Raw genomic sequence first — 72,089 nt, 5'->3', positions numbered from 1 at the left:
AGCTGTCAGCACAGAGCTCAATGCAGGGCTCCAACTCATGGACTGTGTACCCATGACCTGAGCCAAAGTCACATGCTTAACAGATTGAGCCACTAAGGCACCCTCTGAATAATTATAAAGAACATTTCATTGAAAATTTTCTGAATATACATGATTTTTTAATGCATGTGGAAATTTGTAGAAATTAATCAAATATTAGATTATAAAGAACGTTACAGGTCACCAGGGTGGCTCAGTGGTCCTGATCTCACAGTCTGTGATTTCGAGCCCCCCGTCAGGCTCTGTACTAACAGCTCAGAGTCTGAAGCCTGTTTCAGATTCTGTGTCTCCCTCTCTCTCTGCCCCTCCCCTACTAGTGCTCTGTCTCCATCTCTCAGAAATAAATAATCGTTAAGAAAAATTTTGAGCATGAAATTTATTGTCAAATTGGTTTCCATACAACACCCCATGCTCATCCCAAAAGGTGCCTTCCTCAATACCCATCACCCACCCTCCCCTCCTTCCCAGCCCCCATCAACCCTCAGTTTGTTCTCAGTTTTTAAGAGTCTCTTATGGCTTGGCACTCTCCCTCTCTAACCTTTTTTTTTCTTCCCCTCCCCCATGGACTTCTGTTAAGTTTCTCAGGATCCACATAAGAATGAAAACATATGATATGTGTCTTTCTCTGTATGGCTTATTTCACTTAGCATAACACTCTCCAGTTCCATCCACGTTGCTACAAAAGGCCATATTTCATTCTTTCTCATTGCCACGTAGTATTCCATTGTGTATATAAACCACAATTTCTGTATCCATTCGTCAGTTGATGGACATATAGGCTCTTCCCATAATTTGGGTATTGTTGAAAGCGCTGCTATAAACATTGGGGTACAAGTGCCCCTATGCATCAACACTCCTCTATCCCTTGGGAAAATTCGTAGCAGTGCTATTGCTGGGTCATAGAGTAGGTCTATTGTTAATTTTTTGAGGAACCTCCACACTGTTTTCCAGAGTGGCTGCACCAGTTTGCATTCCCACCAACAGTGCAAGAGGGTTCGCGATTCTCCGCATCCTCGCCAGCAACTATAGTCTCCTGATTTGTTCATTTCAGCCACTCTGACTGGCGTCAGGTGCTTTCTGAGTGTGGTTTTGATTTGTATTTCCCTGATGAGGAGTGACGCTGAGCATCTTTTCATGTGCCTGTTGGCCATCTGGATGTCTTCTTTAGAGAAGTGTTTATTCATGTTTTCTGCCCATTTCTTCACTGGATTATTTCTTTTCCAGGTGTGGAGTTTGGTGAGCTCTTTATAGATTTTGGATACTAGCCTTTTGTCCGATATGTCACCTGCAAATATCTTTTCCCATTCCGTTGGTTGCCTTTTAGTTTTGTTGTTTCCTTTGCTGTGCAGAAGCTTTTTATCTTCATGAGGTCCCAATAGTTCATCTTTGCTTTTAATTCCCTTGCCTTTGGGGATGTGTCAAGTAAGAAATTGCTGCGGCTGAGGTCAGAGAGGTTTTTTTCCTGCTTTCTCCTCTAGGGTTTGGATGGTTTCCTGTCTCACATTCAGGTCCTTTATCTGAATTTGTTTGAGTTTGTTTTTGTGAATAGTGTAAGAAAGTGGTGTAGTTTCCTCCTTCTGCAAGCTGCTGTCCAGTTCTCCCAGCACCATTTGTTAAAGAGACTGTCTTTTTTCCATTGGATGTTCTTTCCTGCTTTGTCAAAGATTAGTTGACCATACTTTTGTGGGTCCAATTCTGGAGTCTCTATTCTATTCCATTGGTCTATGTGTCTGTTTTTGTGCCAATACCATGCTGTCTTGATGATGACAACTTTGTAGTAGAGGCTAAAGTCTGGGATTGTGATGCTTCCTGCTTTTGTCTTCTTCAAAATTCCTTTGGCTATTCAGGGCCTTTTGTGGTTCTATACAAATTTTAAGATTGTTTGATCTAGCTTCGACAAGAATGCTGGTGCAATTTTGATTGGGATTGCATTGAATGTGTAGATAGCTTTGGGTAGTATTGACATTTTAACAATATTTATTCTTCCAAAACATGAGAACGGAATGTTTTTCCATTTCTTTATATCTTCTTCAATGTCCTTCATAAGCTTTCTATAGTTTTCAGCATACAGATCTTTTACATCTTTGGTTAGGTTTATTCCTAGGTATTTTATACTTCTTGGTGCAATTGTGAATGGGATCAGTTTCTTTATTTGTCTTTCTGTTGCTTCATTATTACTGTATAAGAATACAACTGATTTCTGTACATTGATTTTGTATCCTGTTACTTTTCTGAATTCATGTATCAGTTCTAGCAGGGTTTTGGTGGAGTCCGTTGGGTTTTCCATTTATAATATGTCGTCTGCAAAAAGTGAGCGCTTGACTTCATCTTTGCCAATTTTGATGCCTTTGATTTCCTTTTTTTGTCTGATTGCTGATGCTAGAACTTCCAACAGTATGTGAAACAACAGCGATGAGAGTGGACATCCCTGTCGTGTTCCTGATCTCAGGGGGAAAGCTCTCAGTTTTTCCCCATTGAGGATGATGTTAGCTGTGGGCTTTTCATACACGGCTTTTATGATGTTTAAGTATGTTCCTCCTATCCCGACTTTCTCGAAGGTTTTATTAAGAAAGGATGCTGAACTTTGTCAAATGCTTTTTCTGCATTGATTGACAGGGTCATATGGTTCTTTTCTTTTGTTACTGTGATGTATCACATTGATTGATTTGCGAGTGTTGAACCAGCCCTGCAGCCCAGGAATGAATCCCACTTGATCATGGTGTATAATTCTTTTTATATGCTGTTGAATTCGATTTGCTAGTATCTTAATGAGAATTTTTGCATCCATATTCATCAGGGATGTTGTGCTGTAGTTCTCTTTCTTTGCTGGATGTCTGTCTGGTTTGGGAATCAAAGGAATGCTTGCTGCATAGAATGAGTCTGGCAGTTTTCCTTCCCTTTCTATTTTTTGGAACAGCTTGAGAAGGATAGGCATTATCTATGCTTTAAACATCTGGTAGAACTCCCCTGGGAAGCCATCTGGTCCTGGACTCTTATTTGTTGGGAGATTTTTGATAACTGATTCAATTTCTTCGCTGGTTAGGGGTCTGTTCAAGTTTTCTATTTCTTCATGTTTGAGATTTGGAAGTGGGTGCGTGCCTAGGAATTTGTCCATTTCTTCCAGGTTGTCCAGTTTGTTGGCATATAATTTTTCATAGTATTCCCTGGCAATTGCTTGTATTTCTGAGGGATTGGTTGTCATAATTCCATTTTTATTCATGATTTTATCTATTTGGGTCATCTCCTTTTTCTTTTTGAGAAGCCTGGATAGATGTTTACCAATTTTGTTTACTTTTTCAAAAAACCAACTCTTGGTTTCATTGATCTGCTCTACAGTTTTTTTACATTCTATATAGTTTATTTCTGCTCTGATCTTTATTATTTCTCTTCTTCTGCTGGTTTTGGTGTGTCTTTGCTGTTCTTCTTCTAGTTCCTTTAGGTGTGCTGTTAGATTTTGTATTGGGGATTTTTCTTATTTCCTGAAATAGGCCTGGATTGCAATGTATTTTCCTCTCAGAACTGCCTTCGCTGCATCCCAAAACATTTGCCTTGTTGTCTTTTCATTTTCATTTGTTTCCATATTTTTTTTTAAATTTCTTCTCTAATTGCCTGGTTGACCCATTCATTCTTTAGCAGGGTGTTCTTTAACCTCCATGCTTTTGGAGGTTTTCCAGACTTTTTCCTGTGGTTGATTTCAAGTTTCATAGCATTGTGGTCTGAAAGTGTGCATGGTATGATCTCAATTCTTGTATACTTATGAAGGGCTGTTTTGTGACCCAGTATGTGATCTATCTTGGAGAATGTTCCATGTGCACTGCAGAAGAAAGTATATTCTGTTGCTTTGGGATGCAGAATTCTAAATATATATGTCACATCCATCTGATCTAATGTATCATCAGGGCCCTTGTTTCTTTTTTGATCCTGCGCCTAGATGATCTATCTATTGTTGTAAGTGGAGCATTAAAGTCGCCTGCAATTATCACATTCTTATCAATAAGGTTGCTTTTGTTTGTGAGTAATTGTTTTATATATTTGGGGGCTCCCTTATTTGGCACATAGATATTTATAGTTGTTAGCTCTTCCTGATGGATAGACCCTGTGATTATTATATAATGCCCTTCTTCACCTCTTGTTACAGCCTTTAATTTAATGTCTAGTTTGTCTGATATAAGTATGGCTACTCCAGCTTTCTGTTGACTTCCAGGAGCATGATAAATAGTTCTCCATCCCCTCACTTTCAATCTGAAGGTGTCCTCAAGTCTAAAATGAGTCTCTTGTAGACAACAAATAGATGGGTCTTGTTTTTTTATCCATTCTTATACCCTATGTCTTTTGGTTGGAGCATTTAGTCCATTTACCTTCAGTTTATTACAGAAAGATATGGGTTTAGAGTCATTGTTATGTCTGTAGGTTTCATTCTTGTAATGATGTCTCTGGTACTTTGTGGACCTTACAACATTTCACTCACACAATCCCCCTTAGGATATCTTGTAGGGCTGGTTTAGTGGTGATGAATTCCTTCAGTTTTTGTTTGGGAAGACCTTTATCTCTCCTTCTATTCTGAATGACAGACTTGCTGGATAAAGGATTCTAGGCTGCATGGTTTTTCTGTTCATCACATTGAAGATTTCCTGCCATTCCTTTCTGGCCTGCCAAGTTTCAGTAGATATATCTGTCACGAGTCTTATCGGTCTCCCTTTATATAGAGAGCATGTTTATCCCTAGCTGCTTTCAGAATTTTCTCTTTATCCTTGTATTTTGCCAGTTTCACTATGATATGTCATGCAGAAGATCGATTCAAGTTATGTCTGAAGGGAGTTCTCTGTGCCTCTTGGATTTCAATGCCTTTTTCCTTCCCCAGTTCAGGGAAGTTCTCAGCTATAATTTGTTCAAGTACCCCTTCAGCACCTTTCCCTCTCTCTTCCTCCTCTGGAATCCCTATTTTACGTGTATTACTATGTTTCATCGCATCACTTAGTCCTCTAATTCTCCTCTCATAGTCCTGGATTTTTTTATCTCTCTTTTTCTCAGCTTCCTCTTTTTCCATAATTTTATCTTCTAATTCACCTATTCTCTCCTCTGCCTCTTCAGTCTGAGCTGTGGTCGCCTCCATTTTATTTTGCACCTTATTTATAGAATTTTTTAGCTCCTACTGACTGTTTCTTAGTCCCTTGATCTCTGTAGCAATAGATTCTCTGCTGTCTTCTATACTTTTTTCAAGCCCAGCAATTAATTTTATGACTATTATTTTAAATTCATGTTCTGTTATATTGCTTAAATCGTTTTTTGATCAGTTCATTAGCTGTCATTACTTCCTGGAGTTTCTTTTGAGGAGAATTCTTCCATTTCATCATTTTGAATAGTCCCTGGAGTGGTGCGGAACTGCAGGGCTCTTCCCCTGTGCTGTCTGGAGTAACTTATGTTGGTGGGTGGGCCACAGTCAGACCTGATGTCTGCCCCCAGCCCACCGCTGGGGCCACATTCAGACTGGTGTGTACCTTATCTTACCTTATCCCAGGGGCAGGACTCACTGTGGAGTGGTGTGGCCCCTGTCTGGGCTACTTGCACACTGCCAGGCTTGTGGTGCTGCTTCTATGGGATCTGGCATATTAGCCTGGGTGGATCTGCAAGGTGCACAGGGGTGGGAGAGGCAGGCTCAGCTCGCTTTGCCTTCAGTGGTCCCCTGGGGGAGGGGCCCTGGGGCACCAAGAGGGAGGCAGACCCTTTGGAGGGAAGGATCCACAGAAGCTCAGTGTTGGGTGTTTGTACGGTGCAAGCAAGTTCCGTGATGGGAACTGGTTCCCTTTGGGATTTCGGCTGGGGGATGGGCAAGGGAGATGGCGCTGGCCAGCACCTTTGTTCCCCACCAAGATGATCTCTGTCCTCCAGGGCTCAACAACTCTCCCTCCCATTGTCCTCTAGCCCTCCCACTCTCCTAGCAGAGCTGTTGACATAACATTTCAGATGTTAAGTCCCGCTGGCTGTCAGAATACACTCCCTCCGGCCCCTCCGCTTTTGCAAGTCAGACTCAGGGGCTCTGCCTTGCCGAGCGGGCTGCCCCTCCACCGCCCCAGCTCCTTCCCGCCAGTCCGTGCAGCGCACTCCGCCTCTCTGCCCTTCCTATCCTCTTCCATGGGCCTCTTGTCTATGCTTGGCTCTGGAGAGTCTGTTCTGCTAGGCTTCTGGTGGTTTTCTGGATTATTTAGGCAGATGTGGGTGGAATCTAAATGATCAGCAGGACACGGTGAGCCCAGTGTCCTCCTACACCACCATCTTCAAGAGACTCCTAAAAATTTTTTTAAAAATAGTATTAAAAGAATGTTTCAATACATTTAAAAAGACATAGAGTATGTTTTCTGACTACAGTGATATTAACCTAGAAATCAATAAGTAAAAGACAACCAGAAAACTCTCAAATACTTGGAAATTAAGTAAAATACTTATAAATAACATAGATTAAAGAAAAAATATGAATGTAAATTTAAACATATTTTGAACTAAATGGTAATGAAAATACAAATTATCAAAATTTTGTGGAATGCAACTAAAGCAGTGTGTAGAAAGAAATTTATAGATAGAATCATAGTTTTTATACTGCATGTTTGTAAAGGAGAAAGGCTATAAATCAATGATCTTAGAAAAAGAACAATGAATTAAACTCAAATGAAAATGAATAAACTAAATAGTAAAGATGAGAGCAGAAATTAATAGAAAACAAGCATATGAGAGAGAAAATATTACATAGAACCAACTTTTTGCTTCTCTCTCATCTGCTTGTTTTCTATTAATTTCTGCTCTCATCTTTATTATTTACTTTCTTCATTTTCATATTGAGTGTTTAATTTTTGTGAGTTCTGTAGCAATGCCTACTTTTTCATGCCTCATATTGGTTTTCCTGATAGAAAAATATCAGGAATAAGAAGCACAATAACAGGAAAATCAACATGAGGCATGAAAAAGTAGGCATTGCTACAGAACCCACAAACATTAAACATTCAATATAAGGATAAACAGATACAAGCAAAGATGAAAATTTGATTAGTGCTGTACTAATTTTCTAAATTGATTAATTTTCTAAATTGAATAGGTAAAAAAAAAAAAAAACAATTTCCCACAAAAAGACACTTCAGCTACAGGTGGCTTCACCAGTAAATTTATCCAAATATTTAAAGAAGAAATCAAATTAATTTTATAGAATTTTTTGCAAAGAGAAAAAGAGGAATAATCAAGATTCTCCACAGAAAAAAACCAATAAGTGATAGATATAGATATATAGATATGGATATATATACAGATGAAATAGAGATAGATACACAAAGAAAAAGAGAAAGATTTTAAAGGAATTGGCTCTGGCAATTGTGGAAGGTGTCAAATCTAAAATCTATAGTGTGGGCCAGAAAGCTAGAGACTCAGGAAAGAGTTGACATCCCAGCTTGAGTCTGAAGACAACCTGGGGGGGCCTGGGTGGCTCGGTTGGTTGAGCATCCAATTCTTGATTTTGGCTTGCGTCATGATGCCAGGGTCATGGGATAGAGCCCTGTGTTGAGCTCGCACTGAGCATGGATCCTACTTAAGATTCTCTCTCCTCTGCCCTTACCCTGCTTGCACTCTATCTCTCTAAAGTAAAAAAAAAAAAAATCTGAAAACAGAATTCCCTCCTCTTCAAAAGATCTCAGTTGTTTTCTCTTAAGGCCTGCAGCTCATTGGATTAGGCCCACTCGCATGATGGATAATGATCTGCTTTGCTCAAAGTCTACTGATTTAAATGATATCTGAAAAATAACTTCACAGCAACACAGACTTGTGTTTGGCCAAACTTCTGGGTACTGTGGCCTAGCCAAGTTGATACATAAAATTATTTATCACACTACCCACTCTGTGTTATGATCCAAGAATAAATATGATACCAAACCTGAAAAAAATATTACAAACAATGAAATTAAAGGTTAATCCCTCTTATGAAAATAGATGCAAAAATTTCAAACCAAGTAAAAGCACACCAAATTGAGTGATATACAAAATAGATAATACATGATAATCAAGTTGGGTTTCATCTAAAAACACAAGGTTAAATTAACATTTAAAAATCAATCAACATAATTTGCCACATTATTATAATTACAGGGAAAAACTTATATAAATGTCTCAATGGATGCAGAAAAGGCATTTGATAAAATTCAACCCCCATTCATGATTTAAAACTTTTAGGAAACCAGGAATAAAGGGGAACTTCTATAATTTGATAATCACCATCTACAACAAACATAATAGTTAATATTGAAATATTGAGAGCTTTCCATTTGAGATCAGTTAACAAGAAAAAGATGGCCACTATTACCACTTTTATTCATCATCATACTGGGGAGAGTACAATAAGGGAAGAAAAAATAAATAAAAGAACAATAACTGGAAAAAATAATCATAACTCATATACAAAATGATTGCATATGTAGAAAACCCAAAAGAATCTATAAATAAACTATAAAAATTAATAAATGATTTCCACAAGTCCATTCAATACAATGTCAGTATATTTTTAGAAATCAGCTCTATTCCCATATACCAGCAGCGAACAAGTAGGATATGAAAATTTAAAAACAAAGCCATCTGGGGTACCTGGGTGACTTGGTTGAGCGTCCGATTCTTGATTTCAGCTCAGGTCATGATCCTGGGGTTGTGGGATTGAGCCCTGCATTGGGCTCCGTGCTGAGCATGCAGCCTGCTTGAGATTCTCTTGCACACTCTCTCTCTCTAAAACACAATAATAATAATAATAAATTAATAAATAAAAATAAAAATGAAGCCATCTAAAATAGCATTGAGATATCATCATATCCTAGGAGTCGTTCTAGCAAAATGTGTACAAATCTGAACTAATATGAGTGTAAATTGGCAAACATTTAAAAAAAAAATATGGAGATGCAAAGCACCAAGAATAACCAAGAGAATTCTGAAAAAGAACAATAAAGAGGATTCATACTACCAAATATTAAGATGCACTATAAAGCTACAGTGATTATGACAGGATTCAAACACATTGATGAAAGGATAAACAAATAGACTAATGGACAGAGATGCCTGGGTGGCTCAGTCAGCCAAGTGTCTGACTCTTGATTTCAGCACAAGTCATGATCTCACTGTTTGTGAGTTCGAGCCCCACGTGGGGCTCTGCACTGACACTAAGGAGCCTGCTTGGATTATCTCTCCTTCTTTCTCTGCCCCTCCCCCACTCTCTCTATATATCTCTCTATCTCTCTCAAAAATAAGTAAATAAAGATTAAACAAAAATGACTAATGGACAGAATCAAAAGTACAAGGACAGACCCATACATATATGGCAACAAGTTATCACAAATATGACACTGTAGTGTATGTAGTAGAGAAAGGACAGTCTTCTCAAGAAATGGTGCTGAGTCTATTGGATATCTTTTTATAGGGAAAAAATATAATCTTGACACTTACTTCATGTCACATACAAAAATAAATTCCAGGTGAATTGTAGATCTAAATGAGATAAGGCAAAACAGTAAACCTGCTAGAAGATAATGTAGATAATCTCATGACCTTATGGTAAGGGAGAATTTGTTTGAAAAGAATAAACTAAATGAATGAAAACATTGATAATTTTCTTCTTTATGAAGACACTGCTTTGTAAGTGAAAAACAAGCCACACAATCTTAATAACAATATTTGACATATGGATGGACCTAGAGGGTATTATGCTAAGTGAAATAAGTCAGATAAAAAAAACAAATACCGTATGATTTCACTTATATGTGGAATCTAAAAAGACAAAACAAAACAAAACAAATAAACGAACAAAAAAGCAGAAACCAGAAAGAGAACAAACTAGTGGTTGCCAGAGGGAAGGGGTGGGGGATGAGCAAAATGGGTAAGAAGGAGTGGGAGATACAAGTTTCCAGTTATGAAAGTCATAGGAATGAAAGGTACAGCATAGGGAGTATAGTCAATGGCATTGTTTGGTGACAGATGGTAACTACACTTGTGGTGAGCATAACATAATGTATAGGCTTATTGAATCACTATGTTGTACAACTGAAACTAATGTAACTATGTGTGTCAATCATACTTCAACTTAAAAATACTTGGTGATGTAAAAATAAATAAAACGATGGATTAATCACACCAGTGATGTATATGTGAAAATTCTAAATATAATAATTATAAATGCAATCCAGAAGTATGGCAAAGAAATAATACACTATAACAAATCAATCAATTGCTGCAATAAGAACTCAAACAATTGTCTCAGTCCCAATGTCCCTCTTACACTTATTTCATTTTATCCTTATATTATTTCTCCATTTTTTCTAAAAATTTTTAAATTTTCAAAAGTTCAAAAATGCATTTTACCCACTTTGTCAAACAGGATGTCACTCTCCTTTGCAGGTGCTAGCAAAAATGTCTTCATTAGTATTGCTCACATCTTCAAGACCTAATAGCATGTTTTGTGTTCCTAAAACATCAATGTCCTATACTTGGTTGCAAGGCAAGATGACAATGTGTAATAACTTGGATAACAGAATTAGGCAGCAGATTTGAAAATGCTTAAATGCACTGATTAATTCATTCGTGGTCATATATCCTGAGATAGGAGGCATTATGAGTACTTTACTTGCTGACTCAGAATTTTTGGTCCAGACCCCCTTCTACCAATTGTAGAATTTTCATAGCCCAAATTATAGTGTATCTTATCCCCATGGTGCTTTAGCATCCTTCATAATGGACTCATAACACAATTATTAGTATCACATTTCCCAATTCAATGTATGTACCATCAAAGTTCCACTTGGCCCAACTGCATCCCCTCGCCATTCCTGGGCCCTGCCTTACTTCAAATCCAGAGGAAATACAGCAATTATCCTTTCTGCCACTGCCAATGCCACTGTGGTTCAAGCCACAGCTTGAGGAACGAGTTAATGTAGTGTCACATAGCAGGAAAGGACTATTGCTGCTGCAAACTAACCAAACTACACACATGGAAACACAGTAGAGTTAATGCTCCAAAGGGTGAACTTTGACAAATGGAGACTAGCTAAGATCCCTTGATAATGGCTTTTCTAAGAATGATGATGACCATTTTCAATGCTACCTTTCCACATTCATTTTGTATAACATCCCAAGCTAAAGTTTATTTCTGGTTTCTCTGAGCTGTGGCTCTTCCTTGCCCTTAAACCAGAACTATCTTGCCATCATAAGGTGTAAAAAACTAGGATAATAGTCCCTGGTCAGCTCTGCCCTGAAGTGTGATATTAAGCAAGATAATAGACATTTATTTTTTTCGAAATGGTATACTTCCATGCTTGACCCTGTCCATTCAGTCCCCCTCAGGCCTTTTGTTAAGGGTTTGGACAATGTGTGTGTTTGGGGATAGGCCTAGGGGGAAGGAGAAGGGTGGTGGGGAGATCAGGAAGCTTTATTGGGTGGTAACTTTATCCTTACAGATCCATTCAGTCCACCATTGAGATTGGGTTTAGTGTAACTCTCTGGCACTGTTGACCATTTATAATAATACAGAATGTTTGATTAGGCATAGAACCCCCTGTTTATTGAGCATTTCTAAGTTTGCAGAAGGCATAACCTATTACCAAGTGGGGTAGCATTTCTTTTTGAAAATAAAAGAATGATGATTTATGTTACTATAAGAAAAAAAATTACCAAGTAGACCAGATTCTTAGTGTTTGGTGCTCAGAACATTCACTCCCTAAGATCAATCTACATCAGAAACCAAATTATCATCAGATGATTATTTAGTGCTCAGGGAATCAGGACAAGCTGACTTAGCTAGATGTTGGTGCTGTCAAAATAGGTATATCTAATTCATTTAGTGTTGCTCATGTGTTTCCCCCTATATAGGTGATCAAATCCTTCATATTTTCCCTTTATGGATTCTAGATATTTGATCACACTGAGGAAGGTTCTTCCTACCTCTAGGTTATAAAAATAGGCTCTTGTCCCCATCAAACTTTTTATAAACACAATTCAATGCTTTCCTTTCTAATTTTTCTGTTATATACAGTTTTGTGTATTGTGAAGTAGGTGTCTATTATCAACACTTACCTTTTTCTGACAGCATACTTTGTGGAAGGTTTTTGGTTACCTCCAAAACATTAATTTTCTCCATAAGTAGAAACATTATTTTTTATGCTTGCTACTTTTGAGGGATGGTGCACTGAGCTACTATAGTAATATCTTATATTACAGAACTCATTTTCTTAAAAATAGAATTAATAGTTTGAGTAGCTCCTTAGTTCAAGACTAGAAAACAGGGCCTGGGGCAAAAGTTGACCCTGAGATGTATAATACAAGGGAAAAAGTGTTAGGGGAAAAGGGAAGTGAGACAAGGAAAGAGGGAAGGCAAATACAAGGAGGTAAGTTACTCATCTGGACAGAACTTTTCAACAAAAACACAGCTGATTACTTACATCACATGACGTTTTCAGTAAGAACACATAAAATTACTGCATCTATGACAGTCTAAGTGGAAGGGATAGAAAAGAATTTAACTGTTAGCTCTCTTTAGTAGTCTCCATTGGTCGAAGTCCACCCCACAGGGTGAACTTAGCAGAGAAAATAACCAAACAGAAGCCTAAGTGCACAGTTTGCCTGACCATATCAATTTGCTAAACCTACACTTGGAATGTTTATTGAGACAAGACAAGTAAACTATGAATTTTAAAAAATAAGCCTTGAAATATTGTGCTTTAGGTGACAATTTATAAGAGAAGTATACTTCATTTTTGTAAAATTAACTTTGGACACATTTTACTGGGATAGACCCACTTAAATTCCTGAAATTGTTAGATGATAACAAAACCAAAATATCCTCCAAGTTCCTAATTTCCTCAGTTTCCCAGGAGCTGCCATCATTTCTAAAGACAGGACACTGCCTCCTCCATGCCCCCATGATCTGCCACTATCACGGCCACAATCCTAGAACTGTACCCTTCCCAAAATGATTGAGAGTGGCAACCTCCAGTGTGAAAGCATCAGGACACTGGCATGTGGCTTGGCTGGCCATGTGGCCTGCCTGGACCAGGCTGTCACACATCTGTCTCACACAGCACTTTCCAAAGTCCAGACAATTTGGTTCCAAATAATACCAGGTGTGGGACATCAAAAGTACATGCCATGCACATAGGGCTATGCCACGCTAAGACTAGTTCCTCCTCAGTCTCTGTTCAACAAGAGTTCCAGAAAATTTTTGGCATCCACTCACACCCTAGGTCGCCACATTACCACAGCAATGACAATTCTGTATTAAATGCCCACTGTTCCGTGGCCTGGTGTCATGGAAATTAAATGGTCACAGAAGCACAAAGAGACTATACAGCCAGTGATCTTCCAGAAGGAGGAAATAAAGATATAAGTGGGAGGGAAGGAAAGGGGGAAAGAATGAGAGGGAAGGAGGAGAAATCTGCCAGAGCAGATGGATGCTAGTCAGGCTGTGCCCCTGCCACATGGTGGCTTTTTATTATTAACCTCATTTTTACCCACATTTTAAATGAGGTTAAGTAATAAAAGTCACTCAGCACCCCAAATTCAACATGGCTTGATGTAAATTTCTTTTTTAGATGTTCAAGCTACACATCTGGGTCAGAAAACAAGTGTGTTCTCATTGCCTCTGTGTCCTCAAGTATCTCCAATGAATTTTTTTCTAGGAGAAAATTAGAAAGATTTTAAATCAGGCTCTGAAAGTTTATTTACAGTGTACCTAATTTTATAAAAGTCACTCAGTACCCCAACTTGAACAAATCAATACAAAAGTCATTATTATTTGCTCAATAGCCAAACTGCTCATCCTACTTGACACATAAGAGCACCAAGATAAATATTTTCTCTTTTTCATCTGAACCTCAACTATTGGCAATTCCTAAGACTTTACTCTTTCTTCTACACTTTGCTGTGTGGTTATCTATAAAGTTATGGACTCGACATAAAGAATATCATCTCCATTTCTGTCTTCATCAAGGGGAGTTTTGTATAAAATATCTATGGAGGCATTATACAGACATTTGGTTCCAAAGAAAGCGATTTTAAAACAACCAATTGCTGGGGCACCTGGGTGGCTCAGGTGGTTGAGTGTCCAACTTCGGCTCAGGTCATGATCTCGCAGTTTGTGGGTTCAAGCCCTTCATCAGCCTCCGTGCTGACAACTCAGAGCTTGGAGCCTCCTTCAGATTCTCTCTCTCTCTCTCTCTCTCTCTCTCTCTCTCTGCCCTCCCCCGCTCTTCTGTCTCTGTCTCTGTCTCTCTCTCAAAAATAAATAAACATTAAAAAAATTAAAACAACCAATTGCTCAAGTTTGGAAGGCCACTGAATCTACCTCTTACTGATGAAGTGATCTTGGGAAACTTACCTATATCCTCCAAGTCTCATTTCTTCTTCAATAAAAATATAATATTTACTTGACAGGATTGTTGAGGAGATTAAGTGGAGGGGGTAGGAACTCTATAAATTCCAAACAGTGTCTGACAAATATTAGGTACTACCAACTTTTTTCTTCTTTAATATACATCTTGTAGATAAATGCGTTGCTTATCAAATTTGAGTAATATTATTCTTAAAAAGAAAGAAAACTCAAGGGCTTCTAGTTTTGTCTGAAATTATTATTGTAATCAGGAGAAAAGCAAACAAATTTATTTAGCATAAGTTCTACATGACATAGGAACCCTCATAAGAAAATGAAGATCCAAACAAGTGACAAAATCCAAATGTTTATATAGTAGGTTGAAGGAAAAGATGCAATTGTGTAAAAGTAGCTAAAATATGGGGAGATTAAAGGAAGATAAAATTTATTTTAGCAAGATCTTTTTGTACAGAAATATCTCAACCTTAACTCCCTCTCTAGTGATAAGAATGTGTCTGTCTTTCCTCCTGGTTTAAGGAATACAATTTTCACATAAGATTTTTTTTTGGTTTTTGTTTTCTTTTGTTTTAACTTGTTTTATTTTTTACTTTTTTAAATTTACATCCAAATTAGTTAGCATACAGTGCAACAATGATTTCAGGAGTAGATTCCTTAGTGCCCCTTACCCATTTAGCCCATCCCCCCTCCCACAACCCTCCCGTAACCCCCAGTTTGTTCTCCATATTTATGATGTCTCTTCTGTTTTGTCCCCCTCCCTGCTTTTATATTATTTTTGTTTCCCTTCCCTTACTCATATGAGGACTTTAAGAGACAAAACAGATTACTTAAGGTTTTTATCTCCTGCCTTCCTGTGCCTATTTTTTCAAATGTTTTTAGCTCAAAATAATCCTTATGCAAAAGTGGCATATTCTACCAACCCTAACTCTTACATAAAGTTCAAAACAAAAAAAAAACTCACAAAATAAAAATAAACCAAGCCACAAAATTAAGAAAATTTAAATTAATATTACTGATATTGATAATGTTGCTTTGTTGGCTCCAAATCACAATCTGCAATATGAATACGGCAGTGATACAACAGCACCCATTCCCTTGATGTTTACACCTGTGTAACCACCAATTAAATTGAGATATAGGTCATTTCCAACTGTCCAGAAGGTTCCCTCATGCCCCTCCCAATCATTCCCCAAAGTAACCACTGGTCTTATTCCTATCACCATAGATTAGTTTTGCTTATTCTTGAATTTCATATAATGGAATCACATGATAAATGTTCTTTTGAATCTGGCTCATTCAACATTATATTTGTGTGAGTCATCCATATTGCCACATATAGCAGCATGTGTTCTTCCTTCTTGCTGTGTAGCATGTAAATATAGCACACTTTATTTATCTATTATACCGTTGATGGTCATTTGTTTCCTGTTTGAGGCTATTTTGAATAAAGACGATATGAACGGTCTAAATAAATAAATAAATAAATAAATAAAATATTCCTTCAGTAAGGGGAATCTGATGACTCCCCCTCAACCCTCTGCCAGTTTCCTAACTCAAACTACTGCAGAACCTCTATCAGTACAAAATGATGTACTTATTATGGAGCAAATACATCCTTTATGTATTAAATACATTTTTACATTTTTCTCATTGACTAGAATTTCATTGATCTAAGATGCCTTTGATTATTAGATGCATCATTATTTTATGTACCGCTACAAAAGGAAAAAAAATACTTCTAATTAAAGTATGGCACAATGCTAAGATGCCATCAACTGTAAGATGCATCATAACTTTAGAGATCCCAAACTATGGGGAAAAGAAGTTATCTTATTTATGATCAGTGAATACAGTAGTGCTACTTTGTGCTATGACAATATTTAACAGAACACAAAAGTTGTCTCCCAAGTCACCAGTCATTCTCAAAACATCCCCATTTTTATCCTATCCTTCAAGCTCAGCTTACTTAAGTGCCCCCCTTCTCTATAAAATTTTCCCTGAGCACTTCTGCCTACAGAAGTTTTTGCACTGATGGGAGGGGTGTGGCCATGATCAGAGGTTCGTGGTTTTGTTAGGACAATTTTGTCTCGATACATCTTGCCTTTCTAAATCGTAAACTCAAGGGACACAATACTTTTTTCTGGTTAAAACACACAACTTTATTGATGAAACACAAGTCTAAGATTAACAAATGTAAACCAATACAAAAGTGTAGCTTATTTATAATTAGTTTGCTGTCAAATTAGGTAAAGGAAAGAGCAAAAAATATCTCAGTCTAGGTAGCAAGATGGAATCAATAAGTGCTTTCTTTATACAAGCTCTAGTATTCATTTGGCATCCTTAAAATGGTACAGCCTAAAACCAACCACCACAACCATCATCACTCTTGATGATCCTTGATATTCATTATTCCAAAATGGCAGCTGAAAGGATCTCTTTGCCATATAAGCACAATGGCAAACAAAGAATTTACAAAATGCATTGTTCCCAAGTGCAAACTAAACAATTATCTCGATATTGTTTGGGACATACACCCAATTAAAGTTTGGTCAATACTTTTAGGACTTTTACTTTCACTACCAGATCATTGTGATTTGTTAATGCCTTAATTTTCTTAATACACACTCCAGATTCTTTGAATAAGAAAAAAAGTGAACTTCTGCTGAATTCTTTCTTAGATGATGCAAGTCCTTCACTTTTTATGTTGTCATTTATATTTTCAAATAGAGTAAGGATATTAAGAAGAATCTCTCTGTCCCACTCTTTATTAAAGAGGGAAATCAATTCTGATGGTACTTTACAACTGACCAGCTCTCTTGTCATGGCTGGATTCTCAGTAAAGTTTATAATTAGTTTCATAATCTGAATCTTGGTGAAGTAATTTCCCAGGAATAACAATGCAAAAAAGTCTGGAAAAGAATAGGAAAGCAAATGTTGGTAATGATTAGTCACAGTCATGTTAGTTAACAGTCTTAGTCCGGCCATCTGCACAGCTGAGTCCACGCGGCAGATCACAGTATCATCACACACTTGACTGATATAGGTCTTAATCTTTCCCTGATTTTCAGCATTCACACTCAAGTTATTAAGGGCATTGTAAGCTTTTTCCCTAATAATAAGATCTTTGGTTTTTATCAGTTTTGCAATAATTGGAAGACCACCCAATTCACGAATGGCATTTTGGTTAAAAGAATATGCTGCATTGTTACCCAGAGTAACCAAGGCTATTTCTTGAATAAAAGGATCATTTGATCTTTCCAGGATGTTAAGAACCTTTTGAAGGTCAGGAGCACCCAGAATATCATCAATTTTATAGGGAAAGTTGAACTTGCCCCTACGAACAGGCCATGCTGTAGCTGGAGTCCTGGTGCTCTTACCTCGGGTTCTTCCCTTGGTTTTTCCACTTGCCCTACTCCCAGCCCTAGCACCACTCCTGGTGGGGTGACAGCCTCCACCCCTGCCCCCTGGGCAGGGTAAACTGGGTGCAAGGGTCCTGTTCCCAGAGATGGTACCCAACCTGGCTCCTCTGCCCGCCTTTGCACTTGCCTGTTCCTTCAGGGTGCTGAAAAGGGCTTTGGCCTTGGCCTCTAGGCCTCCTCCACTCTGGGGCCCCAAGTGGACCTCTGCCTTTACAACTGAACCACTCTCAAGTACCATGCCCACCTCAGCCTTCACCTTTGAATCACCCTGAAGTCTAGCTTCAGACCCCATCCCAGCATTAGCTTTAGCTCCTTTCCCATTCTCAATCCTAGTCTCTACAATATCACTAGATTCCTCCTCATCATCTTCATCATCGTCGTCCCAGATTTTCTCATTCTCATCTCTTCCCCAGGTCAGTCTATATACACAGTAGCAGGCGCCAGCCCCAATCACCACACCAGCAGCCACGCAGCCAGCTTCCCGAGTACGGCCCATGCTGGGGACAATGTCTGAGCCGAATTCTTAACTGGGGCAGAATGAGATTGCTCTGGCCCGGAGGGGTGCTCCTATATTGGGAACAGAGTCAGCAGGCCCTGCTGCAGCTACAGATACAGCGGAACCTAGGAATGAAAGAAAGATTTAAGGCATCAGTTTCTCTTTTTGTGCCTTTGCATGCAGACAGACTGAACTACAGACCGACAAATGTAGAGGACATGACAGGGAATCAGGGCTGGATCATTGATTCCTCTTCTCTATTGGGGAGGTAATTCTGAAAAATTTCCCCACGTCCAGATTCTCCAACCTCATGTTCAACCATCCCACCCCAGTATGTTAAATTTAAGGTACCTAATCATTTCCCTACCTCCCTTACCCCAGATGTCCTGGGGGTAGTGGCGCCCCTACATACACCCATACAGGTTCAGGCACTTTCTTCCTTCTCTTCCTTGCCTGGAAGTCCGCTGGGTCCTGCAAACCTGCATACAAACGGGTGGGGAGGAGGATGCTGAATGATCAAGGGACAGAAGGACCTCATCCTGGAAAGATACACATCCCTTTCCTGCATCTCTGGCCCTCGCTCTGTGTACCGCAACATCACCATCCCCTCCTCACAGAGCTGTGGCTTTGAAATTTATTATCTCCCTTCCCCATCTCCTTCATCTCTTTCAAGTCTCCACCCTATCCTCACCCAACCCAGGTCAGTTGTTTCCTTCAAAAGTGATGCCACAGCCCTTTCCCTGTAACAAATCAGATGGTGGTGGAGAGATTGTCTGGAAGGCGGACAGACATAAAATGCACAAAGTTTTGGAGCTCACCCTTCCCTCCACCACCTCCAGCATCACAGAGGTTCCAGGACACTCCTCCCTTCACCCATTATACCAACTTCCACTTCTCTGGAGCAATTTCCTTCCTCTCTCATCTCAGTTTCTGTCTCCCCCATTAAACCTAAGGACTGAGAACTCTGGGACTTAGTGCTTTCAGGAAGGAGACAAACCCAGGATACAGTACTCCAAACAGCAATTTGAAGCAAGATCTCCCCACCCCCGTTTCAGGATTCCCGTGCCCCGCCCCCCCAGCCACTTCTTTCTTTGTCTAATACCTGCAGAGCACTTTGTTTTGAACGCTCCAAAATGGTATAAAGAGGAGGAAAGGAGGAGGGATGCAGAGGAGGTTCATGAGGCCACTGGGGTTTGCAGTCTCCACTTTTCTCCACCCCAGGAGTCCCAAATATTGCCACCACCCTCACTTTGGCCTACTTTTTCTGGACAATTGTCGCCTTCTTCCTGCTTCTACGGTTGAATTGGCCCTAAAGTGTGTCCATAGACACACATGCCACACGTCAGAGGCAAACGGCTTGCGGACAGAACAGCACTTCGGAAGGTCTCAATACCAGCTTTTCCAAATTCAGGACTCTGGTTGTCAAACGGATTTCATGTTTTGGTCTCTAATCCTTACCCCTACTTCTCAGGACTCCGCTGACATCAGCCCTCTTCAAGCCCAGCGTCCACTCACCCATTCCTGCAGCACCCACCCTCAGAGGTCGGCCATTTTCCCAGCAAAAACCACACCCCTTTCGAACAAGTAGAAAAGGAGGAGGCGGATGAGGGAGTATGGAAAAGTAGAGAAGCAAAAGAAGAGCCTCCTCCCCGATGCATTCCAACCCCCAATGACAGCCATTTTCCCTGTAGGCGCCGTCACATCCTTCTTCCTACATAAAATAACAGGAAGGTAGCTGGAGTCAGAAATGGGCCCAAGTTAAGGCAAGGACCTCAACCATCCCCCACCCTTCCAGGGGCCGCAGGGCGATCCCACCTTTACACCGACCTCCAGGGATTCGGAGCAGATTCTTTACTCTTTTCCTCTGGGTGGTATACAGCGCCCTACTGAAAGACATAGGGAATGACAGATGCACAGCCCCAAGATTCTGGCTTGGTAGATGGATGCACACAGGACTAGAATCTTAATATCTGCCCTTCCCGATTCAAGGCCCTGGATGCCAAAGTTTTCAAATTTCCTCCCTCTTGGTCCGGGATGTCCCCAGGAATCCAGCCCCCAAGTCCACCATTTTTATTCTTGGAAGGGCCAGGGATAGTGGAAGGGTGTTGAGAAAGTCCGCTTTGTTTCCACCCTCCGCTACCCACACCGTAGGGATCCCCCCCGGGCTGCTCCCATCCACACACAGACCTGCTGGGATCCGGGCGGTTATTTCCTCCTCCTTCCCTGGCCACTGGCCCGCCCGCCCTTAGGGCAATAGGGAGCTGGTAGCCGGACAAAACCAGGACCAGGATTTGAAGGACGTCGGCAAACGTCGGCTGCTGCTCACGTGAGGGCCACGTCACCCGCGAGTGCAGGACCCCAGTTACCTCTCCCATCCCATCGGCAGTGCAGCAGGAACCCGCCCACCCCTTTCCTTCCCCGCTACATCAGGTCCTGCCACTCATTTTCTTCTGCCAATCCCGGAGACTGAGGAGAGCTGCTCCTTGTGGCTGGAATTTGCCTTTCTGTGGTGAACAGGGAGAAACTGCATCTGTTCCCCTGTCCATTGGTCTTTTTTTTCCCTCTTTGAGGAGCAGTTCTTTTTCCTTCTCTACTCCCTCTCCAATTGCTTCTCCCATTCTCTCACCTTCTCCCACCCCCAGTCATTAAGGGCCAGCGTTTTCCCGACACCCCTATATGAAATGGAAGGAAAGATTTCAGAAAAGAACATACATTGTGGGAATATCTTACTTTCTTAAACTGTCCTGTCCATTATTTAAAATCAGTGATGCATTACTCTTATATTGAGAAAATAAAATGATGCTATTTTTTAATATTTTTTAATTTTTTTAAGGTTTTATTTATTTTTGAGAGAGAGAGAGAGAGAGAGAGAGAGCATGAGCAGGGAAGGGGCAGAGAGAGACGGAGACACAGAATCCGAAGCAGGCTCCAGGCTCTGAGCTGTCAGCACAGAACCCGACCTGGGGCTTGAACTCACGAACCATAATATCATGACCTGAGCCAAAGTCAGATGCTTAACCGACTGAGCCACCCAGGCACCCCAAAATGATGCTATTTTTATTGGAGTGGAGAACAATTTGAAAGGTAGGGAAAACCCAAAAGGCCTCATTAATTACATTATATTTATTTATAAGAAAAATGTTTCTACCAGTTATAGCCAAATAGCAGCTTTCAAAACATACTAACTAGGTTTAAAATTGGAAACAAATTTTTCATACAATCTATGAATTACTCCACAAGGAGATCTAATCTTTAGTGGTCTAACTTTGGCCACTTAATGTGAATGATCTACTTTTTCCACTTTTGGATCACCTTACAATTTGGTTTAAAAAAGCAACACAATCCTGTCTTGTTTCATTAAAGAAAGACATGTAATTTAACGTCCTAAAGTCTTGGCTAACTGCTATGTCAACCTCTTATGATATGATGGTTGTTCTGAACACCAGCCCCTGGATTAGATTCCAGTCCACTGAGGTAGAGGCACCTGAGGGTGTGAGGAGTATAGAAATGGTCTGATCCTCTCAGCTTTGTCAAAGGTGCTGCCCTCTCAGCTCTCCAGTGTTCCAAAACCTCTCATCTTTACAGTTAGGCACTGATTCTGTTGGTCACTCCAGCTCAGAGCCTGGAGCCTCCTTTGAATTCTGTGTCTCCCTCTCTCTCTGCCCCTTCCCTGCTCATGCTGTCTCTCTCATTCTCTCTCTCAAAAATAAATAAAACCTTAAATTTTTTTTAAATTAAAAAAATAGCATAATTTTATTTTCTCAATATAAGAGTTATGCATCACTGATTTTAAAGAATGGACAGAAAAGCTTAAGAAAGTACACATGGACAGGTGACCAAGGTGGTAAATGTCACCTTTACTCAGGTGACCAACTTGAGTAACCACCTTTGGCTTCTTCCTTTTTTCCCCTCCTCCCCCAAATCCCCACAGATGTAACTCAGGGATACACAGAAGGGACTGCTGTTCCCACATACCCCTGCAGCTGCAGGTTTCCATGAAGAAAAAGTGATTGCTGGCTGGGGAAAGCACCCAGGTCTGCCTGCTCTGCCCTCATCCATGGTTCCTTAGTTAAAATTGCTAACACTGTCTGCTGCTCCCACCTGGCTTGAGAGGTGGAGCCAGCTGGGCCTCTTGCCTCTGGCCTCCTTGCTGCAGGCACCCAGGGAGAACCAAGCTCTTCTACAGGGTCACTGCCTGTAGCCCACACCCATTTTAGTCCTCCCTCAGCCAAATGTATGCTGAGGTCCAAGGGAGTCTCCTCACTGACCATACTGATTAACTAGAGTAGGCATTCTTAACAGGCTGCCTCTGTGCTGTACCTGAAATTGTATCAAAGTTATGCATATACATATGTTCATTTTAGTGGCGAGAGGAGTCATAACTTTCAGCAGATTCTCACAGGCGTCTATGACTTTAGAAAACAATAGGGCATCTGAGTGGCTCAGTGAGCTCAGATCATGATCTAGTGGTTCGTGAGTTCAAGCCCCACATGGGGCTCTGCACTATTGGTGTAGAGCCTACTTGGGATTCTCTCTCTCTCTCTCTCTCTCTCTCTCTCTCTTTCTCTCTCTCTCTCTCTGCCTTTCCACAGCTTGTGCTCTCTCTCTCCCTCTCAAATAAATAAACTTAAAAAAAAGTAAAAAAGCCTAAGTACTTACCTAGGAAAAAAGATATATACTTTGAACAGAAATCAATCTCTTCCTCTCTCTCCCTTCCTGTCTCTCTCTCATTACATACACTTATTTTTTTAATGTGCAAACAATGCAGAAATGTATAAAGTAGAATGTGAAAGTGCCCTGAAATTCATGTTCCACCACCAACCACTTTTAACAATTTCCACCTTTATTCATGCAAATACAAAAAGTATATGTATGCCTTTGTCAAGTTCCAAGTTGAAAAACATACACAGAACGAAATGGTTGACATTTAGTGACATAAAGTGCAATGAATTCTCCACTTTAATTTGAGAACCAACATCTTTAAAAATTTATTTTTATCCATGTTTACTTTTATGATCTTCAACAAATTTTATGTTTCTTTAGGTAGGTCATACTCATTACTTGTTAAGTTTATTCCTAGGTATTTTATTGTTTTGTTGTTTTGAAGAATAAATTTCCTTTTATTATATTTTCTAGCAGGTTATTGAATACCTAAGGAAACAATAATTATTATTTTTAATGACCTTTCATAATATTTCTGATAGTTTTTCAATTGTTATATTTGTTTTTTTCTAGGTATGCATACATAATCATCTGCAAATGATGATTTTTAAATTTTTTCTTTTCCAATCTATATGTCTCTTATTCTTTCATTTCCTGGATGTACTGCATTGACCAGAACCTCCAAAACTATGTTGACAATAGCGGTGATTGAGGGTCTCCCAGCCTTGTTCCTTAGGTAAATGGAAATGCCCTTAATATTTCACCATTTAGTGTGAGTTTGCTGTTTGTTTCTGATGTGTTCTCCTTTATCTGTTTTTGTGTGACTGAAGGGTGATGTCTAAAAGCTACACTTTCATACCCCTTTGTATAAGACTGAGAAAAACTCAGTTGTCCACGTCATAATATTGAGATGGAGAGGGTACCAAGGAGAGTTACCATAAGTCCTGTGCTTATTGTGAGTAAAAACAGACACTTACTCTGCCTTCATAGTGGAAACAAGACTTTAATGAAACAATTATACATGTATATAAATCGAAAAAATATTGTGAAATAAAGGAACATTATTAATATATTAAAACAAGTGGCAGAATCTGGGGATCAAAGATGACTTCCTTGAGGAGGGAAAGGGAGTGAAATTTTGAACTGAGATGAAAGAAAGCAGGTGTTAACTAGGAAAAGAGGGGAGCAGAAAATAAGAATGTTCAAATTCTCCACATTCATGATAACCACTGTGATAACCCATATACCTAAATCCTAGGATAAATCATGTGAAAATCACTGTTAACTTTTCAATTGACTCTCCAGGTTTTGTTGTTGTTTTATATGTACAAATAACAACAATATAGATAGATGATAGATAGATAGATAGATAGATAGATGATAGATAGAAGATAGGTAAATAGATAAAAAGTAGGTAGACACATTATATGTGAGTGTATGTACACATATATATTTTTAAAAATAATTTTGTATCATAAAATGCAAATTATTTCTTCACCTAATATATCATGTACATTATTTTACCAGATACAATAATATTCTGTAGCGTGGATTTACCAAAATTTTACCAATCTATTACTGATTGATATTTGGCCTTTTACCAATATTTGCCTATTATAAAAATGCTGAAGTGGAGACCTTCGTACACATGTATTTTGACAATTGTGGCATTGTTTCCTTATGATAAATTCCTAGAAGTGAAATCATTGGGTCAAAGTGGATGTTCATTTTAAATCATATCCATGTTGCCAACTTTCACCTTTTAAATTGTGATGTATATATTCTATGTTCTGTTCCAAAAATTTTGAAATTCATTAATTATAAGTGAGATTAAGCATCTTCACATAGGTTTGTTAACCATTTGTATCTCTCTTTCTATGAATTGTCTTTCCCCATTTTTCCATTTAGGTTATTCATCTTTTTCTTATTAGTACATAAGAACTTTCTGTAAATCAAGGAAATGAGCTCTTTGACAATCATAAGTTTTATAAATATATTCCCTGTTTATAATTTTCTTTGAACTTCTGCAATATGGAATTTTTAAATCTTTATGATACAAAATTTATCAATTATTTCCTTACATTTTCTGCGTTGTGTGTCCTGCTTAGGAAGTCATGTATTTTCTTCTAATTTTTATGTGTATTTTTAGTATTTAAATTTTTGGTCCACATGGAATTTTTTTTGGTGCCATTGCCTTTGTTACCAGTAAAGCACCAGCAATTTTACCCACCATTACTTTTGAACCATTTGTATAAATGTTAACATGGTGAATAAAGCAAATAACATCTCAATGTTATTGCAAATATATTTTTTCCAACTTTACTGAACACAAGAATTATTTTTTCAAAATAGTTAGTAAACTGTCCAATGCAAATTATCTAATAATCTTTCTCTAGCTCACTGCTTTAAAATGTCACCTTTATGGGGGAAAAAAAAGAGAGAGAGAAAGGTGCAGACCATAAAATACTCTTGTTTTAATTTTATTTATTTATTTTTTGAGAGAGAGAGAGGGAGAAAGAGAGAGCAGGGAGGGACAGAGAAAGAGAGAGAGAGAGAGTGAATCCAAAGTAGCCTCTGCATCATCAGCATGGAGCTTGATGTGGGTCTCGAACCTAGGAATAGTTAGATCATGACCTGAGCTGAAACCAAGAGTCAGGTGTTTAAACCACCTGAGCCACCCAGACACCCCCAAACAGATTCTTAACTCTAGAGAACAAACTGTGGGTTGCTGGAGGGGAGGTGGGCGGGGGGTGGGGGAGATGGACTAAATGTATAATGGGTATTGAAGAACACACTTGTGATGAGCACTGGATGTTATATGTAAGTGATGAATCACTAAATTCTACTCCTGAAACTAATATTAACACTATATGCTAACTAGAAAATTAATAAAAACCTGAAAGAATAAATAAATAAATAAATAAATAAGTAAAATGTCACCTTTATCATAAGCTAACCATCCACATATATTTGATATATTTGATTCTCTATTATGTTTCTTGAATGTTATTTTTTTCTTTTTAAGTACCAAACTGTTTTAATTATAGTATCTTTATAATATGTTTTAATATCTGGGAGGGTAAAGCCTCTCTAATCACTCTTTTTCATAATTTACCTGCCTATTCACATGTGTTTATTTAGACATAAAATGTATTATTTTGTTACATTCCCTTAAAATCCTGTCCTTATTTCAATTTGGTTACATTTAATTTATAAGTTAATTGAAGGATAATTGGCATCTTTAAAAGAATATCTTACCACCCACACAGGTCAGAATGACTATTATTAAAAATACACAGGGTGCTGGGTGGCTGACACCCCACTATTGATTTTGTCTCAGGTCATTACATCACTGTTTCATAAGATTGAGCCCCACATCAGGCTCGCGCTGACAGAGCGAAACCTGTTTGGGATTCTCTCTCTCTCTCTTTCTTTCTTGGCCCTCTCCTCTTATGTCTCTCACTCGTTCTCTCTCTCTCAAAAGAAAGAAAGAAAAAAAGGAAGGAAGGAAGAGAAAAGAAAGAAAAAGAAGAAAAGAAAGAAAGAAAGAAGAAAGAAAGAGAAAGAAAGAAAAGAGACAAGAGAGAACAACTGCTGGTGAAAACGTGGAGACAAATGGAACCCTTGTGCACTGTTGTGGGAATGTAAATTGGTACAGCCACTATGGAAAACAGCACGGAGGATACTCAAAAAATTAACAATAGAAATACTATATGATCCAGCAATTCTATGTCTGGGTATTTCTTTGAAGAAAGTGAAATCACTATCTCAGAGATATCTGCACCCCCATGTGCATTACAGCATTATTCACAATAGCCAAGACATGAAAACAACCAAAGTATTTATCAATGGATTGCTGGATTAAAATACACATATATATTTATATTGGTATATTTTATTCATTCATTAAGAAAAGGAAATCCTTCTGGGGCACCTGGGTGGCTCAGTCAGTTAAGCATCCAACTTCAGCTCAGGTCATGGTCTCACGGTTCATGAGTTGGAACCCTGCGTCAGGCTTTGTGCTGACAGCTCAGACCCTGAAGCCTGCTTCAGATTCTGTGTCTCCCTCTCTCTCTGTCTCTCCCCCACTCATACTCTGTCTCTCTCAAAAATAAATAAAACATTTTTGAAAATTTTTAAAGGAAATCTTTCCATTTGCAATAACATGGATAAACTTGGAGAGCATTGTGCTAAGTGAAATAAATCAAAGAAATACAAGTGCTGTATGATATCACTCATACGTGAAATCTAAAAAAGCCAAACTCATAGAAACTGAGAGTAGATTGGTGGTTTCCAGAGGCTGAGGAAAGGGAGAAATGAGGAGACATTGGCATAAACTTCCAGTTTTAAGGTCAGTAAGTTCTGGGGATCTAATGAACAGCATGGTGACTATAGTTAACAGTATCGTATTGTATACTTGGCAGTTGCTAAGACAGTAGATCTTAAATGCTCTCACAACTACAACAAAAAAAGTGTAATTATATGGTATGATGGATGTATTAACTAACCATATTGTGATATTCATTTTGCAATATATATGTGTATCAAATCATCACATTGTACACCTTAAATTTAGATATCATATGTCAATTATATCTCAATAAAGCTAGGAGGAAAAGAATATCTTTCTACACAAGAACACAGTTTCGCTAGTTGTCTTCATTAATTTTCCTTAGTAGCATTTCCAAATTAAAAAAAAAAAAAACTCCTAGAACATTGCTTGGCATACTATAGGTTATCAATAAATACTTTTTAAATTAAATACACTTTGTTAAGTGTATTCTTAAGTACTTTACTTTTTACCATGGCTATTATAAGTTGAATCTTTTCTTTATCTTACATTTTCTATTTATTCTTTTTGTATATGAAAGTGGTTAGATTTTGCAGTTAATTTTATAATCAGCCTCTTTATGGAATTCCTAGTTTAAAATAGTTTTTCATTGATTGATTCTCTTAGATTTGTTTCATTTGCAGTAATGAAACATCATCTTGTCTCCTCCTTTCCAATATTAATATTGTATTCCCTTCTCCGATAATTGCATTAAGTAGTACTTACAGAACAATGTTAAATAATTGTGGAAAAATTGACATCTTTGTCTTTTTCCTGATTTTTATGGGAATGCTTCTGGTGTTTGTCCTTCAAGCATGAGGGACTTCTTGGTGAGAGCTAGGGCCATGGAAGAGGGATCTACTGTAGGAGCTGAAGTTTTGGCCTATCACTGCCAGTATACTTATTGGCAGTTACTGCCAATAAAACACAGCCCAAGTCAGTGATGGAACAGAAAAAAAATTGTTTTCTCTCTTCCTCCAAATTTCTGTAAGTGTATTCCATTGGCCAAATCCAAAGAAGAATGGTGCCTGGGGATTATAATCCATAAGAGTCAGCTTTCGAGGGCATAGAAAAGGACTAAGGAGCAGAAAATTGATCAGGAGTTGAGGTAAAATAAAGGATAACCAACCCAAACCACCCTTTAGCCACTCAGCTTCCATTCTTGCCCTTCACTCCAATAAAGAAACTCTCATCTCCAACAAGGAGGCAGAGACAAAAAGACCCATGAGCCTATGTACTATCATGGAGTAATATTAAGTCATACTCTCCACTTGAAACCTGATTATAACAACAATATCTAGTATTTTTCACACATAAGAGAAATGAAGGAAAAAAATAATTATCAATAAAGGTACACCTAGCTGCCACAGTTCCCTTCTGTAGCTGGTCATGAGGCCAAAGTCAATAATCCATTTCATATCTCCTTTAGTTTTCCACAGTTCTTTCCCTGATGTAGTGACCCTAACCTTCAATCCTATCTTTATTGGATTTTTGCATTTTCACATTGACCAAAACTATTGGGCAAATGAGTATTAAGAGGTGCCCTAATGACTATACCTGGGCTCCAAGCATACTTCTCCTCCTGTTCTCATTGTATAGAAACAACTCTATTTCCCGTGGTAATGGTATTCAATCATTCCAGGCAGTGCAGTAACCCTTTTCTCTGCCTCTCAGTTCAATAGCATGAGGAGACCAAAATAGCCAGGGTGCAGTTTCAGCTTTAAATTTAATGGAACCGTGGCTTTATTCCCTGTTGGAAACATTCATTCCCTATAAAATAGAACCTTCATATCTGCTGAGCCCAAGGCTGTGGATATATATATATATATATAGAGAGAGAGAGAGAGAGAGAGAGAAAGGGGCACTCCTTCCTCCACCCCTTCATTCCCAGATTTGTGTATCTTCACTAAATGAGGGAAATAACACCATATATTAGTCACTGGTTTTCTTTTTTTTTCTTTAAATCCAAGTTAGTTAACATATAGTGTAATAATGATTTCAGAAATAGAATCTAGTGATTCATCACTTACATATAACACCCAGTGCTCTTGTTGTTACATATAACAACAAGTGCCCTCCTTAATACCCATCACCCATTTAGTCCATTCCCCCACCCAACACCCCTCCAGCAATCTTCAGTTTGTTTTCCGCATTTAAGAGTCTCTTATGGTTTTCTCCATCTCTGTTTTTATCTTATTTTTCTTTCCCTTCCTCTATGTTCATCTGTTTTGTTTGTTAAATTCCACATATGAGTGAAATCATATGATTTTTGTCTTTATCTGACTGACTTATTTCACTTAGCATAATACACTCTAGTTCCATTCACATTACTGCAAATGGCAAGCTTTCATTATTTTTGATCACCAGGTAATATTCCATATCTTCTTTATCCATTTGTCAGTCAATGGACATCTGGGCTATTTCCATAATTTGACAATTGTCATGGTCACTGGTTTTAAAGCAGCTGTTGTATTCTTGTAGTATAGCAGTCTCAACCTGGAACATCTGATCCTATAACTAAGCCTTCAGAAATTCATTTTCTTTTCTATCAGGCAAGCTGCTTCTGCATGATGGAGTAAGTAATACAGACCAGTGAATCTTTGGATATGACTCCATTATTGTACTTTGTCTACCATTAAATGAGTTTCTTAGTCAGAGACAATGTTGTATAGGATAACCTGATGATGATTAAGGCATTCTGGAAGTCCATGGATGGTGGCACTGACAGAATCATTGTAAGCAATGAAGGTGAATGTGCATCTGGAATATATATTTATTTCCATAGGGAAAAATTTATGTTCTCACCATGATGAAAGGTGTCCCATATAATAATCCTACCACCATGGAGCTGAATGGTACCCCCAAGAAATACTGTCTTATTGTATTGAATGCTTTATCATCATCTTATTTTGTTGCCAGTTTGGGCACTTTTGTTGCTAGTGTTAGTACAAAATCAACCTTGGTGAGTGGAAGTCCATGTTATTAAGCCCATGCATTGCCTTCATAGCATTGATGCTAATCTAATACAGATAGCACAAAAAATAGAGAATATTATTACAATTCTATTTACTACAGTGCTATATTGAATTTACTAATATTTTACTTTGGATTTTTGCACTTATATTTATGATTTAGATTAACCTCTGGTTTACATTTTTACTTCTATTCCTCTTTGTGTTGGTATAAGTCTTATGAAGCCTTATAGAATTAATTCAGTAGATTTCCACCTTCTCTTATGCTCTAGAACACCTTAAATTATAAAAAAAAAAATTAGTGGATCCTTGATGATGTTGTGGTAGGAAGAAGAATGTCTCCTCAAAGATGTCTACATACTGGAACCTGTGACTATGTTAACTTATATGGCAAAAGGGACTTTGCAGATGTGATTAAATTAAGGATATTGAGATAGGGAGATTATACTAGATTGGCTGAGTGGACCCAGTGTAATCACAAGGGTCCTGATAAGGGGGGGGGGGGCAGAAGAGCCACATAAGATATGATGACAGAATCAGACATCAGAGTGATGTGGGGCTATGAGCCAAGGAATGCAGGTAGCCTCTAGAAGCTGGAAAAAGCAAGGAAATGGATTCTCTGCTACAGCATCCAGGGAAACATAGCTCTGTAAACCCATTTTAGACTTCTGACCTCCAGAACTGTTAAGATAATAAAAGTGTCTTATTTTAAGCCATTGAGTTTTCAATAATTTGTTACAGCAACAGTAGGAAACTAATACAATATCGCTATTATTTTCAAAGAATAGAAATTTTTTATATTTACCCAGATATTTACCATTTTTCTATTGCTTCTTCATTCTTGAATTCCAGATTTCCCCCGGTATCATTTCCCTTTAGGCTGTCGAACTTACTTTAGCATTTTTTTAGAGCATGTCTGCTAGCAACAAATTCTCTTGGTTTTCCCTCATCGAGGAACATCTTTATTTTCATCTCCATACTCCATTCCTGAACTGTAACTATGCGTTGACAATTCTTTCCTTTAAACACATCAACCATGTTATTCCACTATCTTCTGACCTTCACTGTTTGTGATAAGAAAACCACAGTCTTTCAAATTGTTGTTCCCCTATAAGTAATGTGTTATTTTCCTCTAGCAACTTTCAAGGTTTTTTTCTTTACTTTTGGTTTCCAGCAGTTTGATAAGATGTATCTAAGCATAGTTTTCTTTGAGTTTATCCTGCTTGGGATTTATTGACCTTCTTGCATCTGTAAATTTATGACTTTCAAAGCGTCTAGGAAGTTTTTGACAATTATATCCTCAAATAATTTTTCTATTCTAGGAAAGGAAGGCTGAAAAGAATAGGAAATGCTACCCTTTCCCAGCACCATTTCACAGAGCAAGAGTGTCACTCGGGGGGAAAAAAAAAGTACCTGCCTTCTGCTCTGGTGCATCGGTTGAAGCATTTGTCCCAAGAAGAAAGGCAGGGCACAAGGATGAAGAATGCTGAGGCTCTGCCTGAATGCTCTGTCTGCCTGAAAGGGTTGAAATAATCCGGAAATGGTAGTAGAAAATTCCATGCATTTTGACAGACACTGTCAAAAAACAATGGAGATCTTGGTGCAGAATAATTAAGAGGAACCTAATACCACTAATACAAGAAAAATGTCAGAACAATCACAAGTTTCCTAGAGAGAACCATGGAGACAACCAGTAAGAGCCCTCTTGAGAACATATAAAATTGTGGTGGTCAGGAAGATTGTGGTATATGCTAGGCTGTATCCCCTTGGGAAAATTAGAGAAAGACATGCAACAGGCTTGAACGGATTCCCCAAGCCATATAGAGACCCATAAACACAGGGCATAAAGCCTCACTGGCACAAAGAACTTAAACACAACCTCTGACCAAACACTGACTAAATCATAAGCTACTCTGGCCCAGGGACAAATCCTAGAAAGCCAAGATTAAAAATAAAATCACAGTCATCTTTGGCAGTCTGGAAAAATGTGTGAATGTCTATAGTCTTTCAGTAGCAATCAGAAAAGAAACCTCCAAGCTACTACTCCCTGGCTGAATGGGAGAGAGGCAAAATATGTAAATTCACTGAAATGTGAGAGCAGCTACACAGATATCTAACGGTAAAGGGTAAATATCTAGGGGCGCCTGGGTCACTCAGTTGGTTAAGCGTCCAACTTCGGCTCAGGTCATGATCTCGCGGTTCATGGGTTCAAGCCCTGCATCAGGCTCTGTGCTGACAGCTCAGAGCCTGGAGCCTGTTTCAGATTCTGTGTCTCCCTCTCTCTCTCTCTGCCTCTCCCCTGCTCGCACTCTGTCTCTATCTGTCTCAAAAATAAATAAACATTAAAAAAGGGTAAATATCTAATTGGCTAAGGGAACTTAAGCACAACCTTTGTCCAATAAGTGACTTATGCTAATCCACGGGCAAAACCTAAGTAGCCAAGCTCAAAGATAAAAACAAAGGAAAAAGATATGAGCTGGGACATCAGAGATGCACATTATGAGTGTGGAGGAAGTAAACTTCACAGAATTAGTCCTACTAAGTCAACGAATAAACAAATAACTGATAAAATAACAATGACCACTGAGAAGAGCATCAGTATGCAGGGTTGCTATATTACCTAAAATATCCAGCTCTCAACAAAATATTAAAATACATATATAGTATATAGTTGTAACTATATAGGTAAATATATAGTTGTAACTATATAGGTAAACATAAAAGACAGTATAAATGTATTTTTGTAACTCTATTTTTTTCTATTTGATTTGAAAGACAACTTCATAAAGCAATATGAATAAATCTATGTTGATGTACATACAATATATAGAGATATGATTTGTATGACAATAACAGTGCAAAGGAGTGGTTAGGGAATGGAACTATTAGGAGAAAAGATTTGAAATTAAGCTGGTATTGATCTCAACTTGATTTTTATAAATTAAGTTGTTCATTGTAATTTCCAGGACAACCACTAACAGAGTATCTTTTTTTTTTTAAGTTTACTTATTTATTTTGAGAGAGAGAAGAGCAGAGAGAAAGGGAGAAAGAGAATCCCTATCAGGCTTCACATGCAGAGCTGGACATAGGGCTTGATCTCACAAACTACAAGATGATTACCTGAGCTGAAATCGAGTTGGAGGCCTAACTGACTGGGCCACCCAGGAGAATTTATTTTAAAATATAGTAAAAGAAATGGCAGGAGAATGAAAATGGCACACTAGAAAATGCCTATTTGACATAAAAGAAGGAAACAATGGCGGAATAGGGGAACAAAAAAGACATAAGGCATATAGAAACAAATAGCAAAATGGCAGATTATACCTTATCAGTGATTGCATTAAATATAAATGTATTAAACACTCCAATTTGAAAGCGGAGATTGCAGAATACATTTTAAAAATATGATCCAACCATACGTTGTATACAAAAGACATGCAGATTCAAAGACACAAATAGGTTGAATATCAAAGGATAGAAAGTTATATGTGTAAACAGTAACCAGAAGGGACCTGGAATGGTTGTATTAATACCAGAAAAATTAGGCCTTAAGATACACACTGTTATTAAAAACTAAGAAGGGCCGTTTATAATGATGAAAATGTCAGTCCATCAAGAAGATATGACCATTATAAATATAAATATGTGGACCTAATGACAAAGCCCCATAGTACATGAAGCAAAACCAGACAGAATTGAAGGGAAACAAAAATATATAGAAGGAATAACAATAATATATAATATATGCCAATTTATAAGTATTACTCTGAGCACTTAATCATTTAATTATCACAGCAATTCTATAAAATAGGTTTTGTTATTTCCATTTGAAATATAGGGAAAACGAGGAGGAGAAATGAAAATATTTGCCTAAGATCATGTAGCTATTAAGTGAAAAGACCAGGATTTGAAGTCATGCTGTCTGGTGGCTTGTCCAATAGGATTAGTGTCCTTATAAGAAGAAATACCAGAGAGCTCACTCACTCTCTCTCTAGGTGCACACATCAAGGAAAGGTCATGTGAGGTCATAGCAAGAAGGTGACTGTCTACAAGCCAGGAAGAGATCTGTCACAGAAACCAAATTTACCAGCACCTAATCTTGGACTTCTCAGTCTCCAAGACTTTTGGAAAATAAGTTTCTGTTGTTTAAAACACCCAGTCTGCGGTATTATGTTCTAGCAGCCCAAGCAGACTAATACAAGGACATTATGCTAAATTAAATAAGCCAGTCACAAAAGGACAAACATTGCATGATCCCACTTATAAAGTAGTCAAATTCATAGAGACAGAAAGTAAAATGGTGGTTGCCAGGGGCTGAGGGAGGGAATAATGGGGAATTATTATTTAATAGGTACAGAATTTCAGTTTGGGAAGATGGAAAGACTTCTGGAGATGGATAGTGGTGGCAGTTACACAACAATGGGAATGTACTTATGGATAGTGGTGACAGTTACACAACAAAGGGAATGTACTTAATGTCAATGAATTGTACACTTAAAAATGGTGAAGATGGTAAATGTTTGGTGTACTTTGCCACATTGTTTAAAAGGGAAGAAAAAGAATATATAGAGATATGTGTTGTAATATTTTCTTAAAATTTTTAAAGTTTATTTATTTCTGAGAGACAGAGAGATAGCAAGAGCAGGGGAGGGGCAGGGAGAAAGGGAGACACAGAATCCAAAGCAGGATCCAGGCTATGAGCTGTCAGCACAGAGTCTGACATGGGGATCATGACCTGAGCCAAAGTCGGAAACTTAACCGACTGAGCCACCCAGAAGCCCCTTGATATGTGTTGTAATGCTGATGGGAAGCCATATCCTCAGTTTCAATTCTGCACTCCTCTCTGCCAAAGTCCCACTTGTGTTGAGTTTTCTTAGCATTCTGTCCTCAGTTTTTCAGTCTGTATCCCTTACTGGAGCCACCTGACTCACTCTCTGGCTTTAGTTATCATCTAAAATACCTATCTTTGGTCAGACCTTTATTCTGAGCTCTAGATCCATACTCGTCAAATAAACACTGAGCATCTCCACTTGAAAGTCCCATAAGCACCTCAAATTCATATAGTTTAAACCAGATTCATTCCATTCCCCTCTCAAATATGCTCCTTTAGGTTTGAAACATAAAAATGAAGAGAAATAGTAACACCCTTCCTGCTTCATCCTCTGCTCCAGATTGCAATCTCTCCCCTACGCTACACTGCCTTAAGGGTCAATCAGAACTGGGCCTTTTGTCCAAAAAGAACTGCATTTAATCTTCAAAAAGTGATGTTAAACTATTCCTCATATGTGCATGATCCAGCAAGGCCACTGTATCCAAAACCTTAAGCCAACCCCTGAGCCCTGAGTCTGCTAAAACAGCACTAGAGTAAGAATCAGGACTTTGGGCCACATTGGAACCCAGAATTAGCTTATAATACCACTTAACTCCCCCAAATATCTAGGAGTGTCATCCACTTCTATCCTACTCTCAACACTGCCCTTAGAACTGGGCGTGAGGGGCCCTCTCTAAATCCCATGTTTTGAAGGGTCCTTCATCTCTCTCTCTCTCTCTCTCTCTCTTTCACACACACACACACACACACACACACACACATACACATACACACACACAGAATAACACAAAGGACACAGGATCTCGTGCTCATTGTTGGCACAGTGCAACTTATAACCCTAGACATATGCACTTTGGCTAGTACTGTTCAGGCTCCAGGAAAGTACTTCTCCACACCTGTTCCCCTCTATCCTCTAAACAAAAGGCAACTGTGTCCAAATGTCATGAAGATTTGTAGACCATGCCACTGCTGACCTAAGAGGCAGACATTATTTCAGAAGGCAGGGAAGATTCAAGCAGTGGAAGCACTTATGGAAGAGAAGAAACAAACTAACTTGTCAAAGCCTTCTTAGATACATGAATACAACAGGTTTCTGCTTAACAAACTATCATTTCCCAAAAGTGTCCATTTTCTTGCTTATCTTTAATTTCCAGCCTGTGGCTCCAGAAGTAATAAAAAAATCAGTGCAATATTTGCAACAGTTACATATAGAGGTTAAAGAACATTTCACATTAAACAACACCTATTACTCTTGATTTTAGAATGGCTAGATTAGATAAATGATAGATAGATAGATAGATAGATAGATGTAACATATGTAAAGCATTGTCACAGATTGGATGTTCGAGGAGTCATTTTCTGAGACAAAGATGAGAGAATAGAAGATTTACTGGGGAGTGCTCCTGGCATCAACACTTATGGAAGGAAAGGGAATAAAAAAGCAGGAATTGGAAAAGGGAGAAATCAAATTTTAGTGCGCTCTCAATGGAAGGCCTCAGCATACTTTGAAGGGAATTCTGAAGACAAAGTGAAACTCCAAAACTATCTCAGGGGAAAGAGCGCCAGGCCTTTATACACAGCATCAATGAGTCATTGGATGTGGGTCACCCTGACAATGGGATGTAATCTTGAACAAGATAACTCTCAGCTAACGTAATCCCTGATGGCAACTAAGGGCTCTCTGATGGCAGAATTCCTAACAACTGAAGTAATAAGGCCTTTATTGCTAAAGGGAGCTCTGGGAAAGGCATTACAATGTCCACCACAGTCCAGACCTTGTGCCTCCCAGATCCACTTCATATAAGTTCTGGGATCAACTCTTCCAGGAGTCTGGTGGACCTCTCTTCCTAGGAGAAACATTGGACAAACTACAACCTTCGGTACTGTAGCTGGTCTCAAAGCTGCAAATAATCATCTCCCACTTCAACTAACAGTTATAGATCCTCATCAGTCTTAGGGTCTTGGTGGTTTGCCTGGTAGTGTGACTCAGACCCTCCTTCCTGGTCACCATGGCTTTCTTAGGTTGGAGTTGCTATATTTGCTGATACCCACAAGCCAAGCCCACCAACCTATAAACAATGCTTGGGTTTTTCTTTCCTAGTCAGCTTGTCAAAAGAGATTTCCCAAGGGGGCACTGGTGTAAGGTGAATTAATGATGATAATGCAACAGTGGTAGCTATCATGGCGGATCTGCTCTAGCTAATTGTGCAGGTACATGTGTCCTCCAGCCCTGCTTATGCTTGATCCCGCGTGTAAAACTTCCATCTGGTTGCTGGGCCTGCCCACCCTTATACCTTGGTGTATCTGACAGAATTCAGTTCATGATGGGCAGTTCTGGCTACATGGTCACTTGATGTCCTATGGCCAGGCTTTCCATCTCTATCAGGATGCAGTAGCATGTGAGGAGCTATTTTCAAATGATATATAATTCTCCACTGCAAATGGCATTGGTTTGCTCCAGACCCTAAATTCTGGACCAAGCTCTGACTTTCCCATTGGGGCTTATCAAAAACTCCAGATAGCATCTTTTGCCAACACAGATACCTCTAATGCCATAAGGTCTGTCTATTGTATAGACCAAGTGCCAAGACTACTTGGAACCAAAGTTTGGACCTGCTTAGGACCTTCTCTTGCTCTAGGCTCCACTCAAAGCTGGCAGCTTTTTGTGTCACCCAGTATATGGGTAGAAACAGTAATTCCAGGTGTGAAATATGGTATTTCCAGAACCCAAAGAAGCCTACCAGGCATTGAGTTTCCTTCTTTGTGGGGAAGGTGAAAAATGCAATAATTTGTCCTTTAATTTAGAGGTGATCCCCTGGCATGCTCCCCAGATCATTCAACCTCTAAAACCTGCACTTAACGTAGCCAGTCCATGGATCTTTGTAGGGTTTATCCCCCATCATGTGGAGTACATGTGTCTTACCAAGGCTTGTAATGTGCTAACCATTTCTTACTCATTTTGGTCCCATTAGCATGATGTCATCAATATAGCGGTTTAGTATTATATTCAGATGGTCCAGCTATCTTCAGACTATAATATGACAGAGGACAGGAGAGTTGGTAGGCCTTTGAGGAAAAACTGTATGTGTATACTGTTGTCTTTTCTACATGAATGTGAACTTTTTCTGATGTTTTATTCTGATCAGGACAGAAAACTACATTTTCCAAATCAATAGCTAATTACTAAGTATCTAAGCTCATGTTATTCTGCTCTAGCAAATATATTATATCTGACATGGTAGCTGCACTTGTACCACTACATGGTTGAGTCTGTAATAGTCTACCATCGTCTACCAGGCTCTGCCCACATTTTGCAGGGGCCCAAACTGGTGCATTAAATGTAGATATGATGGGGACCACTTTCCAGCATTCTTTAGGTCTTTAATAGTGGCACTAACCTCTGCCATCCTCCCCAAGATGCTATATGTTTTTGTTTATTATCTTGGCCAAGGAAGGTGAGGGCAGTCTCAGAAACTTCACTTTTCATTTACAAACAGGTCTGACTCCACAGGCCAAGAAACAAATGTAGGGTTTATACCAACTACCAAAATTTCTATTCCAATTATATATTCAGAGACCAGGAAAATAACCATCAGGTAGGTTTGTGGACCCAGTGGAGCCACTCTGAATTCAACATAGGCCAGGAGTCCATTTAATACCAGGCTCCCATCTGCCCTTATTCTAAGAAGGAGAACATGTTGACATTTTAGGTCTTTGGGTAAATCAACTCATAACTACCGTCCAAAAGTCCTCAAAATGTTTGAGTATTCCTCTTTTCCCTGCATACAGCTACATGCATAAATGGAAGGACTGGAGAAATAATTACTAATGTTGTAGGGTTCTTCTTCCTCTGCACCAAGCCTCTCCTTCAAACAATGCACTCTGGATCAAAAATTGAGTTAGGGTCAGAAGCTGAGCAAGGAACTGTGACTTTTTATCTAGGCACTGTCCCTCAGACTTCTGAACCATCTTTGATGATTGCTCACATTCGGTACAGATTGTTGGCTGCTTATTTTCCCCAGGGCACTGTTGTTCTATTAATCATCTCCACAGCTCTCTGCAGATCAGGCCTCCCTGCCTATCACTCTGATTCTGCAGCACATTATGGTATTTGCATTGACCCGACTTCTGATGGTTATATGCAGTCATCCTGCCTCTATTGTTTCAGAGGCATCACCAATTCTTTTTTCTTTTTTTTAATATTTATTTTATTTATTTTGAGAGAGAGAGAGCATGCATGTATGAACAGAGTGGGGGACAGAGAAAGAGAGAGAGAGGGATACAGAGAATCCCAAGCAGGGTCCACGCTGTCAGTGTAGAGCCTGACTCAGGACTCAATCCCACGAACTGTGAGATCATGACCTGAACCAAAACGAGGAGTTGGACACTCAACCGACTGAGCCACCCAAGTGCCCTGAACTATCACCATTTCTATCAGTGTTCCTCATCCTGTAACATCCTCTCCTATTCTGAGCCTTGGCCTCCAGAGGCAAGCCGCCCCTGAACTTAGTGTTGCTGCTGCTCCTTTCATCAGTGCATTCCTTATAGCTCCAGCAAATAGTGTGTCCTTTGGGTCCTCCTGAAGAACATACTCCTCAAGAGGGTTTTCATGATATATTTATTCTATCATTCCCACTTCTTTGAGACTTTAACCCTTTCCCTGCCATCTGCTATGACAACTCTGGCATTTAAACCTCACTTAATTCTTTTTTCTTTTTTTCCATACTTTGAGACGCCATTCTACTAGTGAGTTCACAGATCTCCTGGGGTCTTTCCCAGGATGTTAAATACTGCATCTTGGGAGATGACTCTCAATACAATTAATTTTTCCCTTATTCAATTTTATATTCCATCTCCCCTGATCAAGGCCCTCAGAATTTAGTCCCATGATTCCCCCTCAGCACTTTCTAGTACATGCTGGCTAAGTCCTATAGCTTCTTCTTGGGGTATTCCCTTTCTTTCCTTCTTCTTAGGCCCAGCACATCCCCAGGGAGGTTATGCTGTGACTTAATCTTATATATAGGCCCAGTGGCCAGGATGAGAAGTGGGGTAGGTTCTGAAGGAAACACACATTACCTTACAGGAGAAAGGACACTGCATTTTCAAACAAAGTGAAATACTAGCCCTAAATAGGAAGGAGTGGGACACTTCTGAATGCTCAAGGTGACCAGGGAAATCTGAGAATACAAGATTTTTAGGAATATCAATCCATAAGTCCCCATCCCACGTGTCAGGGTCCCATTCCTTCCTAACCAGAATAGCAGACTTGTCTTGGTTGGGATTCTAACTTTCTTTGAAGCTTGCTTTCAATAAGTCCTAGGCCTGGTCCTACGATCTCTCTACCCTCTACCTAGAAAAGAAGAGGGCCTCTTTATAGGTTATGAATGAAACTTTCTGGCTTTCACATATAGCATTTAATTGCTGATTAATTTAATTTGGCTTTTCATTATTTTTTTTCTAGAAGTCAAGCATAGAAATAGTTACACAATTTTCTGGCATTCTTTATATTTAATATTTCCCACATATTTCTCAAAAGTCTGCTACATAGAACCAGCTAATGCATCTCCTTCCACCAGTGCCATCCCAGTTCACCATCGCTGAAAGCTCTGACAATTCCTCTGCCACATGTTTCAGGTGCCTATGTACTCCACCTACCATCAGTGATGGGGTCCTCCTTGCCAGATGGGCAGCAGGTGATTCATCTCCAAAATTTCATCACAGTGTTTGCCTTCCTGAACTACTGCTTATATCAACTGTTGTAGGTTGGCTTCCTGGAGAGCAGACTCAGAGTTCAGCATGAAGGGCTTTTATTAGGAATTGCTCTTGAGATCAAAATCTGTAGAAGGGAAAAGAAGGAAGCAGGATTGGACAGAAGGAGAAGTTTAGCTGTCCCATTTGGGGCAAGAAGGCCATGTCAATCAGCCATTGGATGAAAGTACCCCCAGGAAGAGGGCATGACCTTGGGGGATGTGACTTCCCAGCTGAGGCATTTCCTGAAAAGGGATGACAGCTGAGGGCTGTCTGCTGGCAGCACTCCTAGCAACTAAATAATAACCTCTTTATTCCTGAAGGAGGATTTAGGGCAACAGACTGCAGAATCTACCACAAATGTGACATCATTTTTTCCACTAGAAACTTAGTGGCCATTGAATAATAGAATTGAGAACAGTTTTACTTTTAAAATGATTAACAAGATTTAAATTTTCAAACATTTACACTTACATTTACAGCTTTATTTAAATATTTATTCAAAAATTTAATTTATACCTTCCAAATATCTAGACATCAATATGTGAACCTCTATTTATAATTTTGCCCTAGTTCCCTGATATACTATTGACAGGTCTGCTTAATCCAAATCCATCCATTTCCTCTTGGCAAGTTATGCAAAAATTTGTGGTGTATATAAAAATCAGAAAATACAGATGAGCAAAAAAGAGATAAAACTGCCCATTAATCTAACACCCATAGAACACTATTAACACTCTCAGAGTATACACCAAAGTTTATACAGGAGATAATTTAGATATATACTTTTACTTTATAAAAAGTATAGCATGTGTTTTTGCAGCCTATTTTTCCCACTTAAGATTAATGCTGAGTTTTTTCCAAGTAAATAAGTCTGGATGCCCATCACAATTTTCAGTAGCTGCAAGATGTTTCTATGTGTAGGTACACCCTAATTTGTTTAGCCAATTGCCTATTTTGAGACACTTGGGTCATTCACAATTTTTCACTCTTCAAAACAGTATGAAGATACACAGCTTTGTACAAGCCAATTATTTGATCATCTTCTATAGATAAATTTCTACAAGTGGAATTACTGGGTCAAAGATCATGTGTATCTTAAAGACTTCTGAAACATGTATCCAAATTGATCTTGTACCAATGTATGCTCCCACCAGCCCAGTTTGAGAGTGCCCCTCCCACCACACCCTCACCACAATCTGGGGTGGGAGAAAGGTGGATATTCTTCAGTATTGATATACTGAATCAATATATCAGTTGAATATTGATATACTGAAGATATAAACACCACTCTCAGTGTTTCCATAAAGGCCCTGCCTCAATCAAACTTCTAAAAGAAATCTAATAGAAGCACTAAACATTGTTCTTTCTTCTATTATATTTTATTACTTCAAAATAATAACTAATGTATTTACCTTACACAGACACCAGAGTTAGTCAACAAAGAGAATGTTTTCCTATTAAATACCACCAGGACCCTAAAATAAAATTGTCCCTCTATGTATGCCTTCAAGATAAGTTCCATCATTTCTTTGTTCAAAGAGTGTATCACTTACTTCCTCCCCTTGCTATTCCCATGGCCAGTAGTGAAGTCTCACACTTTTATCATCTCATACCTGGACCATGGCAGTAACTTCCTAACTGGTGTTCCAATCTCCAGTGGCCACTCTTGTCCCCACCCCAACTCTGACCCATCCTGCACACAGATCAGCTACATTCTTTTCCTTTAATTGCTCATTCCTTTGGTCACAAAAGGTTGTGGGGTCACCCAGGGGTGGATGGAGTAACATTAAGACAACTCAGTTTAGCAGTCAGGGATCCTCCATGAAAGGGCTCACCCAAACTGATGGATTACATTTCCCATCACTCCCCTCCCCACACGTGGAACTCCAGGCAGGCCAGCCTCCTCTATGGAGCAGGATTTCCACCTCCATGCATTTCTTCCCACCACTCATCCCTCCTCCAAATGCTCTCCCACCCCATTTTTATCCTATCCTTCAAGCCCAGCTTCATCAAGTGTCCCCCTCCTCTGTAAAATTTTCTCTGACCACTGTTGCCTGCAGAAGTTTCTGCACTGTTTGGCCATGATCAGAGGTTCATGGTTTTGTAGTATATTTTTGTTTCCATACATCTTGCCTTTCCAAATAGATCATAAACCCAAGGACAAAGATGTGTCTCTTTTTTTCTGCTTATGACACACAACTTTATTGATGACATAAAAATAAAGCCTCAAATGTATAAACATAAGTCCACACAAAGGACCAAAAATTACCTTACTTATGAAAAATCAGGTCAGTTTCTGCTCATGAAGCATACTAAAAATATCTTGATCCAGACAAGGTAATAATCAACACATGTATTTTCAGTACAAGTTTGAATTCATTTGGTGTTCATAAAGTGATCCAGCTATAGACCATCATAAGTAACATCAGTTTCAAAGTTATAATGCAATTTACAATGTGCATTACCTCCAGGCAGCAAAACCAAAATATTACTCAGATTTGTTTGGAAACATATAACTAATCAGAGTTTACTTAATAATAGCTCAACTCTTTCTTTCACCTCAGGGTCACTGTATTCTGCTGCTAAGACTCGAAGTTTCTTGGCACATGCTTTAGGTCGTTGGAATATGAAATAAAGGGAATTTTTACTGAACTTGTCCTGGGTAAATACTTTTGCTCTTCTTTTAAAATGGTAATTTATATTTTCAAATAGTGAAAGAGCATTAAGAATATTCTCTTTTGTCTCTTTCTTGTTAAAGATATTAATCAGTGATGTTGGTGCATTGGCAATGAGTAAGTCTTTTGTCATAGATGGATTTTTAGAGAAATTCAAAAGCATTCCCAAAATATGGTCTTTGGTTTCTCCACTTCCCACAGTTAACAAACGAAGAAATTCTGAAATATAATTTGTAACCATATGCTGATATTCACTAATAACAGTCAAATGCTTTATCAATCTTAGTCCAGCCAGCTGCACATTTGAATTCAAGGGATAGGTCACTGTGTCTTCACATACTTGGTTTAAGTATGTTTTCACCTTCCTATGATTTTCAGCAGCCACTGAGATGTTATTCAGTGCATTTAAAGCCTTCTGCCTAACACTGGGATAGGGATTATTGAGCAAGCTTTCAATAATTGATATTCTACCTGCATTACGAATGACTTCATGGGAAAATGGATAATCAGGACTGTTATATAGAGCATTATTGGCTATTTCATGAATAGAAGGATCTTCAGTCATCTCAATCATGCAAATAAGTTTTTCAAGTTCTCGTGGATCCATATTAGCTTCGCGTTTACAGCGACAGGTCCAGGGATGAGTTTTCTCCTCACACCTGATCTTTCTGATTTCATCTTCAGGTGGGAACCAAGACTCATTTTGGTATGGAAATTTCATTTCCGTCCAGATCATGGCTCCCGCCCATGACCCCATTCCTGCCCCAGGGACCATGGATGGATATGTGCCTCTTGACTCAATTGACTTTTTGGCTTTAGTCTTAGGTGCAGATTTGTCCTCACTTTTGTTTTCATTACCATGCCAGAACCAAGACCTTACATCAATTCCACCAGAAGCCTCAAGGTTATCCTTGGCACTGGCCTTATAGACATCTCTCTCACTCTTGGATCTGAACTCATTACTCTTCTCAGTATCAGCCCAAAACAAGGACCTTAAACTGATTTCCTCAATATCAGGGCTGGACACTCTACTTAGCTCATCCTCATCTACATCCTCAGTCAAAGACCAGGACCCCATGCAAGCCTCTTCCTCACCCCCAAGCCTAGACCCTGTAGTGGCTGCATCTCCATCCCAGAGCCAAGATTCCTTCCTGGCCTCTGCCCCAGCCCCGGTTCCCACACAGGAATCCACATGGGCTGCCTCTTCAGATCTGGTCCAGGACTCAATATTGGCCTCTTCTTCAGCCCTTGATCTGGATTCAATACTGGCCTCATTTTTACTTCCAAGTTTGGACACAATACCAGCAGCCTCTTGCCCTCTCCTGAACCAGGACCCTGTAGTAATCTCAGCTCTAGTCCCAAACCAGGATCTTTCATTGGCCTCCATCTCAGCACTGACCTGTGGTCTTCCACTGACCTGGTCATCAGCCCTAGCCCAGGACCCTCCACTTGCCTGATCCTCAGGCTCCAGCCTAGATCCTCTACTGGCCTCATTACCAGGCCTCAACCCAGGCCAAGATTTTCCACTAGCCTGATCCCCAGTGCCAGACTGAGAGACTTCCCCACTGGCCAGGTCCTCAAATCCAGGTTTGGAACAGCTATCAGCCTGATCCCCAGCCCCAGCCCAGGACCTTCCTCTGGCCTGACTCTCAGTGCCAGCCCAGGGCCCACCACTAGATTGGTCTGCAGGCCCTGTATTAGACCCCTCAACAATCTGGTCCTTAGCACCAGACCAGAACCCTCCTCCACTGGCCTGATCCTCAAATCCAGGTTTGGGACAGCTACTGGCTAGATCTCCAGCCACAACCCAAGACCCTCCACTGACCCGACTCCCTGTATCAGCCCAGGACCCACCACTGGATGGGTTCATAGGCCCTAGTCTAGATCTTCCAACAGCCTGGCCACCAGCCCCATCCCAGGACCCTCTTGCATTAGCCTGACTCCCACGGCAAGCACGGGACCATCCATTGGACTGGTCTTTAGGCCCTGGCCTGGATTCTCCACTGGCCTGGTCCCCATTGCCAGCCCAGGAATCTCCAAATGACTGGTCCCTGGGACCTAGCCTAGACCCTCTACTAGCCTGGCCCCCATTGTCAGCCCAAGACCCTCTTCCACTTGTCTGCTCTTCAAATCTAGGCTTTGCCCCACCACCAGCCTGATCCCCAGGTACAGCCCAGGACCTTCCATTGCCCTGGTCCACAGCTTCAACCAAGAACCCTCCACTGGCTTGGTCCTCAGAGTCAGCCCAGGACCTTCTGCTGGACTCGTCCTCAGGCCCCAACCTTGTCCCTCCACCAGCCTGGCCAACAGCCCTAGCCAAAGACTCTTCTTCATTTACCAGATCCTCAAATCTAGGCTTGGACTCACCACCAGACTGATCACCAGTCCCAGCCCAGGAACTCCCACTGGCCTGGTCCACAGTCCCAACCAAGAATCCTCCAATGACCTGACTGCCAGTGCTAGCCCAGGACCCATTACTCGACTGGTCCACAAACCCTGGCCTAGACCCTTTGTTGGCCTGTTCCCCAGCCCTAGCCCAGGACCCACCCCCAGACTGGTCCACAGGCCTCATTTTGGCCCCTCCACTGGCTTGGTCTGCAGTGTCAGCCCAGGACTTTCTACAAGACTGATCCTCAGGCCTGAGCCTAGACCCTCCACTGGACTGGCCACCAGCCACAGACCAGGACATATTTCCACTGGCCTGATCCTCAAAACTAGGCTTAGATCCAGCAGACAGATCACTGTTCCCAATCCAGTACCCTCCACTAGCTTGGTCCATATCCTCAGCCCAGTACCCAATGCTAGCCACATTCCCAGCTCTAGCTTCAGCCCAAGACCCTCCATTAGCCTGAATCCTAGCCCCATCCTGGGACCTTCCACTGTCCTGTTCCTCAACTCTAGTCCAGGACCCTCCAATGGCATCTTTCCCAGCCCAGGACACCCCACTGGCCTGACTTCCAGCCCAGGGCTCACCAATAGCCTGGTTCACAGTACTAGCCCAAGATCCCACACTGGCCTGGTTCTCAACCCCAATCCAAGACCCTCCAATGGCCATGTCCCCAACCTCTGACAAAGAACCCCCACTGGCCTTGTTCCTAGCCCAGGACTCTTCACTGGCCTGGCTCCCACCCCAGAGCCCCCCACAAGCCTGGTCGCCAGCTGCAGCCCAGGAAGGAAAACCAGCTTCATTGTCAGCCTTAGCCCCAGCCCAGGACTTAATATCAGACTTATTACTAGCCCCACTCCAGGACTCGACACTGGCTTCATTCTCATCATCAGCCCAGGACATGCTATTCTCCCAGTATCCATCCCTGGCCTGAAACCTAAATTTTATCCATCGCTCAGAAGCAATCCAATCCTCAATACCAATCCCATTCCAGTAATAGTCATGGACCCTAGGCTGAATTTTTCTGCAGGCCTGAGTGCCTGTCCCACCGCCACTCTCAGAAGTGAGCATGGCTTCAGTCTTAGGTTTTACATAGCCCTCATCTTCTGTGACTTTTGCCTCAGACTTGGGTATAGCCTTGTCCTTTGCTCCAGGCAAGATCTTATTCTGGGAATGGGCCGCAGACTGAGGCTGGCCAGAGCTCATCATATGTGCCCCAGCCTCTACCTTAGACTCAGCATTGGTATTTCCCCTGACCTTACTCCTGGCACCAAGCAAGGCCTCACCCTGAGAACTGGCCACAGCTTGGGGTGAAAGAGAGCCTCGTCTATCTTGCCCAGCCCCTGCCTTAAATACCACATTGGGATTGTCCATGACCTTATTTCTGGCACCAGACAAGGATTCACCTTGAGAATTAGACTTGGCTTGGGGTTGAGCAGTGTCTATTACATCTGTTTGAAGCTGAGCAGAACACATTGTATCTGGCCCAGTGCCTGCCTTAGACATAGCACTGGGATTGCCCTGGATCTTACTCCTAGCACCAGGCAAGGTTTCACCTTGGAAATCAGACACAGCCTGAGGCTGGGAAAAGCTTGTTGTATCTGCTCTGACCTCTACCTTAGACACAACATTGGGATTGCTTCTGACCTTATTCTTGACACTAAGCAAGGCTTCACCTTGGGAATTGGCCACAGCCTGGGACCAAGCACAGCCCATTGTTTCTGGCCCAATCCCTGCTTTAGACACAGCACTAAGATTGCCCCAGACCTTATTCTTAGTGCAAGTTGGAGCTTCACCCTGGGAATTGGTCACAGCTTGGGTCCGGGAAGAGCCTGTTGTATCTGCCCTGACCTCTGCCTTACACACAGTGTTGATATTGACCCTGACCTTGTTCTTAATATCAGACAAGGCTTCACCCTGGGTACTGGCCACCACGTGGGGCCAGGCAGAACCTGTTATATCTGCACTGGTGTCTGCCTTAGATACAGCATTGGGATTGCCCTTGACCTTATTCTTAGTACCAGACCAGGCTTCATCCTGGGAATTAGTCACAGCTTGGGGCCAGGCAGAGGCCACTATATCTTGCTCAGTGCCTGATTTAGACAAAGCACTCAGATTGCCTTGGACCTTACTCCTGGCACCAGAAAAGGATTCACCTTGGGAATCAGACTCAGCCTGGGGCTGGGCAAAGCTTGTTATATCTGCTCTGGCCTCTACCTTAGACATGGCATTGGGATTGCTGCTGACCTTATTCTTCACACCAGGCAAAGCCTCACACTGAGAATCAGCCATAGCCTGGGGTTGGGCAGAGCCCGCTGTATCTGGCCCAGTCTCAGCTTTAGACAAAGCACTGGGATTGCCCTTGACCTTATGCTTGATACCAGGCAAGGCCTCACACTGGGAATTGGCCACAGCATGGAGCTGAGCAGAGCCCACTGTATCTGACCCAGCCCCTGTCTTAGACCCAGCATTGGAATTTCCTCTGACCTTGTTCTTAGTACCAGGCAAGACTTCACCCTGGGAATTGGCCACAATCTGAGGCTCGGCAGAACCCACTATATGTGACCCATTCTCTGCTTTAGACACAGCACTGGGATTTCCCCTGACCTTATTCTTAGGACCAGACAAGCCTTCACCCTGGGAATTGGCCACAGCCTGGAGCTGGGCAGAGCCCACTGTATCTGGCCTAGCCCCCATCTTAGATACAGCATTGGAATTTCCCCTAACCTTGTTCTTAGTACCAGGCAAGACTTCACCCTGGGAATTGGCCACAATCTGAGATTGGGAAGGACCCACTATATATAGCCCAGTCCCTGCTTTAGACACAGCATTGGGATTGATCCTGACCTTGTTCTTAGTACCAGGCAGGTACACTAGGTTTTCACATTGGGAATTGGCCACAGTGAGGCACTGGGCAGAGATTGTTGTATCTGCTAGAGGTTGGGCACAGCCCATTGCATCTGCCCTAGCCTCTGCCTTAGACACAGCACCGGGATTGACCCTGACCTTGTTCTTAGTACCAGACAAGGCTTCAACCTGGGCATTGGACACAGCCTGGAGCTGGGCAGAGCCCACTGTATCTGGCCCAGTGCCTGATTTAGACACAGCATTGGAATTGCCCTTGACTTTGTTCTTAGTACCAAACAAGACTTCACCTTGGGAATTGGTTACAACCGGAGATTGGGCACAGTCCACTGCATCTGGCCCAGCCCCTGTCTTAGACACACCACTGGACTTGCACCTAGCCTTATTCTTGATACCAGGAAAGGCTTCACCCTGGGAATTGGCCACGGCCTGGAGCTGGGCAGAACCCAATGTATCTGGCCCAGCCCCTGTCTTAGACACAGCATTGGACTTGCCCTTGACCTTATTCTTAGTGCTGGGCAAGGTTTCATCTTGGATATTAGACACCTCAGGCTGGGCAGAGCCTATTGCACCTGGCCCAGCTGCTGTCTTAGACACAGCATTGGGATTGCCCCTGACCTTATTCTTAGTACCAGACAAGGCTTCACCATGGGAATTGGCCACAGCCTGGGGCTGGGCAGAGTCTGTTTTATCTGTTTCAGGCTTGGCAGAACATATTGAATTTGGCCCGGTCCCTGCTTTAAACATAGCACTGGGATTGCCCCTGAGTTTATTCTTAGTATTAGGTGAGGCATCATCCTGGAAATTGGACATACCATGGAGCTTGGCAGAGCCCATTGTATTTGGCCCAGCCTCTGACATAGATATAGCATTGGAATTGCCCCAGACCTTATTCTTGGCACTAGGCAAGGCCTCACCCGGGGAATTTGCCATAGTCTGAGGCTGACCACAGGCCCTCAGGTCTGCCTTAGTCCCTGACCTAGAAATGGCATTAGGATCATCCCTGCCATCAGGTAAAGCATCAGCTTGGATCTTGACCCCAACCTGAGGCTGCGCACAGGTTTTCATTTCTATCCCCACCTCTGCTTTACACTTTCTTTTGGCTTTTCCCCTAGCCTTACCTCTAGTACCAGGTAAAACCTCAACCTGGCTCTTGTTAGAAGCCTGAGACTGTGCCTTTGTGTCTGTCCCACCCCCTTCCTTAGACATGGTGTTGACATTGCTTTTAGCCTTAATCCTACCATCAGGCAAGGCATCAACCTGGACATTGGCCATAGGATGAGGCTGTGTATAGAGCTCAATGTCTGTCCCAGCCCCCATCTTAGACATGGTATTGGGATTGTCTCTGATCTTAACCCTGGCATCAAGCAAGGCCTCAGCCTGGGAATTGGTCCTCAAGTTTGCCCTGACCCCTGTTTTAGACACAGCATTGGAATTGCCTCTACCTTTAACTCTGGCATCAGGCATAGGCTCAGCCTGAGCACTGGCTATAGCCTGAGGTTGAGCAGCAGCCCTCGTGTCACCTCCAGTCATTGTCTTAGATGTGACATTGGTATTTCCTCCGTCATCATCCCTGGCCCCAAACATTGCTTCAGCCTGTTTCTTGGCCACAGTCTGAGGTTGTGTTGAAACTTTCATATCTGCCCCTGTCCCTGCCTTACACACAGCATTGGTATTACCCCCAGCATCAAACTTTACCCCAAGTATAGCCTCAGCCTGGGTCTTGGCTACAATCTGAGGCTGAGCAGAAGCCCTCATGTCTGCCCTAGACTCTGCCTGAGACACTGTTTTGTGATTCCCCTTGGCCTCAACCCCAGCACCAGGCATGTTGTCAACCTGGATCTTGGCCACAGCCTGAGATGGTGCACAGGACTTCATGTCCACTCCAGCTTCTTTCCTGGACATGGTATTAAGATTTCCCTTAGCATCAACTATGTGACCAGGCCTGGCCTCAGACTGAGTCTTGGCCACATTCACAGTCTCATCCAGGGCTCTTGCCTTGGTTTCAGCCATAATTCCAGTCTTATTTATGGCACCCATCTTGGCTGCTTCCCTGGTCACTCCCAAGGCCTCATTCTGTGTCACCATTACTTTGTTCGTGTCTTTTTCAGCCAGTAAACAAGCTTCAACTTTTGTCTGGGTCATTACTTGTTTCTTGGTTTCTGCCCTGGCAACCAGTGCCCAAGCTTTAGCCTTGGTCTGGGTCACAGCCTCCTTCTTGACTACTCTCCCAGCCTCAGAGTCAGTTTGGGTCACTGCCTCTTTCATGGCCACTTCCCCAGTTTTGAGCTGGGCCACATTCAGAGTCACTGCCTCTATCATGCCCCCTGTTGTGGACACTGTTTTGGCCTCAGACTGGTTCTCTGCGTCTACCTCAGCCATTGTCTTGGCCTGAGAGATCACCTTAGCAATGGTGGTAGTCTCTACTTCAACCCCAACCCTACCTCCTGCTCTAGTTTCTGCTCCAGTCTTGGCCATGGGTCTAGTGTCAGTCTCTGTTCCAGCCATGGCTTCACTCATGGCCAATGTCTGGTTCTGTACCCCAACCACAGTCTCCATCTTGACTCTGGACCCATTTCTGGAAAGTTTCCTCACTCCCTGGGCTCTTCCTTTGGTTAGTTTGTGAATGCAGTAGCAGGTACCAGCCCAGATCACCAATCCTGCAGTCACCCAACCCACTTCCTGAATGCGACCCATGTAATCACCCCTACTGAAGGCACGAACAAGGTACGGGGAGCTCAATCAGGATGGGGAAAGAGGGTAGTAGGTCTGGGTGTAGGCCTGTGAGGGTGCTGGTCTTCAGCCACTTAGAGGCCACTACAGCTGCCACTGGAGGTGGACCTAGAAGTGGAGGAAGGAAATGGACTAAAATTTCTCTTCTAATTTCGTGCATCATACAGATAGATATACAGAAGGACAGAAAAGTGTAGAAATGATGTGTTTGGTGGGAGAAGAGGATGATGAGCAAACTCTCTCTCCATCCCTTTTATTTTCTCCCCTCCCCATTTTCCCCAGTGCCCAACAACTTTCCCCTAAGGTACATCCATACACATTTCCTTACACCAAATGAATAATGAAAAAGATGTTGGAGTGTGGTGCTGACTATGAATGGGGGAGACTGAGAAGCCCTCAGACCTCGATTTTTACTGGACCTACTCTTGTCACCACTCCCAGAGGTCCCCACCTTCATACCAACCTGTAATGATCAAAGCAGTTCCCTCCTCTTTCCTTCTTTTGATTGGTGATATACCCTAAAGTAGATCTATAAACTCATGAGATCTGTGGACCTAGAGACAGACAGACAGACGGAGGGACAGATGGGACTGGAGATTTTGTTCTTAATGTGACAGGCACATTATCAAACTACGTTTCTATCTTGCTCAGTTTACCCCACTTTCTGTACCAAAATAAAGGTAAGAGTGTGGGGTAAGTGACAGAGATGGTAGGAAAGGTGGCTGGGAAAGGGAGAGGCTAAGGATCCTCCAGACTGCACACTGACCCTACTAGATGCACACTGGTCTCCACCAACCCACCCTGGAGATCTACAGGTATTCCCCATCTTCTTACCAGTCTATACCGATCAGAGGCAATTTCCTCGTTGTTTTTTTGCTTCCAGTAATCTCAAGTCCTACAGCAGACCTGCAGGCAGATCTATGGACAAGTAAACAAACAGGAGGTAACAGACACTAAGTCCTCATAGAACACACAAGTGCCTTAATCACTGACCCCAGTACCTGCCTTGCCAGAGCCCATGTCCAGTTTGCTAATGTGTTCCATCTTGTGATCCCTCCTCTTGTCTTCTCAGTCCACTCCAGCCCACCTTTATCCCAATATTACTCCTGTTTCCAGGACAGAAATCACCAAGGGATTGGCAACACTGTGGAAATCTGACAGAGTGTAGGAGAGGCAGAAATACCCTCCACTAAGACGCTCTCAAGTCTCAGCCACCTTCTGTGCTCACCCTCTTGTTATCGCAAGGCACTGCTCACCTTCACACCAACCTTCATGGTTCCAGGCCGGTCTCCCCCTTTCCCTTGTTTCCAATGGTAAACAGCCCTACTGTGGGCCTATGGGAAGACCTAGGAACAAACAGAGAAGAAGGGGAAGGTTAACTGTTGAGTGCTTGTTACATCCCAATATCTAAAACAGGGGTCCCAGTACCTGCTGTGCTAGATCTAGAAACCCATTCTCTGAAAAGCAGAGCTTGTGGCTTCCCCAGCACTGAAATGGGGTCAGTGATTAGGGCACTTGTGTGTTCTATGAGGACTTAGTGTCTGTTACCTCCTGTTTGTTTACTTGTCCATAGTAAAAGGGAGGCAGAAAAAATAAAAGGGAAGAGACAGAGGGAAATTATTTTAAAACCACCTGTAAGATTCTAGGGTTTCTCCCAAAAGTCCATCATTTCTTTCACCAAGGTGTTCAGACAGGGGAATCTGGAAAACTGGAAAATGGAGAAAGAGATGGAGGCCCCCAGATCCCTTACTCTAGAATCATACATAGCAGACTGCCACCTATTTCTCCTTAAATACATCTCTAGGAGTCTCCAGCAGAACAGACAAGGAGTGAGGAAAGGCTTTTTCTTTTGTAAAATTGCTATGCCTCCTGGCAAAGGCTATCTCAAAATATAATAATAATGTTCTTTGATATAATTTGCATTTTCTCAATATTATCTGGAGTGCAAATTAAAGCATCCATAGAAAAGTTTGCTGTCTTTACTGGTCTTCAACATACAATTTAAGTTAAAAATCCGAAGCTGGGTAAGTAAACGCAATTTAAGGAAAGTCCCCTAGTTAGCCCCACCCTATATCCCAATCAGACAGTGGTACCTAAGTTCCTGCCTTAGAGAATGCACACAGAACTTCAACTGTCCATAGGCAGTGCCTGTGCTCACACTAACCTCCACAGATCCCGTGCAGTTTTCTTCTCTCTTTCTTCCCTTGCCTCGCCACAAAACAGTGCCACACCGATCTACTGTCCATCAGACAGAAGAGAGGAAACGCGCTGAGTGCTTGGACCAGCACCGAGGACACAGATCCTAATACTCACCTTTCTGGATTCAGGATCCCTGTTATCAAATGTCCCTTCCCGCATTCCAAAACGCCATCCCACCAACCCCACCGTCCGGTCACCAAGGCCCACCATTTTCTGTGTAAATGCCACGGCGACATGTCCCTTCCAATGAAAGGAGCAGGAATCTGGACGGAAGTGTGCGGTCAGCGATTAGAATCAGAGAGGATGGGACATCTCAATCTCTGCATTTCCCTTTCGAGACACTCCTCCCCGCCACCCCACCCCCCCCCCCCCAACCCCCCCCACCCCCATCCCCCCAACCCCACCCCCACCCCCCGCCAACTATCCGCCTTGTCAGAGCCCAAGATTCCCCAGCACAGACGTAGGCAGGGGGAGGGGACTCGGGAGAATCACAGCGAAGGCTCCTGGAACTTGAACCCGCTTTGTCCGGTATCCCCGAACCAGCTACCGGGGTTGGTGGGCGGCTGCCCCCCTGGCCTCAGCGCGCGGGCCCCAGACCCCTTACTTGCTCCGCTTTCCTCGGACCCAGTGCCAGCCCGCCAGGCGCAAGGCAGCGGGGAGCTGATACCTAGAAAGGAGTGACGACTGCACGGAGAGCTGCGTAGCTCTGCAGCTCCAGGTCACGTGAGGGCCTCGCGTCACCAAGCTCTCTCCCCTCCCACCCCACCCCCTCTGGACGGCCGGGAGTTTTGCAGGACCCTACCCCCCACCTCACGGTGCACCAACTCCCCCTCCACCCGTCATTGCGGTGGGCCTTAGCGTGCACCGCCCAGTCACTCAGCTCTGTCCTCTCCAATCTGAGTAGCCTCTCTGTCTTGCGGTTGTGGTTTGCCCTTCTAGGGTTACTGGGGAGGGTCTGCATCTCACCCTCCCCCAGGCCTTTGCTCTAGTCTTTTCTCTGGATTCTTAGAGGAATCCTCTGTTTCTGCCTTAGACTATAAGACCAACAGTCCCCAACAGTGCTGCACCAAAATGGGCCAGGGAAGGGATGTCAGGAAAGGAGGCAGAGAATGCATTTAGAAAGGACGCTTAACATTTTTTATGTTCTTTTTTTAATTTTATTTTAACAATTCACTCATGGTTTTTGTAATCGGGAAATGGAGTCAAGCCATTTTCATTTGACATTTAAATTTTAGCTCGCAAAAATAACAAAACACATTATTTTGTGCCACATTAGTTGCTATGAACTATTTCAGTTTTCAAAACATATTAGTAATTACTGACATTTTATATACAAATGTCAAACAAAATCACGGTTTCAATGTCATCTATAATCTGTGGGAAAACGTTCAGTTTTCTAAAAGTTTCAATTTCCCACAAGTGATTTACAACCTTTTGAGGTTCTGACTGAAATGAACTATGATCTTGTGTCAGGTGTCTGGGAACTTCCTCATAGATGACTCCTGGATGATTGAATGAAGACCCAGCTCCTGATGAACCCAGTGCCTGAAAACTGGTGACTTCCGAGATTAACCTGTTTTCCATTTTCAGGGCTTTATTTGGATTTTACACAAGCATGTCTCCTCACACCCTGGACAGGACCAACTATTATCCCACTGATGGAAATGAGGCTTAGCAGGTGGAATGTTCATTTAATCACGACATTGGTGAGATATCTCCAGTATCTGTTGTTCATGTACTATATGTCACCCTAGCAGCAGCTTGTGTTCAGCACCTTCCAGTGTAGAAAGTGGTGAGGGTCTGTAAATGAAATCTTTGTCATTTTTCCCTCACAAAAAGCACAGTTTACAGGATCCCAAGCAGTCACCAGGAGAAAGAGGCCTTTTCACTCGCTGCCTTCTGTGACAATTTCACTGTACCACCCATACAAGCACCTCAGAATAATCCCAGAACTCAGGGACAAAGTATGCAGAAATTAGTCCCCATTCAGCTGTCCCAGCTAGGGAGTCATACTCTAAATATAGACCCTTAAGCAGCCTCTTTCCTTGAATGCTGAAATATGACACTCTAGCAGGAAGCTCTCCCTACAAGGGGCCTCTGTGTGGGGGAGGCCCCTCTAGGAAGTGAGCCAAGGAGCCCAGAGTGCTCTAGAACCTTGATATGACTTCTCAGAACTCAATTGCTCATGACTAACTTATATTCTCCATCAAATTGAAAGATTCATAAGTTGATTACATAAACATTTATTATTTTATTAAAGTAAAATACAAACCCCACAAGCATAGGATGACAAATGGCTAATTTGTGGTAATCTAAAAACTTACAAATCACTAGTAAAATGAGAACTCAGTAGAAATATGAACCAAAGACATGAACAGATTTGTTGTCAGAAAAGAAATACAAATAACTGATAAATATATGAAAAGATGCTCAATTTGAAAGAAATGCAAATCCAAACAACTGTGTCTTACGTGTTTCAGCTAGAAGTTTGTCAAAATATAGAAATTTGATAATGTTGTCGATTGGTTTGTGGGGAAATGGGCACTCCCACACTGTTGGGCCACATATTGTGATGCAACCTTTTTTCAGAGAGCAATTTGACAAAATCTATTAAATGATAAATACAATATCCCATAAATTCTTTGACCCAGCAATGCTTTTACTAGGAATTTAACCAGCCCATATACCTACACAGTTTCACAAAGCAATGTATATGTATTGTATATATGTATTATAAATACATTTTATATATGTAATGTATAAACATTGTATTATGTATTATATATACATTGTATATATGTATTGTATATACATTGTATTTATATATATGTGTCTGTGTGTATGTGTGTATATATATATATACATATATATGTATATGTATATCTAGTAAAGAATATCTATTGGATATCTATTGCAGTACCTATAAAGGTTAAAAAAGCTGAAGAAACATACAATGTCCATCAATAAGGAAAAAATTAAATACATCATGTTAAATTTATACGATATGGGGACGCCTGGGTGGCTTAGTCAGTTAAGCATCTGACTCTTGATTTCTTGATTTTGGCTCAGGTCATGATCTCACAGTTTGTGAGTTTGAACCCCATGTCAGGCTCAGCACTGACAGTGTGGGGCCTGGTTAAGATACTATTCCTCCCTCTCCCTCTGTCCCTCCTCTGTGCTCTTTCTCTCTCCCCTCTCTCTCTCACACACACACACAAAAAATAATAAACTTTACAAAAATTGTACAATATGGCTAATAAAAAGATTTAGTTGTGTGTATTCTGATGTAAATATACTTAGGGTATTTTATTATTTGCTGTTTCTTTTCTGTAATTACATGCAAATTCCACAATAATATATTCTGGTATAAGAGTCAAACCCAGGAAAACACTAGTATCACTTTAAATCCACTGTCTTCACCCAAAGCGCAGTTACCTCCCCATTGTTATAAATTTGCTGTGTTAACTGCTGGTGGGAATGCAAACTGGTGCAGCCACTCTGAAAAACAGTATGGAGATTCCTCAAAAAATTAAAAATAGAACTACCCTATGACCCAGCAATGGCACTACTAGGTATTTATCCAAGGGATACAGGTATGCTGTTCCAAAGGGACACATGCACCCCCATGTTTATAGCAGCACTATCAACAATAGCCAAAGTATGGAAAGAGCACAAATGTCCATTGACCAACGAATGGATAAAGAAGATGTAGTATATATATATACAATGGAGTATTACTTGGCAATCAAAAAGAATGAAATCTTGCCCTTTGCAACTACGTGGATGGAACTGGAGGGTATTATGCCAAGTGAAATCAGTCAGAGAAAGACGAGTATGATATGACTTCACTCATATGAGGACTTTAAGAGACAAAACAGATGAACATAAGGGAAGTGAAGCAAAAATAATATAAAAACAGGGAGGGGGACAAAACATTAGAGACTCCTAAATATGGAGAACAAACAGAGGGTTACTGGAAAGGTTGTGGAAGGGGGATGGGCTAAATGGGTAAGGGGTATTAAGGAATCTACTCCTGAAATCATTATTGCACTATGTGCTAACTACCTTGGATGTAAATTTTAAAAAATAAATTAAATGTAAAAAATGCTGTGTTAAATGCTTTTCTATACATTATATACAAACAACTTATTGAAATATATAAATGGTATCATATTTAACATACTGTTTTGCAACTTTTTTCCCATTTAACATTGTATCTCAGAGAGCTCTAAGTTCCAGTACATTTATATCTGTTTTATTATTTTTAATTGCTACATACCATTCCACAGCTTGGCTACACTATTGTGTATCTAATTTCATTCCCCCACACTAATTAATGAACATAAAATTGTTCTGGGTCTGGGGCTAATAAAAACAAGGCTACAATAATCAATCTGGAACATACACCTTTGCCCACAGGTGGAAGGATTTCTTCAGGATATTCTCATATAAATAGAATTGCTAAGTTATACATTCAATGCTGCCCAATGAAGAATATGAGATTTTATATATTTAATGGGTATGCCACCAAACTGCTCTACAAAGACACCAGGTAATTTATACCCTTGTCAAGCACATGACAGGACCCTTTCCCCCATGCTCTCATGCACACTGTAAATTAGCAATTAGTGCCAATATAAGAGGCAAAAAAAAAGGTATGAGGTTGTCCTTTTAATTCACATTTTCCTAAATATCTATAAGTTTGAGCATCATTGCATATGCTTATTGGTCATTTGCATTTCTTCTCCAAAATATCCTTTGAGTATTTTTTCATTTAGTATTTTTCTCACTGATTTGTAGTTCCTTGTGCATACCTATACATTAGTTGTTTTTCTGTTATATAAGTTGGACATATATTCTACCAATCTGTCCCTGACATCTTAATTTTATGGTATTTTTTTATATCAGAATTTTTATATTTTGATGTAGTCAAATATATTAAATTTTTCCTTTGGCTTCTGGGGTATGTAATCCATGTATATTTGAATACATACACACATACACAAATACATATATGCATATATATCATATACATGTGTTTATATGTACATGTATGATATATATGTGTCCATATATATTAAAATGTGTGGCCAAATCCCAGTACCATTCATATAATAGTCCATTACTCCTCAACCAATTTAAAATGACTAGTGGTAAATTCTCATTTCTACTCAGATATGTTTCATAAATTGACTTTTCTGTTCCACTGAGACATATATATAATATACATATTTAATATATGTATATATATATACATGTATAATATCACACACACATATATGTATAACTGCCTCAATAGCACATTTTGAATTGGTATAGCTTTGCAGCAAGTTTAGGTGTCTGGGAGGACAAAGCGTTCATTGCTCTGCTTTTTCAAAATGTGTTTGGATATGCTTGGACATTTCAAGTTCCAAGTTTAATTTTTTTAAAAACCCTGTTTGGCTTCTATTACAATTGCATTAGATTTGCAGATTAACTTGGGGAATAATTAAAAGCATAATAATAAATTATTTTCATCCAGGGCCATGTAGTATTCTTTAAATTTATTTATAGCTTTTGTGCCCTTTTGTAAAATTGTATAGTTTTCTTCATGTAGATTGTACATATCTCTTGTTTGCTGTATTCCCACATATTTCATATTTTTTGTTAACATTATGAATGGTAGTTTTATGCACATGATATTCTTTTTTGCTTTTTAGGAAAATATTTTCAGTTTTTATAAAAATTACGCATGCTAACTATAAGCGATGCAATGCAGTAAAGTACAAAGAAGAAAGGTAAACTATCACTCAGATTCCAATACTGTGAAATAACCATCAAACTTTCAAAGAACAATCAAATGTCCTGGAACATGATATGTTATTTAGATCTGAACATTTCATCCCTTAAGAATATATTATTAATATCTGTGTACATATATCTCCTTATTTCCTTTAATTTATTCTGTCTTTCTCATCTCTAGTTATGTGATTATCTCAAGTTCTCCATTTGTCCGCAATTCAATTTTTAGCCATGTCTTTCCATTTCAGCTGTTTATAATTTATTACTTCTATGATAATGTTATTTGGGCCTAACTTGTTCCTTAGTTTGCAATCTTCCTTTTTATCTAATTCTGCAGTCTTATCATCTCATCTTTGAGCTCTTGGGTTTTTTTTTTATTAAATCTATATTCTTCGTAAGTTCTTCCATAGGTTTTTTTTTTTAATTTTTTTTCTTAATGTTTTTATTTATTTTTTAGACAGAGAGAGACAGAGCATGAGCAGGGGAGGGGCAGAGAGAGAGGGAAACACAGAATCCGAAGCAGGCTCCAGGCTCTGAGCCATCAGCACAGAGCCCGATGTGGGGCTCGAACTCACAGACTGAGATCATGACCTGAGCCGAAGTCGGACACTCAACCGACTGAGCCACCCAGGCGCCCCTTTCCATAGTTTAAAATAGACATTTCCTTCTGTACTTTGATGTATGTTTTTTCACATTTACATTCTTTGCCTTTCATATGCCATGTTTTATATAGCTCCTGAGGGGCAAGGTTAAGGACCTGGCTGCACACCTCCACTGGGCTTAGCTCTGCACTCTTCTCTTTCTTTACTTGCCTGTGACTTTTGGAAGATTGTGTAATTGGGATGTGCCCCTTTGCCGATGACTCCGACTTCACCCTTGCTGTTTTTTCATTCCTTTTGTTTTGCATTTTTTCAAGTATTGGGACAGATTCCGTAAGGCAGCGTCTTTCGTCTATTCTAACACTGAAGTTTCTTCTAACCTAATGTTCTAGTTGGTCATTACTGATGCAAGATGAGGCTACAGTTTTTGTATGTTGCTCTTATATCAGGCCACCCTCGTGAATATTATTAGTTCCAAAAGTTTGTCAGTTGATTCTCTCTGATTTTTTAAAAAGACAACTAAATTGTCTGTAAATGACAATTTGGTATTTTTCCTAATATTTTGTACTGCTCATTTCTTCTTTTTAGTTTATGGACAGAACAAGAACTTCAGAAAAGTGTTCAAAAATAGTGTTGAATTCTGAACTTCAGAATAGTCAGAGTCTAGCTACTGACTATAATAGGAATGCTTAGTCTTTTATCATTAAATACAATGTTTCTGTACATCTCTGGCACAAACCTTTTGCAAATTAAAGAAACCTCTATTCCTAGAATGCTAAAAGTTGTTATCAGGAATGGAGGTTTAATTTCAACAGATGATCTTATGTACCTATTGGGATAATCATATTTTAATATTTTAATATAATTTTACTATTTAATATTATTTTACATGATTTTTTACATATTATTTTACCACAGTGGTTTACAACAAAACTGTTCAAATAATAAATTGCACTTGAATTCTTACAATAAATCTCACATGGTAGCAACTGTTTTTAAAATACTGCTAATATTTGATTTTATATTTTTTGTACATGTTTGTTGATGAGATCAGTTTACAATTTTCTTTTTGTGCACCATCCTTTTCCAGTTTGGGTACTAAGATTATATACTAGCTTTGTAAAATGAACTGGAAAGTTGTCTATGTTCTGGAAATAATTTATATAACAAGAAAATTTTCTACTCCTTGAAAGTTGGAAAAACTTTGCTAGAAAACATTCTGAGGATGATAATTGTATTTTTTTCCTTTTTGTATGTTTTTAAAGTAGTAGATCTTAAATTACTTTTTGACATCTATTTATTTATATTTATATGTATATTTATATATATACGATAAAATACTACTCAGCAATAACAAGTAATAAGATCATGATAAATGCAACAACATGGATAAATCTCAAAAGCGGTATGCTGAATGAAAGAAGTCAGATGCAAAGGAATACTGTAGAATTCTATTTAAATGAAACCCAAGAACAAACAAAAACTATCTGTGATGATAAAAACCAGTAAGTGGTTGTCCGGGGAATAGAAGGAAATAACTGGAAAAATATATAAGGGACCTTTCTGGAATGATGGAAATGTTCTATATCTTATTTTGTGTGGTGTTTACATGGTTATATGCAATTGTTAAAGCTCTTCAAACTAAACATTTAAGATATGTATGATATATTGCATGTAAATTATTATCTCAATACATCCCAATTTCATCCCCAGAAAGAGTTGCTTCATTAGTTTGGGCAAACTAAACTTTTTTCTGTGAATTTCATACACATGTATGTGCCTATGGAAATATTGTTAGGGGACATCATATTGTACATATGTTTCACAAATTGATAGTTTTCACTCATCAACATACCTTGGCGCTCTTTCCATGTCAGTAAATGTGGATCTTTTTAACTCTTGTATTGCATAGTGTGGTTATAGTTTGGTTTATTTAGCCATTGCTTTACTAATAGACATTTAGGTTTTCTTTAACTTTTTAATTTTGTTTTCATAACAAACAAGTTACAAAAATTATCTTTGAAAATTTTGCCAATCAGAAAACTGAGAAGTGGTATACCATTGTTGTAGATTACATTTTGCTATTAAGTAGTGATATTGCACATCTATTCACATGTTTGTTAGTCATTTGTAGCACCACAAATTGCTTGCTCACATCTTTTTCGTATTTTTCTGTTGCATTATTTTTATCTTATTTTTTCAGAAGACCTGCACTTAGTGCAGATAGCACTTGTTTCTATGTTTTGTATGTTGGAAATTTTTTTTTTCTAGTATACAGCTTCTTTTGATATTATGTTGTCTTTCCACATACTGAAATTTCTCAATTTTGATGTAACCAAATTCATGTTTTAATTTATAGATTTTTTCTTCCCCAACTGAAACCCACAAAAATACTCTCACATATTTTTATGATACTATTATAAGTTTTAAAAATCAACTTAGAATGTAATAAGAGACATGAGATAGTCTCTGATGTCATTTTTCCAAATAGATATCCATCTTCCCAAAAGCATGTATTGAAGAGTTTATCCTTTCTCCCACTAATTTTTTTATTGAGGTATAGTTTAAACACAGTGCTACATTAGTTCCACATGTACAACATAGTGATCCATCAAGTAAATATGCTATGCTCAACACAATTGTAGCTACCAACTGTCACCATACAATGGTATTACAATATCAATGACTATGTTCTATGTTCCCTATGCTCTACCTTTCATCCCCGTGACATTTATTCCATAACTGGAAGCCTATATATTCTACACCTTTCAACCACCCCCTCCAATCTGGCAACCGTCATTTTATTCTATTTATGGATGGTTTCGGCTTTGTGTTTGTTTATTCATTCTTTTAAAATTTTTATTTATTTATTTTGACAGAAAGAGAGAGAAAGAGAGAGAGAGACAGACAAAGAATGTGCCAGTGGGGGAGGGACAAAGAGACTGGGAGAGAGAGAATCCCAAACAGGCTCCGTGCTGTCAGCACGTAGAGGCCCAAGAAGGCTCAATCCCATGAGCCATGCATGAGATCATGACCCGAACCGAAATCAGATTCAGATACCTAACCGACTGAGCCAACCAGGTGCCCCTCATTTGTTTAGTTTTTTCGATTCCACATATAAGTGAAATCATATGGTATTTGTCATCTCCCACTGATTTGAAGTACAAACTTTACCATATATTTAATTCCCATATATATTTGGATCTATATGAAAATATATAGGTTAGTATTATCTAATTAATTTAAAAATTTAGCACTATGTACTCAAACCAATTCTTTTCTTCAGTTTATTTATTTGTTTATTTAGAGCAAAAGCAAGGGAGGGGGGAGAAAGGGAGAGAGAGAATCCCAAGTTTCTGTGTGGGCAGAGCCCCAAGCGGGTTGATCCCATGAACCGCCTGTGAGATCATGACCTGAACTGAAATGAAGAGTGAAACACTTAACCAACTGAGCTACCAAGATACCCCACTAATACTTTTTTGTTTTGTTTTGTTTGTTTGTTTTTTTAATTTTATTTTTTTTTAATTTACATCCAAATTAGTTAGCATATAGTGCAACAATGATTTCAGGAGTAGATTCCTTAATACCCCTTACCCATTTAGCCCATCCCCCCTCCCACAACCCCTCCAGTAACCTTCAGTTTGTTCTCCATGTTTATGATTAGAGTACAGGGTTCTACATTTGTTGGTTATGTTAATATTATTAATTTTGCTATTCAAATATGTATTCTTACTGGGTTTTTTGCCTTTATTATAATTTTATCAATACGGAGGGAGACCTGCTAAAAATCTCCCATTATTTTTACCATGAAATATTATTCCACAATATGAACAAACTGTAACTGCATGCAACCAAATGAATAAATCTCACAAATGCAATATTGAGTGAAAGAAGGCAGATACAAAATAGCACAGAGTGGATGATTCTATTTAGATAAAATTCAAAAACAGGCAAAAGTAATATATGTTTCTAGAAGTCTGAATAATGGTTATTCTTGCTAGGGGGAGAGAGTTTTGTTACTGGATGGGGACACCAGTAGAGCTTCTAGGGTGCTGATAACGTTCTCTTTCTTGACCTGGGTTCTGACCACACAAATATGTCCATTTTGTGAAAATTTATCAAGGTGTACATTTATGGTTTCTGCACTTTCTGTTATATTTTCATAGGCTTACTCTAAAAGCGAATTCAATCTCACTAATGATCAAAAACCTTCAACATCAAGTGACAGTGAAATATTGTATTTTCTTACCAGAAATATAATTCTTAATATTTGTGTAGAAGTAGAGAAATGGATAGTGGCTTTGTATTGAAGGCAGATCTTTTTTTAGGCACCATGTAGTTATTTTTTTAATCCAGTCTGACAAGTTTTGTCTTTTAATTGGAATGTTTAGGCGGTTCATCCATGATGTAATTATTGGAATATTTGGGCTTAAATCTACCATTTTACTATTTGTTTTCTATTTGCTCTGCCTATGCTGTATTGCTTTTTCTCTTTTCTCTTTCCCTCTTTTGGATTGCTTGACTTTTTTAGAAGTCCATTTTCCTCTGTCTGGTATAGAGCACTCCTAAATAAGTTTTAGATCACTTGGCTGTATTCCTCAGTCCCCTCTGTGATTCCAAAGCCTGTGCTTTTTCCTCCATACATCACTGCCTTGGAAACCAAATGATGATGGTTATATACCTTAGCCCTTTAGCACACGGAAAGGATTTTTATCTCCCTTTCTCATCTCAAGAGAAGTTGATCAACTAGTATCCATATGTACGTGTCATCTCATGATATATGTGCACCATTCCAATCAGCTGTAACACAGCCAAATCCTGATCCCTATAAGTTCATCATCCAAAAAGGGAAGCAATGTGGTAAAATTGCAAAAATATGCATATCAAAGACAAGGTAAGAACCCAGTCTGGATGTAACCTGGATATGTTTTTATCCTATCTTCATTTATAGGCACAATTTGACATTCTTGACTCTACCACTAGATGTCAGCAAATTCTAGAAAAGGATGGGCTGTTTGTGTTGTGGGATTGTGGGTGTTTATCCCTCTTCTCTTTTTGTCTTATTGTACGTTCCAAATGTTTACAAAGAACATGTATCACTTAAATTCTAGGAAAAATAAAATTACTATCACCCATAGCAGACACTTAATAGTGGTGAGCACCATACCTATTCTTGTTATAGAGCAAAATAATATAGTTCATTATCACTACTAAGGTATCACTGGATATCTTCTGTAACCCCAATATCTTTTCCAAACACAAGACTGGTTCTCACCTTCTTTGGGACTCAAGTTTCTACACCTTTAATATGTGGATAACAGTCCTCCCTCAAAGGGTTGATCTGAGTATGTAATGCCACCATCTGTGTGCAAGGGCCAAGCTCTGTGCAAATTACTCCCCACCCAATTAAAGAGGCACACACAGAAAACACAGGAGTCCCTTGAGGAAACAGCCCATGGTTCAAGCTGCTCAGACCACATAAGATTTGGTAGACAAGACTGGATATGTAGTCTGGATCTACCAGGTAAGGAATATCAGCAGGGGAAAGGAGTTTGCAATTCTCATGGTGGATTGCTTCTAAGGGTGTTTCTATGGGAATTATAGAGTCAGTTTCAAAGAAACTGTTCTGGGACCGCCTGGGTGGTTCAGTTGGTTAAGCACCCGACTTTGGCTCAGGTCATGATCTCACGGTTCGTGGGTTTGAGCCCCACATCGGGCTCTGTGCTGACAGCTCGGAGCGTGGAGCCTGCTTTGGGTGCTGTGTCTCCGTCTCTCTCTCTCTCTCTCTGCCCCTCCCCCACTCATCGTCTGTCTCTCTGTGTCTCTGAAAAGTGAATAAACGTTTAAAAAAATTTTTAAAAAGAAACTGTTCTTGGCATCTGTGCGTAATGACCTGGAAAGAGGCAGGTACAAGATTTGGGAAGCCATCACAGGGGGTTGGTACTTGAAGCTTAAGCCACCTGCTTTTTTCCCAGAGGGCCCTCTCTACAATGTGGAAAGGTTAGCAAACCTTGATGAAGAGAGAGAGAGAGAGAGAGAGAGAGAGAGAGAAGGGGGAGGGAAAGGAAAGAGAGGAGAGAGAGATATCAAAGAATAAAGAATATATGAAAGTGAATGGATAGCCTTTTTAAGTCTTTGTATATGAAAAAACATTTTCAAGCACAATCTGTACCATCCTATATATACTATGTAATATTTAATAAAAGGCTTTAAAAATAACATTGTTTCTTTAAAAATGCCTTTTTATAACAGAGTAATATTCCTGTGTGTGTGTGTGTGTGTGTGTACACTACATCTTGGAGGGATGGGTGAAATAGATGAAGATGATTAAGGGTACAAATTTATAGTTATAAAATAAATAAATCATGGGGATGAAAGTACAGCACAGGGAATATAGTCAATAATATTGTAATAAAGCTGTATGTTGACAAATAGTAACTACATTTATCATGGTGAGCGTGCATAATATATAGAATTGTGGAATCACTAGGTTGTATGTTTAAAACTAATATAACATTGTATGTCAATTATACTTCAATAAAAAAATTAATGTCGCTTCATTTAAAAATAGAAAAAAATGGAGACGGATGCCCCCTGGTGATCAGAATCAGAATTGCAGTACTAAAAGATTCAGGACAAGAGGCTTTTCAAGGGGAGGAAGAAATAAAGGGAGGGACTTGCATGTGGCCTTGTCCAGGTCTTCCTAGAATTTACCATCCACTGGTAGCAATCTCTCTGAATATAGGACCTTCTGTGGTCTCTAATCCCTAAAATTAGACATTTGTCTCCTCCCTGAGTTGAAGAGAAAGCTGCATATGTGAGTGTATTATTACTTGGAGTGAAGAAGTTTGAAACATAGAAACACATTCACAGATACAGTGTCAAATCAGTTAATCTGTTCTTTTCTCAACAAACCAGTATATTGTGAACACATTCCCAAAACATATGTGTACATAAATTTTGTCAGTTGGGTTACATATTTTTACTCTTTATAATTTTTATATTAATAAATTTTCCTGATTACAAAATTTTAAGCATGACAAAAATATATATGTGTAAATTAAATTATCTTGAACATCTCTTTTGCTTAACCCTCAGTCCCTGACCCAAAGATATGCACTGAAAATAAACAGGTGAATGTTCTCCAGGTGTGTTTCTCTGTATATAGTTTATTAATGTAGTTACATATAAGCAAAAATTCATAAAATATCCTGAAGTACACCTGTTCTTCAAAATTGTAATCATGTTATACATATTCTTCCGCAATTTTCCTATTTCACTTAATATGAAAATCTCTGATTTTCACTACTATTTCATTAACTAGTGTTTATCGTGCACAATATTGCCCTTTAGGTGAATATTCTGTCGATATCTTCAACCTACCTATCTGCCTAATATACCACATATGTGAACTCCATAGAGTGTGCAAATATTATTTCTGTTTTTTATATAACTTTTACATTTTTCCTGTCATACATAGTGTTTTAAATTTTGAATATTATTAATTAAAATTATACAGTTTTGTAAATCTAAAATTATTACAAAATAAAGTTTATGTTAAAAATAAATAACAAGGGGTGCCTGGGTGGCTCAGCCAGTTGAGCATCCTACTCTTGGTTTCAGCTCAGGTCATGATCTCATGGTTTGTGGGTATGAACCCCACATCGGGCTCTGTGCTGATGGTGTGGAGCCTGCTTGGGATTCAGCCTCTTTCCCCCTCTCTGTGCTCCTCTTCCACTCGTGCTTTCTCTCTCTGTCAAAATAAATAAATAAACTTTAAAAAATAAATCATCACATCCATTAGGATGGATATTGTTTTTTAAAAAATAGAAAATAACAAGTGTTGGTGAGGATGTGGAAAGCAGGGGCTCAAACAGATATTTCTGCACCAATGTTCATAACAGTATTATTCACACTGACAGGACTATCTCCTGGACCAAACTTTAGTCATGCATCTCTGAACCCCCTTCCCAACCTTTGGACTTCCATGTTCATTTTTGCATAGCCTAATTTTAGCAAAAAATCTTGTTAAGTCAATTCAGCACAAATCCCTACAATCAATGCATCACCCCAAGCCTGCCTTCAGCAAGGATTCTAGTTATGTCAATTTAAACAGAATCCCTACCATAATCCTGAGGTTTCCTCTTCTATTTTCCACCCTGATCTCTACCCTGCTCCTTGGCTATAAATCTCCAAGGAAGATTTATAACCACATTCACAATTGAGCCCCATTCTATACTGAGGTCTCTTTCTATCATCACAATCATTCCTGAATAAAATCTGTTGTTACCACTTTAACTACTATACAGCTGTTTTTCTTTAACAACAATAGCCAAAAGATAGAAATGATCCAAATGCCCATTGATGGATACATGTATAAACAAAATATGGCACATTCGTACAACGAAACATAAAATTCTGATACATGCTACAATATGGATGAACCTTGAAAACATTATCCCAAGTGAAAGAAGCCAGAGACAAAAAGATAAATACCATATAATTCCACTTATGAGGTACCTCAAATAGTGAAATTCATAGAGATAGCAAGCTGAATGGTGGTTTCCAGGGGCTGAGAGGAGGGCAGAATAGGAAATTGCTATATAGAGGATATGGAGCAAGATGAAACAAGTTCTGGAGATGGATGGTGGTGATGGCTCTACAGCAAAATAGATGTATTTAATGCCACTGAACCATATACAGGAAAAAAAAAAGATTCAAATGGTAAATTTACGTAATGTCTATTTTATAAATACATACATATATAAGTACATATAAGTAATATGTAATAAGTACATATTACAGTCCATTTAACAGAAACTGAGCAATACTCTGCCAAGCATCAAATGCTAGCCCCCAGGGAGATTAGAGCACTCAGAACCTGGAGGATTCAGGACACAAAGGGCAAGGGCTTAGAGTAATTCCAGCTTTAACTACTTATCTCTGCTAACTCAGCCCACACTCAGTGATAGGGATTGCACATTACTCACATGCATGAATACTAGGAGGCATGGCTCACTGGGTCCATTTTAGGGACTGCCTACTACAAATTTTCCCAATCTCTTTATATTGGTCACTGGGAATGTTTTCACATATCGTGAAAATTAGCCCAGGTAATTTGCAAATATTTACTCTAACCATTTCAGACAAGCGTGGCTTATTTCTTTGCCAGACAGCATTTTAAGTTTATTTATTGTTTTATTTTTGAGAGAGAGAGAGAGAGAGTACAAGCAGGGAAGGAACAGAGAGAGAGAGGGAGAGAGAATCCAGCATGGAGCCTGATGCAGGGCTCAGTCTCACAAACCTTGAGATCATGACCTGAGCCGAAATCAAGAGTCAGCTGCTCAACCAACTGAGCCACCCAGGTGCCCCTTTGACATTCAGCATTTTAAAGTTTTGGGGTGCCTGGGTGGCTCAGTCGGTTGTGCATCCGACTTTGGCTCAGGTCGTGATCTCGCAGTTTGTGAGTTCGAGCCCCTCATCAGGCTCTGTGCTGATAGCTGGGAGCCTAGAGCCTGCTTCAGATTCTGCGTCTCCCTCTTGCTCTGCCCGCCCCCCGCTTGTGCTCTGTCTCTCTCTGTCTCTCAAAAATGAATAAATGTAAAAAAAATTAAAGTTTTCAGTAATATTGTAATTTAAAAGCAATACAACTCCCTATTAAAAAAATAAAAAAGCAATACCCAGGCCAGCATCAATTGCCCAAGGAGATTAGAGCATTCAAAGCCCTGGCAGATTCAAGACACAGTAGGAAAACTTTAGCATAATTCCAGGTTTCACTACTAACCAAGAATTTACAAGGGCAGTTCCCTGATTTACTTCAACTCTCCTAATTTCCTGTAGCCTGATCTGAATTGGTGATTTCATAACAAGTAGCTTGAATAGCTGTTAAGATCAAAAGAGATCTTGGAAGCCTGGTGCTTAGTCCCTCACACACAGGGCTTTCCAGAGTGGGAGACATGATGACATCACAATGTCACATGAGCTACTTTGTAGGCCAGTGATTGGTCCCCTCACACTTTAAAATTTTTTTTTTACATTTATTTATTTTTGAGAAACAGAGTGAGACAAAGCATGAACGGGGGAGGGGCAGAGAGAGTAGGAGACACAGAATCTGAAGCAGGCTCCAGGCTCTGAACAAGCAGTCAGCACAGAGCCTGATGTGGGGCTCGAACCCACAAACTGTGAGATCATGACCTGAGCCGAAGTCGGACACTCAACCGACTGAGCCACCCAGGCGCCCCTGGTCCCCTCACACTTTAAAGGTATTACATACTATCACCCACTGCCTGAGTGTACAGCCCAAATAATAAGCCTGGCTAATTGATGCTTTTGTTTATTTTTCTATTAGCCACATCAGTGGTTCTCAAACGGTTGTCCTTGGACCAGCAGCATCAGCAGTACCTGGGAACTTGTTAGAAGTGCATATCCTTGGGCCTTTCCCAGTTTCAGTCAAGTAATTAGTATTTACATGTCCTACAGGTGATAAAAAGCAATGTTTGAAATCCTCTGTTCTAGTCCAGAAATGACTGACAGACTTTTATTATATGTTATCACCTCTCTGATCCTCAGTCTCCTCAGTTAATGTGAAAAATACCCCCAATTCACCACAGTGGTGAGAGTAATAAATGGGAAATCCATTGCAAATGGTATCTGTTGATACTTCTGTGTTGTAAGATGAATTACCTCCTGGAGCTGGGAAAAGAATAAAAAATCCTTATACCATTTACTTTTATGTTAAGGTTTTTTTTTTTTTTTTTGAGAGAGAGAGAGAGAGAGAGAGAGACAGTGAACACGCATGCACACACAAGCTGGGAACGGGCAGAGGAAGAGGGAGAGAGGGAGAGATAATCTACATGCCCAGTGCAGAGCCCGACATGGGGCTCGATCTTATGACTCTGGAATCATGATCTGAGCTGAAATCAAGAGTCAGATACTTAACCGACTGAGACACCCAGGTACCCCATCCATTTCCTTTTTTTAATTTGTCAAAACTACCCTAAAAAATAAATTATTTTAAAAATGTACTTTCTTGCCCTTACTTTTTCTTCTAGGTGACTATAATAGAAAATATAGTGAGAAAACTATTTTATAATGTCTGGCACACAATAGCACTTCAACAAATACTAGTCTTGGCCTATTTTAATTTTTCTCTTACGTAAAAGAGATGACTTTGAAATAAACTACACGGAACATAGCTATCATAGCATCTGAAAATGTAAGCAAGAAGTAAAAGATGCACACATTTGCATAATGTGAAAAAATATTCAACCTTACTCATAATAAAAGGAATATAAATTAAAACTAAAATGAGATACACTTTCTCACTTACCAGACTGGCAAAAATTCAAAGGTTTGATCACATAGTCCTTTGGTGAGGTTATGAACAGGAATTCTTATGCTTTGACCATGAGAATGTAAAATAGTACCACCCAGTGGAAGGAAAATGGTCAAATCTAGCAAAATTACATGAGTATTCCCACTTCGAGGAGTCTATCCCAAGAGTACACTGGTAAAATTTAAGACATACACAGTTTTATATGAAATAGCAGAAGATTAAAAAAAACAGTGATCAATAATGGACTAGTTGGATCACCTGCTATATATTCACATGTTGGAGTATTATGCAGCTGTAAAAAGAATGAGGAATATGTACTCTATACACTACTTTGAAGTGATCTACTGAGGTATTGTCAAGATGGAGAGATGTGTAAATAGTATGTTACCATTTATCTGAAAAGGGAGAGAGGGAGGGATGAGTACATAGATGACAGAGGTAGAAGATAATATATTTAGATAGATGATAGATAAATAGATGATTGACAGATGATAGATAGATGGATAGACAGATAGATAGATAGATCCTTTATATCAAATCAAGATAATAGGCAGACTCCCAATCCACTTTCATCTGGAATTCAAGCTGTGAGAGTGGCAACAGCCTGGTGGCCCAGCTTGGCAAAGA

General features: G+C 39.9%; 2 protein-coding genes across 12 annotated transcripts; both read right to left on the bottom strand.

Annotated features, from left to right (window-relative positions):
* Positions 1-16,540: 16,540 nt before the first annotated feature.
* ARMCX1 (armadillo repeat containing X-linked 1) lies at positions 16,541-20,746 on the bottom strand. Of its 4 annotated transcripts, none has more exons than XM_049644090.1 (4): positions 20,531-20,746; positions 20,159-20,226; positions 18,711-18,822; positions 16,541-18,468 (listed from the first exon to the last, which is right to left on the bottom strand). In XM_049644090.1, the coding sequence occupies exon 4, from the start codon at positions 18,341-18,343 to the stop codon at positions 16,967-16,969; it is 1,377 nt and encodes a 458-aa protein (XP_049500047.1). In that variant the 5' UTR covers positions 18,344-18,468; positions 18,711-18,822; positions 20,159-20,226; positions 20,531-20,746; the 3' UTR covers positions 16,541-16,966. The 4 variants fall into 4 exon arrangements, with proteins under 4 accessions (XP_049500047.1, XP_049500049.1, XP_049500050.1 ...); XM_049644092.1 differs by having other exon boundaries at positions 18,720-18,822; XM_049644093.1 differs by having other exon boundaries at positions 20,171-20,226.
* A 19,880-nt stretch (positions 20,747-40,626) lies between these two features.
* Positions 40,627-54,480, bottom strand: ARMCX4 (armadillo repeat containing X-linked 4). Of its 8 annotated transcripts, none has more exons than XR_007460494.1 (7): positions 54,352-54,480; positions 53,713-53,786; positions 53,181-53,256; positions 52,805-52,894; positions 52,383-52,466; positions 52,012-52,102; positions 40,627-40,974 (listed from the first exon to the last, which is right to left on the bottom strand). XR_007460494.1 is itself a non-coding variant. In XM_049644078.1 (7 exons), the coding sequence occupies exon 7, from the start codon at positions 51,510-51,512 to the stop codon at positions 43,410-43,412; it is 8,103 nt and encodes a 2,700-aa protein (XP_049500035.1). In that variant the 5' UTR covers positions 51,513-51,656; positions 52,012-52,102; positions 52,383-52,466; positions 52,805-52,894; positions 53,181-53,256; positions 53,713-53,786; positions 54,352-54,480; the 3' UTR covers positions 42,274-43,409. The 8 variants fall into 8 exon arrangements, 6 of the variants coding, with proteins under 6 accessions (XP_049500035.1, XP_049500038.1, XP_049500036.1 ...); XM_049644078.1 differs by lacking the exon at positions 40,627-40,974 and adding an exon at positions 42,274-51,656; XR_007460493.1 differs by lacking the exon at positions 52,012-52,102 and having other exon boundaries at positions 54,352-54,479.
* Positions 54,481-72,089: the final 17,609 nt, after the last annotated feature.

Source organism: Panthera uncia, chromosome X (assembly GCF_023721935.1).
Source record: "Panthera uncia isolate 11264 chromosome X, Puncia_PCG_1.0, whole genome shotgun sequence".
Taxonomy (NCBI): Eukaryota; Metazoa; Chordata; class Mammalia; order Carnivora; family Felidae; genus Panthera; species Panthera uncia.
The sequence above is the reverse complement of the archived record's forward strand: the minus strand, read 5'-3'. Positions and strand labels throughout refer to the sequence as shown.

Coding starts and splice junctions, on each gene's coding strand:
- ARMCX1 (XM_049644090.1), bottom strand. CDS start 18,343: ATGGGCCGTACTCGGGAAGCTGGCTGCGTGGCTGCTGGTGTGGTGATT.
- ARMCX4 (XM_049644078.1), bottom strand. CDS start 51,512: ATGGGTCGCATTCAGGAAGTGGGTTGGGTGACTGCAGGATTGGTGATC.